The 72,089-nt window shown below is 42.3% G+C and overlaps 1 protein-coding gene and 2 long non-coding RNA genes across 3 annotated transcripts; all 3 read left to right on the top strand.

The window, feature by feature from the left end:
• The first annotated feature begins 7,020 nt into the window (after window positions 1–7,020).
• LOC133350613 (uncharacterized) lies at window positions 7,021–14,821 on the top strand. The gene is made up of 6 exons (XR_009756095.1): window positions 7,021–7,234; window positions 8,682–8,763; window positions 9,787–9,828; window positions 11,766–11,816; window positions 13,148–13,246; window positions 13,365–14,821. It is a non-coding gene; the product is annotated as an uncharacterized LOC133350613 (long non-coding RNA).
• Window positions 14,822–36,708: 21,887 nt separating this feature from the next.
• Window positions 36,709–42,982, top strand: LOC133350611 (uncharacterized). The gene is made up of 6 exons (XR_009756094.1): window positions 36,709–36,789; window positions 37,211–37,292; window positions 38,695–38,742; window positions 39,636–39,689; window positions 41,495–41,593; window positions 41,729–42,982. It is a non-coding gene; the product is annotated as an uncharacterized LOC133350611 (long non-coding RNA).
• A 7,332-nt stretch (window positions 42,983–50,314) lies between these two features.
• Window positions 50,315–56,911, top strand: LOC133350610 (uncharacterized). The gene is made up of 7 exons (XM_061565141.1): window positions 50,315–50,452; window positions 50,884–50,959; window positions 52,098–52,145; window positions 52,904–52,924; window positions 53,084–53,119; window positions 53,828–53,926; window positions 55,018–56,911. The coding sequence occupies exons 1-7, from the start codon at window positions 50,330–50,332 to the stop codon at window positions 55,257–55,259; spliced, it is 645 nt and encodes a 214-aa protein (XP_061421125.1). The 5' UTR covers window positions 50,315–50,329; the 3' UTR covers window positions 55,260–56,911.
• Window positions 56,912–72,089: the final 15,178 nt, after the last annotated feature.

The following is a 72,089-nucleotide window of genomic DNA, read 5'->3' as shown; positions in this document are numbered from 1 at the left end:
ATACAAATATCAAGTGTATTAATCGCTAATTTCTACGCAGGCTTTCTTCATATTGAGATTCACTAGCAAGTACTGGACGACGATGTCGTCCACAGCCATCTCCTCAAGCTTGGCACGCCCAATGTCCTTGAACGCAGTGTGGTAGTTCAATGGCAGTGAAACCCCAACACTAGGCAACATCCGCGCCCACGAGCGCACACACATCTCGGCCTTGAACGTGCACTTGTGCAGGTTTGGTCGGTCGAGAAAGGAGCGCTTGGCGGCCGAGTTTGCTCTCTCGGAGGGCACGGACGACGCCGTAAAGGGATCCGATGTTACGTGTTTATGGCCTAGACCACTCCTCGCGATGTACTCGGCGACAAAGCTGTCCATGGCCTTACTCGCGTGCGCTGACATGGGCGTGGCCATCTTGGACTGCACGAGCAAACCCTTCCCCGTCGGCGGCGACGTGACGACCGTGGGCGACTCGGGGTCGACGATCCCATGGGTCTTGAGATGCTTGATACGGGTGCCCGAGGAGGTGGAGCCCGCGTACTGGAGGGTGCAGATCTTGCAGGTCCGGCTCTGCACGTCGCCCGCGGCCTGGCTCGTCTCAAAGTACTCGTCGTGCCACAGCGCTCGGGACACACGGGCCTTCTTGGGCTTGGGCTGCGTCGCGGTCTGCAGCGCTGCGGCGCCGAGGGTGCGCATGAGGCTCTGCCGCGTGTCGCCGCGCGTGGCGTCCGGGCTCTCACGTTCGCTCGCCATCGGCTCCTCGTCGCTACCGGCGTGTTTGGTCTCTTCCACGTCGTGGATGAGATACCTTGTGATGCTGGAGCCGCCGGGGATGGCGCCGTCTTGAGCCGCTCGAGCCATGGAGATGCAATTGCAAAGTGAATTCGCAGGCAAAGGCAACGACAGCATGTCCTTTCGTGTCGCCTTTACAACCAACCAAACTAGTTTGAGCCGGTTCCACCCTGTCCGAGCCAAACCGAGTCGGTTTTCGTAGCCCCAAACCAAACCGAACCAGTTCAAACAGAGCCAAACCAAACCGATTTGGTTCGGTTCAAACCGCGGTTTGGTGGTTTGAGCCAAACCGTGCCGACCCCTAACAGCAGCCATGGCGATGGCTGCAGGCGCAGCAAACGAAGAATTGGCAACGGACACTGGAGTCACTCCTAAATATTCCATTTGGTCATGGGAACAGCATTCGAGTGCTTTACTGTTTGATGTCGTATCGTTTATGAATGCCTACCGTTGGTAAATAAGACAGTTATATCACTTTCACCGGAAGGCCAATAAAATGACGATGTTTTTGTTAATTAGAACACCATATTCTTTGAGTCTTTCGGTAAAGTCACGTAGATAGGTTCGTAGTTTTTTGTAATTTTTTTGTTATTTTCTTTGAACCTATCTACGTGACGTTACCGAAAACCCCAAAAAATATGAATTCCTGCAGTCACGAAAGCTTTAAGTCAAGATTTAGAACACCATATTTCCAGAGGTCACTCAACAGCCCCACATCGTGGAAATGTCACAAGCCGTCACTGATTGTAACACTCCTCGGCAGGTTTCTTTATTTTAAGGCCCCGCAGGACAACTGGCGGCCCCTGGTGGCCTTTACTTGCGGGTGTGGGGGCTGATGCTCCCCCTCCTCCTCTCCCCCTTCCTCCTCTTCTCCTTCCCGCCCGGGTGCCGCCGATCGAGTGATCGGCCTCCCCGCATCCGCGTCCTGAGGGCAATGACTCGTGGCTGGCTCTCCACCACCTCGCGTTATCCTGCCTCCCTCCCCTGCGTAAACCACCACTGACGCTGCGGTGGCTGCGTGCACGTGCACAACCATACCTACTGCTCACCACGTGCACGCGCAACCACCCGTACCTGCTGCGCTGGCTGCGTGCACACACGTGCCTGCTCAGGTTGCTTTCCCCGACTCGCGCTAGAAATAGCCGTATAAATATGCCCTCGCCTCTGCCCCCTCCCACGAAATCTGCTTCCCTCCGTCTTGGCGACAAGAGCGTAGGTACACGCGCGAGCGCAAGTTCCGGGCATATGACGATCGAATCAATGGCAATATTCGCGCGTTGCACCGCTGAGCGTTACCGTCGCTATGCGGACACACTGCGTAAACTGCGCTGAGTAAACCTGCACGCGAGCACAAGCATGCGGGCGCAGTTAATGAATTACTACCCGCGCTGCCTCTCGCACACACAGAAATCACACGGCGTCGTTGCCCTCTGCTAAAGTTGATTACTGGCTCGCCCGAAGAAAAACCCTGCGTGACCCGGAGCAAAATACCCAGCGAGCAGCATCCCACCTGTCTCTATCCAAACCCTCGGGGAACCCTCGCGCTATTCCTGCCTGGGTTGAGTTGTAGCTGCATTCGCCAGCGTCTCTCGGACGCTCGAGCGGCTGGGAGTCCGACTGGGTAGCTGGCTGACTGGAGGAGAACTGACCATCTCTCCTCTTCCCTCCTTTTATCTCTTCCCAATTCAAAAATCCCTGGCCAAGTTGTGTTGCCCTCCCAACCAATCGGGCCCGACCTTCCCACCCGCGCAGAGCTGGGCAGCGAGCAATAACCTGCTGGCCAATCGGGCACCTACCTGGCGTGTGGCTCTCACTTGCTTCACAACCCGTTGTTCACGTGCCCGTCGTTTTCCTCCCACTTGCTTCCTAACCCATTGTCTAAGTGTCCATCCTCCCTCCCATACTCTTGGTTGAGGTTTTTAGCTTTAGCCAGCTCGCTAGGTGCTTTGCTCTCCCCACGGCCTTATTCTCCTGTGTTTGGTGTGTTCTCATTGCGGTTGCTCGGTGAGCTCGCCGTGGCCATACAATTTTAAGTTAATCCACGGGGCCGCAGTGCAATTCGGCCTGGGGGGGGGGGGGGGTCGGCCAATCTCCTGGCACTGGGAAACCGTGGGACATCCCCACGAGGGGGCCCTCGGGTAAAAACACAGGATGACAAGTGACCCCCCCCCCCTCCCCACGAGGCTTAAGCTATGGAAGGGGCGGAGTGTATTTTGGGTGTAGGGAGATGGGAAGGATGTGTGAGTGATTTGTGTGACGATTGTGATGACGGCGTGAAGATGGGATGATACAGCAGGGAAAGACAGATAGGATGGGGGAAGATAAGGGGCAAGGGCATTTGGGGGTTGTGGCAATGGGTGAGGGTAGGCCTCGGCAAGGTCAGGTAATTTACCCTTTTTACCAGGTAAAAGGGTAAAGGTAAAGGGGTCGACATGCCAAGGGGTAAAGTAAAGGGTAGGGTAAAGGTAGCTCGGAATAATTACCCGGTAGGGTAAAGGTAGCGCGAAGTATTATACGGTAAATACGGTACCTTGTTTACTGCTAGAAGCTCCGTGGCGCAGTCCATGGCCTCCATTTAATAATTCATATTTTAAAAAAACTGTTTTAAAAACACTCTTTTATTAAAAGTACTCGTAATAGCAGAACTCCACAACTCCAGGAAGTGGCCCCGAGGCTTGCCATAACGTAAGGGGCCGTGGTGATTTACAGCCAACGTCAGTTGAGCGTGGACAATTAGAGCCAAGCCGAAATATAACATATAAAAGAGATCGTTTAAAATATGTATTTTTTCGTGATATAATATAGTATTGTCACCATTATGACATACGTATACCAAATTTGCAGTCGATATCACACTAGGAAGTGGGTAAAAATTGAGTTACAAGATTTGAGGATATGACAGCGACGACGACGACAACAATGACAACAACGACAACAACAATAACGACAACAACAACAATAGACAGGGAGTTCAAAGAAAGCGTGTAAAATTGGAATCATCGAGAGTATTCTATATGAATAAAGCGCTCTCCCTAGCATTTACCGTTATAAACCTTATTCATGTCGTAGTACCCCAGTAATTACCCTGTAATCGGGTAATTTGTATGGGGTAAGGGTAAAAGGTAGGCTCGTTGCTTTTTACCTTTTACCTTACCTGCTGAGGCCTAGGTGAGGGTGGTTTAAGCACGAGGTGGGCCGTTTGGAGCCCCAATCACGCTTTGTGTGCACGTTAGTGCCGTGCGTGAGCGCGTGTTGCACAATGGCAGCGTCCGCACACTCGGGCATCACAATCCAGCAATGTGCAAGTACCCCTCCATCATGATGCCATGTTGCCAAATCACAAATAGTTTATAACACACTCAGCCTGTGTTTTAAAGCCAAAGTTGGGGCTGCAGATTATAGTTGCGTGTCTGTGCGATACCAGATTTGTAATACATTATTGACACCGGGCACACATTTAGGGTGCGTCTTATATTCCGGAGCGTCGTAATCCGGAGAATACGGTATTGGCTGTGGCACCGCACCTTGTTGTTCTTCCGGTGGTTTATTGAGACTGTAGACTTGTTTTGGGAACCTGAATGAAATCGAGCACAACAACCAGTCCAACACGCTGGGTTTTAGTCACCATTGTTTAAATGGTTGTCTTGCCAGGTTCAAAAAGGTTACTTGGCTTTGTTCTGTTGACTTGTCAGCAGATTTGCAGCATAGATCAAAGAGACCATTGATGGAATCTCTCAAGCTGATGGACGTGTCACCTGCATGGTATTCAGGTTTTACAGCCATACACTAGTGTGCAAGTTGCCTGTTAGACAATTACTTTTGTATGGCCCGTATCAATCACTGTCTCGTCGTGGACAATGCTACAGAGGCTTGGGAGAGGTGACGTTGAATCTCCTCATCTACAGTGACATTTTGATGAAGGTCGCTGCCAAGATGAAGGAAAAGCTGACCGTTTCATAGGTAAATTGCTTTTTATTCATTGTGGAGGTGTAGGGGAGGAGCCATGGGCTGGTTTTAAAAGTACCTGGGTCTTTAGAACATTCACATCCTGTCCATACTGGTCATAGGCATTAAAAAAAAATCCAACATTGACGATAGGTCAGGCCTCGCAAGAGCTGGCATAGCACAATCGTCACCTTACTGAGGGTCAGTGATTGGCATTGTTCTGACTTTTGATTTGGCCTGTAGACATCAAGGGTTGAAGGGCTTACCATCAGCATGGTACTCTTTATGCAAACCATGTGCACATCAGGCCTGGGAAAAGAAAGCAGCAAGAAAGATGAAGAAATGTGTCGGTGGAAGGAAGCATTTATCTTACTCTGAGTTCTGACAGTAAAGGATTCAGATTGTTATCCACATTCATCATGTATCTGCTGAAGAGAAAATCATATTAGAGGTCCAAGACAAGTACCAGAAGGAAACAACAGCGAGAATATGAGGAGGCCCATCAAGAGCCATGAGTAGTGAGGGGATCAGGACAACGTTATGGGAAAAGAACAAAATAAAACGTGGAAAAAAAACAGGTGACTAAATTAAACTATGGGGAGGTTGACAGAGTTAGTGAAAAGTTGTGTTCGACAGCAGCAACATTAAGCACCCAGAAGCCTTCACGAAAGCACTTACACAATCTTTATTTGAAGCTTCCGTGACTGCAGGAATCCAAACTCTTTGGTTAGTTAGAAATAAAATAAAACAAATTATTTGACTTTACCGAAAGAACCAAAGATTAAACTTACACACTTGTAAAAGTCGAAAATCGTATTGTTACACAGTTTCATATTTTCCATAATAAAGTTTTTTTTGGTTATTGGTTGTGAAAGCCTCCATGTTAAATTGCATATTTGGTTAATTTACAAACTCCAAAGGGTAACCAAAAAATGGATGATCTGATAACATTTGTTTCTGAAATACACAATCATATGGTCAATGTGTTTAGCATTGTGAAAGGAATGTGCTGGTTGTTACAGGCAAGACCAATACAAAGTGGAAAAAAGCATACCGAAGTCATTCAAAAAATGGAGGTTCTGTGAATGAGAAGTAACAAAGTGAACACGTAGGCTCTCGTGACGAAGCTGGCTGTCTCCTGACGAAGATAGCTGAAATTACTGGCAAAACGTCGTACTCAGATTGGCAATGTTGTGGCTTGGCTCTCCATCACTCCGGCGTGCTGTACTAGTAACGAATTGGCACGTTCTGTTTACGTGACAAAACGTACTAATTGGCTGTCGGGTAGCGGCGGGTTTAATGACACATTTATATAGTCACACGATCTAACCGAAAAAAAATGTACAATGAAAAGTGACATGTTTATTTTTTGAAATATATAGTAACTTTTTAGTGTAAAACCCAACTAGGTTGCAACCATTCGCAGATTAAATAGTTGACCACATTCGTTATTATTAGCTATTGTCTACCAAATGCTGATTGGAGCCCTCCTCACACTGTCGCCATTCCACAGTCAAGTGCCACCTTCCATCTCACTTCTGCACATCACTCTGTCTCCACTGTAAATGTTCTTTAGAATGTATTCAACAGTCCAATCAGTGAACACTCAATATTCACATTCACCAGAAATGGACAAAATTCCTGACCCATGTTTGGTGAATTTGCAAACTCCAAAGAGTAACCAGAGAATGGATGATCTGATAAGATTTGTGTCTGAAATACACAATCATATGGTGAACATGTTGACCATTTTCAGAGGAATGTGCTGGTTGTTATAGACAAGACCAGTACATAGTGAAATAAAGCATACCAAAGTCATTTTTAAAAGATAATTGCTGTGAATGGAAAGTAACACGTTTATTATTTGAAATAGAGCTGCTTTTTAGTTGTGGGAAATAACAAAAGAAAACGTGGGAAAAAACAAGAGACTAAATTAAACCATTGGGAGGTTGACAAAAGAGTTTGTGAAAAGTTGTGTTTGACATCACCAACATGCAGCAGTCGATGCAGCCACGTCGTCAAGTAAATACTATTCACATCGAAATGATAAAGCACTTACTTGTAGTTTTCCCCTCATACAGTTTTGTGCGATATGTTCTTCCATAATGCGCTTGGTATATTTGTTTCTCAGAGGTGACAATCTTACCAATACTTGAGTATATCAATGAATAATTTGTATAAAAAGATTTGCGTTGTCATGTTAACTGTGGCATATGTTCAAACTACTAACCCACAAAAGATTCACGTATGGAGCTTTTATAAAGAAAGCACTTGAAAAACAGTCATAACATGTCACGGTAGATACACTCACACGTAAGACTGTAACACTCCTCCCACACATTGGGCAAGGCTTGGGGAAATGTCAGCCACTGACAAAAAACTGGCTCTGAGCCCGCCCACAGGACATGGATGTACCTTTATAACTGTGAGCGAATTTGACCGTTTGGATCAGGCTCGACAAGACTCCCCTCAAAACATCTACTTGACGGAGCTCCTTCATCTGGTATCAGCAGTGTAACAGATGCCTCGCAACTAAATTGTTTAAATTCTTCTAAATTGTTTAGTCTACTATACCAAAAGGGTCTGTAAAAAGCAAAATAGATAATATCCATATGTTGAAGCTGTTTTAAAAAAACTAGCTAAAGTTATTAAGGATAGTGTTTATATGATACTTTTTATTTAAGAGAGTCTGCAACATTAATCTTAATCGCCTGCTACATTACTCTTAATCGCCTGCTTTTGAATATTTTATAGTGTGCCACAGTGGCGAGATGTTAACTACCTCGCTTGGTATACACGAGGTCGTGGGCTCGATCTTGACCGTGTTGTCTGTATATTTGGAGTTTGCATGTTTTTCCCATGGTCGTGTGGATTTTTCTCCAGGTCCTCAAGTTTTTCCCTCTACACTTAGAAGCATGCGTTTAGAGTATTTGGCTGCTATACATTTCCACGTCATGATAAGCCACTTCGTTGAGCTTTCATTTGTGGCAAGGTTGCTTCTGAAAAAGAGTGTATATCGCTCAGTGGGCTTCACCTGGTTAAATAAAAAAGAGTTAGTTTTAGTTAATATGTGCATCGAAAAGTTTTTACCACTAACCACGAATGGAAAGATAAAGAGTCTTCGGGTTTGCCGTTACTTAACTGTAAAAGTGTAAAACGGCAGTGTTTAAAATGTGATGGTAATAAACATGTTTTTTTGCTCACAATCTACCGAAATGTTGATAAAAAATACAGATTATAAATATATTTAAATGGACATAAAGTACATTTGTACGTCAATAATCTAAACACAGCAACGACGAATAAAATGGAGACCAAAGAAAAAAAATCTGGTATCGTCAAGAGAAATTTTTTTTTTAAGTTACGACGGTTAAACCAAGATGACCAAATCAGATGGAATGTGCCTGATCTCCTCAGATCTGAGAAATAAAGTAGATTTGAGCCTGGGAAGTATTTGGATGGGTGACAACATGCGTACAGCAAATATTAGACACTCATGTGGGGCCACATTGTGGGCAAGCAGAGGGCAGTGGAGCAAAATCAATTGTTGTACTATATTGTGCTCCCACGTCTATGATCCCTGGCTTCACCAACCTACACTAACCAGCGTGGTGAAGTATGGTCAAGCCACCTCCATGGCCTGCACGGCGTGGCGAGGACCTTATCCAGCAGTAGATTAACAAAGGGCTGCATATGCCATTGTACAGTCATTTATTTAGTTTTTAATGCATATTTGTCAAAACAGTGCACATGGTAGCTTTTGTGAACTTTAGTGAGAAACTTTAGGTGGGAGACAATATGACAGAATGTGGCTTTATCTACGTGTTGGTTCCATATTTTGATATTTTACAGCCGTGCTAATTTCTCAACATCATGGTTAACAGATGTAGGAGTTCTACCACTGGTAAATGTTCGAATGTTTTAACATTTTTGTACCTTGCTTTTTTAAGGTGAGATAGCTTCAACAACATCGAGTCATGAATATTGCAATGAGCATGCTGTGCCTGATGCTGTTCATCGTTCACGCACAAAGTGAGTTTCTCAGCTGGAAATGAATTGTGACAAAATGTGTTTTGTACTTGTTGCTTATGTATGTTGAACTTGTTTGTTGAACTTCTTCCGCACCGTACGTAGCCAACCTTGCTATTCGGAGGTGTAGAATATATATAGCACACTACCAAAATAAATAACATGGCTATTGCAAGAACATTTCAAGTCGAGCTTCTGAGTCGCAACTGGAAATTGTCTCGTCTTTTCATAAACATGTGAGTTATAAATAGTTGTATTATTTATATAGTATTGTTTTCCTACATTTATTCTTGAGTCACGATTTCAGTTGTAAACGTCAATTTGCGTGATCATTAGCCATAATCTATCCACTGCTGGATGAAAGCATTTCCAAGCTGTTGCCATCTCTAATAGCCTCATGATAACAGTTCGTGTAGATCCTGTACACAAGTTTATTGGATCCATCTCTGTCTTCATTGGCAATCCCCTTGGATGTTCTCCCTCATTAGGCTGCCATTCCATCTTTAGTCCCATTCCTTCGAGTAATGTCTCCTGTCCTAGCCCATTTACTTCCTAAAAAGTGAATGTTCTCTTATCTGTGTGTTGTTGTTCCTTTTGCTTTCTCTAAGTGTAACTGCAAGCAATGCATCTCCCCATGCTACTATTCAGCCCTTGTTCCATTTTGCTTGTCAATGTCCATGTTACACATCCATTTGGCATAGCAGATAATGTTCACTGATTAAAAACGTGCGTCTTCAGCACAATGGTATGTTTTCCAAAAGCACTTCAACCTGTTCTCGTCCATTAGAGATGAGGCTGCTTACAAAAAAAAATCAACTGATTGTTAATTAAATGTTGAAAGAAGACTTCTCCCAACCAATATTAGTCAGAGGGATTTGTTTGACCATAATTCACCATGTTGGTCAGCACAGGATGGTAATGGTTGTGAGTGTGGGGGGTAGGGGGTGCAGAACTGGCTTATCTAGCTCCACCCTGCATCTAATAATACATCAGTATAATGTGTGTCTGTGTTTTCATATTTTACAGCACAGGATTCAGACAAGCCTCCGCAAAAAGAAAGAATATTTGGTATGAGTAATAATTGCACAACTTGTGTTTTGTTATTCTTGCCCCATTGCAAAGGAAGTAGGAGTGGTTTGACTCAACGTAAAGCGTAGGTTTGCCATGATACGACTATAACAATATACGATCCACAATAATCGCACGGTCTACAGTGATACCTCGGTTCACGAACGCTTCTGTTCACGAACAACTCGGTTCACGAACAGAAAAGTTCATAAAAATATGCTCCGGTTCACGAACTCCGCTTCGGTTCACGAACAGGAGCCGCGGCCATTTTAATGCTATTTCCAGGCTGTCACATGGTCGTGACTTCCTGTAGGAAGATCGTGGAGAGAAGAAGAGACACAGAAAGAAGTACTGTGAGTACTGTGAAGACACTTTCAGTGACTTTTTGCTTTTTGGTGTGCTTTTTAGCACATACAGTACTGTACTGTACAATACTGTACTTACTGTATTGTACAGTTCACCCGTTTGAGTGCTTACTGAAGTCATCTCAAGCAAGGTTAGTGTTCTCTCTTTATACATTACTATACTGTACAGTACTAATGTGTATTGTAATTTGTTTCATATTTTTGTGCTTCAAAAACCAAAAAAAAAGGTCAGAACGGATTAACCGGATTTACATTGAACCCTATGGGAAAATGTGCCTCGGTTCACGACCAATTCGGTTCGCGACCAGAATCAGTTCACGAATTAAGTTCGTGAACAGAGGTATCACTGTATTTTGTAAATTACAGTAATGATTATAAACATTTGGTTTTTCGATGCACACACTTTTATTTGCACTCAAAAGTAGAAAATACATTATTTTGACCCCAGAATTAATCAAATTTGATGTGCTGAATAAACGTTGGTGGTTTCTTTTAGATGTGTTTAATTTGCTTTATGCAAGCCACCCACTTTTATTCAGCATAACAAATTTGATTAATTTTGTGTAGAGGAGCTCACAAATCCTTGAAAGATCTGGGCAAAGTCCCATCGGTGAGCTCCTCCGGCAGGAAAGGCTGCGTTGGCTGGGTCACGTAGCCCGCATGCCCAGCCACCGCATGCCTAAACAGCTTTTGTTCAGCCGGATCGAGGGGGCTAAATGGGCGCGGCACGGGCTAGAGAAGAGATGGAGTGATGTGGTACAGGAGGACGTGGGGATGAGTGGACTTGCCGATGACTGGTACCAGCGGTGTCAAGATCGGCCTCTGTGGAGGAGGCTCGTGAAGGACGCTACTGGGCAGTTGGAGGCAGTCGCCCTCCAGCAACAACGGAGGGAGGAGGAACGACGCTCACAACAACGAGCGGAGCGCCGGGTGGCTAAAGCACAGCAAGTTGGCACAGTAGGGGGCACAGGTGGTGCATCAGACAGTCATCTCGGTCATCTCAGTCAGTCGACCCAGTGGCACCTGGGTCTGCCCCGTGACCTCCTGCCAGCGGGCGTTCGACAATTCACGTGGCCTCAAGGTGCACATGGCTTGGCACAAGCGTCGTGGTGACGTCACCGCCAATTAGTGGTGAATGGCGGTTGTTGTTGTGTGTGCAAGTATGTGTGTGGGTCAATGTCTGTAAGTGTGTAAGCCGATGTGTGTGTCTGTCTTTTTCGCTCGGGCAACGCCGGGTACTTCCCTGCTAGTAGGTAAATAAATGTTATTTTAGTGGACATCAGCCCAGAGAGCCACTTTGCAGCCTCTTCCTCCAGCACGTGCAGGGTAACCAATCTGCCCGGCACTCCCTGACGCATTTCGCAACCGATGACGACGGTGCGCCATGGACTTCTGACTCCCTGCATTCACACAGTGGGCTGTCACGTAGGCCCCATCGATGTTCGGAAGCAGCACACACTCCCTGATCACACCAGTAGCAGTTTAGCTGTAACATACATATAAAGCTATTATCTCTGGCTTGTATATCTTGCTGATGTTACAGTTCGTAAAGTGATTTACATTGTTTTTCAGGTACTATTTTATACTTCATCAAGCAATGTGTGGGATTTTTTTCTAATAAGGGTAAGTGACATCTTAATTTTACCAATCGCATTCCTAATTTAAGGTGCACACAAATATATTGGTGTATATATCAAATTAATATGAATCTATATCGCTGCTTGAATGTAATGACACACTGTTAGTGACAAATGTGTTTTTGTGAGTTAATTATTTGACATGACATTTAGGTAACAAGTTTAAACACTAGAAAATAATGCCTACTGTTTATTAGAAAATCATCACAATATCCAATGTTATTAAGTTGTAAATTAGGACTGTTTTTATTTTTTTCCAAAATAAAGTTCAGTATTGCGATCTGTTATATTAACATCATGACAAATAAATATAGAGCATTCAACATAAATTACTAATCATGCGGTAACATATTAACTTGGTGAGGAATGGAATTTTAACAACTAGAATAATGTAACAGACAATGAAGGTCAGAATCACTGTCGAAAGAAGTGAACCAAATCACAAACGAGTGATGAACCCTGCCAGTGGTAGCATAGAGAGAAAACAGGAAAATCGCAGAAGGGTAAAGTGTACTTTGAGGCTCTATATTGTCAAGAAGGAAGCCAGTCAGACATGACATAGAAGAAGAGGAAAAGGTGGGACTTAGAAGCCAAGGTTCTTGTTATTCTCAAAAGTGAAAGTCGTCGCAGTAATCAAAGGCACGAAGCCAGCGACGGCAGCAGGATTTGACGGAATGCCTTCAGAAATTATAAAGCGTTTATGTGAAGAACCAATGTGTAATTTGCCTAGATTTTGTGAACTATTCGTATGAGACAAAAAAAGTAGCAACATATTTAAATGAATTACATTTCCCCAATTCTAAAGAAACCAAATGGAACTAACGTCTCAGAGTTAAAAATAATTAATATCATACCAGATGGCAATGGTTCTGCTTAACATTATTTAATCAAGGATCAAAATCAAAACAGAGGCATACATTGCAAAGGGCCAATTTATTATCGTATTGGGAACAAGAGAAACAATTGGAGTAATAAGAATGATCGAATAAATGTGCTTCGAGTTTATCCGAGAAGTTTATGTTTGTTTACTTCAATCAGAATATATTGTTCAATGTACTCAATGAAATCAGAGTAGACTGGAAAGATAGACGGCTAATTGTGGGCTTGTACATTGGTCTAACATCAACAGTGCAAGTAGTAGTATTGTACGATGCGTCTTAAATATATGAAGTTTGAAATATTGTTTCGGTATTTATTATGATTTACATATTTTTTTATTGACAATTAGTTATTTTAGTTTTAAAATTGTATACATTGATGCGATGCACCTTGTGATATGGAGGTCACTTAATGTCTCTTTTAAAAAATATCCTTCAGCAAAAGGGTTTACCTGCCAAGTGGGAATGGAGGATGAGTTGAGTACAGTACGTTGTCTCCCTGAACAAGGATCCTGTGTCACTGCAAACGTAACTGTTGGTAAGGTGAACCTCACTGTTGTGCTACCTTCATACCAAAAAATATTTTTTGTCTTCTCTATATATTGAAAAGTATATCACTTGGTCTGATTTTCTTAATATATTTTATTCTTAAACAGGGAATTACACATTCACTTACAAGAGCTGTGCTTCGGACCTGGATTGTGTCTTTAAAGAACGCATTCGAAAAATGGTCCTCAACGATGTGGTAGATGCATTTGAGGATACTCGTGGGTGCATCCTAAATGGTTATGAATGCAACAGCGCCCCACATGGTGGTCCACCTCGTTCCTTGGCTCTGCTTATCCCTCCCATTCTATCCCTCCTTGTATTTTGCAGCTAAATTTCTCGCAGGCCTAGGTACGCACAATTACCCTACCTTTGCTGTTAAATGTGGGACTAATCTATTCAAAAAGTAGTTGCTCTTAAAATTTTCACAAGGGGTACTCATTTTATGTACCTCATGATTATAATGTAATGCGTCAACCTGCCAACTAGGATATTAACGCAAGATCTCTGGATTGTTCATCTGGATCTCCACCACACCATCTCTAGACTTTCAAATAGGAGTTTTACTTTAAAATGGTATCAGTTATTCACGAGGCAAAACAATCTGCTCTGTGCAATGCAATACATAGTTAAAGCAATTATGTAACAACAATGTACAATTGGGTTAGAGTATTCAGTCCACAGCTTAAAGCTTGTAATTTCAATAGCAGTCAGGGGAAAGGCATATTCCAAAGTTTTAAACTTATTTTTGTTTGCAAATAACAACCATCAATGAATGTGTACGTTGATGTTACGTTATTGCAATCACAATGAGTACTTTAATCCGTGTTTATAATAATCAAATATGCTTTTAATTGTAACCCCCCCCCCCCCCCCATAAACTTATGACCATGATAAGCACTGAACAATAGTGCCACACGTTCCTTTCCGCCTCTACTACAGCGCCTCTCTACTGAGGAATGCTTTTGATTTTACTTAACAGGAAGCTAATTTAAAAGCTCATAGTAAGATTGGATTGGTGTAGAATGGTAGTGTAATAGTTCACACACTGCAATTATGAACCTAGAGACCTGGGTCTGATTCCCGTCCACGACTGCAAGGCACGTGGTGGTTTTTAGTGAGCAGTGGATTTATAAAGGAACGTTTAACTGAATCATGAAAAAACAAGTAAACGATCTATACTTTCATCAATTTGTAATGCCCTTGAACAAATGTAGTTTATGCTGGAGTATATTGCATCTAAATTAGCTTCCACTTCCCGAGTGGAAGGATAAAGCCCTCTCCAGTTCACCCGCTCTGCTCTTCCACGCCCGTGGTTGCTGCCACTCCCATTGTGCAGCTTCCTTGAACCAACGATAAGCCCATTCATGAACTATGAGACAGCGTTATGGGTTATATTTTTTTATGTTAAAGTGTGTAACTAGGTGTGTATTTGTCATGTTATCGCAGATTGGGAAAACTATGTTAAGAAATTTCCGTAATTTAATTTTTTGGGAAAATAATGGTGGTATGAACATGTGTTGTTTTTGTAATGACGTGTGATATTGCTGGAAAATATATAATAAATGTTGCCTTTCAATATTGTGCGAAAACAGTGTTCATGTAGCTTGTTTATAGCACCTTTAACTTTTTTTTAAAGCACATACATTTCTCCTGCAAATATCGAAACAATTAAGAAACATTGGAACCAATGTTCGTTCTCTAGGTGTTGGGGCGCCGCCCCACCAAGAAGCTGGAGATGAGAATTTTTATTTTAAATAATACGTTTCTGTAAATAGTTTTGTCGTGTTAAAAAATAAATAACGATTATTTAAATGTGAATTGCCGAATGAAAATCAAATGTAAAGTTAATATTATAAACTGCTGCAACATCACAGTCTGATTTGTGCCCTCGGGGAGGTCTCGGTGCAGCTGTGAAGGCGTCCGAGTGAGAGATTTCTCTTCATTCATTGCGATGAGCTTCGCATTTTAGCCACACCATTACCATTTGAGACCCATTCAGGGAGGTGAAAAGGGTGCCCGTGGCTGCAATGAGATGATGTAACAATGTGAGGTTGCACCGTGCAAATGTAGTGGGTTATATTCAGGTGCACACTGGAAGCTTGGAGGCAACACTAGTTATTAGCTAACACAACAGGTAACACTTAACACTAACAGGATAACGACATAGGGTGGTAGCCACCGTTCCTAACTTAGTTAACACACGGGGATACTACATTACTCGACCAGGACAGCTCAACACGCTGCCTGGTCCACTAGAGGAGACCGGAGATCGTGGATGGCTGTTTCATTCCCACAGTTTTCACTTAAACCCAATTCTACTACTGGTAAACTATCTTTGTCTTTGACAATCACATTTGCACATCACTATTCGAATATTACTTTAATCCTAAGCTGTATGTCTATCTATACCACCCCGTTATATCGGTATCTAACACCCAATATATGTACTGTATGTGTACAGTATACGTACTGTATATCACAATTGTGCAGCTTACTACTTTACATGTGTTCTATTTTCAATCGCATTGCACGTAGTCATACTCTGGGTACATGGTCAGAGTTATAGACTAAACAGTATTAGAGTTAGAGAATTACAATGACAGTAGGTAATTATAGTGCGACATCCCTTTACAATGCACAGTGCTAAAACACCCCTAATTGCATATAATCACAAACAAACAATTCAAAGCCAAGCTTAAAGTCTAGAACATTTATATAACGATCAAAAACAACCTTTGGGTCCATTACCTGTAAAATGCACCAGCGCATGTCACACACAGCTAGTCTTCCGAGCCGCCATTAACCATGTGGCTGGTATATCCGCGCGGTCTTTCAATAACCCTGCCAGCCACCTACAGGCCCAACTCAGTCATCACATGCTGCTGTACACACATGCATTTATGCACTGCGCAGCACATCAGGACGTTCACAGAACCACACTTTACTCCCTTGCTGCACAAGGATATAATTAATAGAGTGATCCATTCCTAATGTGCCACACAGAGAATAGTTGCGTGTCTGTGTGATACCAGATTTGTAATATATTATTGACACCGGGCACACATTTATTGTGCGTCTTATATTCCGGAGCATTGTAATCCAGAGAATACGGTATTGGCTGTGGCACCGCACCAAGTTGCTCTTCCGGTGCTTCATTGAGACTATTGACTTGTTTTGGGAACCTGAATGAAGTCGAGCACAACAACAAGTCCAACACGCTGGGTTTAGTCACCATTTTATAAATGATTGTCTTGTCAGGTTCGAAAAGGGTACTTGTCTTTGTTCTGTTCACTTGTCAGCAGATGTGCATCATAGATCAAAGAGACCATTGATGGAATCTCTCAGATGATGGAGGTGTCACCTGCACGGTATTCAGGTTTTGCAGCCATACACTTGTGTGTAAGTTGCCTGTTAGACAATTACGTTTGTATGGTCACTGTCTCTTCACGGACAATGCTGCAGAGGTTTGGGAGAGGTGACGTTTAATCTCCTCATCTGCAGTGACATTTTGATTAAGGTAGCTGCCAAGACTAAAAAAAAGCTGACCGTTTCATAGGCAAATAGTCTTTTTATTCATTGTGGAGGTGTAGGAGAGTAGTCCATTGGCTGGTTTTAAAAGTACCTGGGTCTTATGAACATTCACATCCAGTCCATACTGGCCATAGGCGTTCACAAATGAATCCAATATTGACTCTAGGTCAGGCCCTGTAAGAGCTGGCATAGCACAATCGTCACCTTACTGAGTTTCAGTAATTGGTATTGTTCTGACTTTTGATTTGACCTGCATACATCAAGGGTTGAAGGGCTTACCATCAATATGGTACTCTCTATACGCACCATGTGCCTGGGACATGAAAGCAGCAAGAAAGATGAAGAAACGTGTGTGTGGAAGGAAGCATTTATCTTACTCTTAGTTCTGACAGTAAAGATTCAGATTGTTATCCACATTCATCATGTATCTGCTGAACAGAAAATCACATAGAGGTCCAAGACAAGTACCAGAAGGAAACAATAGCGAGAATATGAGGAGGACCATCAAGAGCCATGAGTAGTGAGGAGATCAGGACAGTGTTATGGAAAAAGAACAAAATAAAATTTGAAAAAAACAAGAAACTATAATAAACCATGGGGAGGTTGACAGAGTTAGTGAAAAGTTGTGTTCGGCAGGAGCAACATTAAGCACCCAGAAGCCTTCACGAAAGCACTTACACAATCTTGATTTGAAGCTTCCGTGACTGCAGGAATCCAAACTCCTTCACTTAAAGGACTTACACTTTTGTGAAAGTCGAAAATCGCGTTGTAACGTAGTTTCATATTGTCCATGATACAGAATTTTTTTGGGTTATTGGTCGCAAAAGCCTACATGTTAAGTTTCATATTTGGTGAATTTACAAATTCCAAAGGGTAACCAAAGAATAGATGATCTGATAACATTTCTTTCCTAAATACACCAGCAGATGGTGAACGTTGTTTACCATTTTCAGAGGAATGTGCTGGTTGTTACAGGCAAGACCAGTACAAAGTGGAATAAACCATACCATAGTAATTCAAAGAAGGGAGGTGCTGTGAATGAAACGTAACACAGTTTAACACGTAGGCTGTCGTGACAAATCTGGCTGTCGCCTGATGAAGCTAGTTGTTATTATTGGCGAAACGTCGTACTCAAAATTGGAAATATTGTGGCTTGGCTCTTCATCATACCGGTGTGCTGTACTACTAACTCATTGGCACGTTCTGTTTACATGACAAAACTTACTAATTGGCTGTGTCGTGTGGTGGCGGGTTTAACGTCACATTAATATAGTCAAGCGATCTAACCCAAGAAACCTGTATAATGGAAAGTAACACGTTTATTGTTTTAAATAAAAAGCGGCTTTTTAGTGGAAAACTCCACTAGATTGCAAACATTTGCAGAGTAAATCGTTGGTTACATTCGTAATTATTAGCCATTGTCTACCAAATGCTGTGGGAAAATAACAAAAGAAAACGTGTGAAAAAACAAGAGACTAAATTAAACCATCGGGAGGTTGACAAAAGAGTTCGTGAAAAGTTGTGTTTGACACCACCAACATTCAGTAGTCGATGCAGCCACATCGTCTCGTAAATACTATCGAAATTATAAAGCATTTACTTTAAGTTTTCCCCTCTTCCAATATTGTGCGATATGTTCTTCCCATTATACGCTTGGTATATTTGTTTCTCAGAGGTGACAATCCTCCCAATACTTGAGTATATGAATGAATAATAACTGAGTGTATCAAAGATTTGCTTTGTCATGTTAACTGTGCCATATGTTCAAACTACTGACCCACGAAATATTTACGTATGATGCCTTTATGAAGAAACTTGAAAAACAAACAGGCAAAACATATCATGGTAGAGTCACTCACACAAAATACTGTAAACCTCCTCCCACAGATTGGGCAAGGCTTGGGGAAATGTCAACCACTGATAAAAAAAACTGGCTCTGAGCCCGCCCACAGGACATGGATGTACCTTTATAACTGCGAGTGAATTTGACCGTTTGGATCAGGCTCGACAAGACTCCCCTCAAAACATCTACTCGACGGAGCTCCTTTTTCTGGTATCAGGAGTGTAACAGATGCCTCGCAACAAAATTGTTCAAATTCATCTAAATTGTTTAGCCAACTATACCAATAGGGTCTGTAAAAAGCAAAATAGATCATATCCAAGGATATATAATACATTTACTTTAGAGAGCCTGCAACATTACTCTTAATAACCTGCTTTTGAATGATTAATAGTGTGCCAAAGTAGCGAGATGTTAGCTACCTCGCCTGGTAAACACGAGGTCGTGGGTTCGAGTCTGATCGTGATGTCTGTATATTTGGAGTTTGCATGTTTTTCTCTGGTCGCGTGGATTTTTATCAAGGTCCTCTCGCTTTTTTTCACACTTAGAAGAATGCATTTAGAGCATTTGGCTGCTATACATTTCCACGTCATGATAAGCCACTTCGTTGAGCTATCATTTGTGGCAAGGTCGCTTCTGAAAAATAGCTATATAGCTCAGTGAGCTTTACCTGGTTAAATAAAAAATAGTTAATTTTAATTTTACTTAATATGTGCATCGATAAGTTTGTACCAGTAACCACGGATGGAAAAATACGAGTCTTCGGGTTTGCCATTACTTAACTGTCAAATAGTAAAACGGCAGTTTTAAAATGTGATGATAATAAACAAAACATTTTGCTCAAAATCTACCGAAAGGTTGATAAAAATGCCTATTCTAAATATATTTTAAGGGGCACAAGGTAAAGTCGTACGTCAATAATTTAAAGACAGTAAGGACCAATACAATGGAGACCAAAGAGAATGATTCTGGTATCGTCAAGAGCAGTTTTTTTTTAAGTTATGATGTTAGAAAGACGATGACCAAATCAGGTGGGAATGTGCCTGATCTCCTCAGGTCTGAGAAATAAAGTAGATTTGAGCCTAGGTAGTATTTGGATGGGTGACAACATGCGCACAGCAAATATTAGACACTCGTGTGGGGCCACATTGTGGGCAAGCAGAGGGCAGTGGAGCAAAATCAATTGTTGTACTATATTGTGCTCCCACGTCTATGATCCCTGGCTTCACCAACCTACACTAACCAGCGTGGTGAAGTATGGTCAAGCCACCTCCATGGCCTGCACGGCGTGGCGAGGACCTTATCCAGCAGTAGATTAACAAAGTTCTGCACATGTCATTGTACAGTAATTTATTTAGTTTGAAAATGCATATTTGTCAAAACAGTGCACATGGTAACTTTTGTGAACTTTTGTGAGAAACTTTAGGTGGGAGACAGTACGACAGAATTTGGCTTTATTTACGTGTTGGTTGCATATTTTGATATTATACAGCCGTGCATCACGGTTAACAGATGTAGTAGTTCTACCACTGGTAAATGTTCGAATGTTTTAACATTTTTGCGCTTTACTTTGTTTAAGGTGAGATAGCTTCAACAACATCGAGTCATGAATATTGCAATGAGCTCGCTGTGCCTGATGCTGTTCATCGTTCATGCACAAGGTGAGTTTCTCAGCTGGACGTGAATTCTGACAAAATGTGTTTTATACTTGTTGCTTATGTATGTTGAACTTGTTTGTTGAACTTCTTCCGCACCGTACGTAGCCAACCTTGCTATTCGGAGGTGTAGAATATATATAGCACACTACCAAAATAAATAACTTGGCTATTGCAAGAACATTTCAAGTCGAGCTTCTGAGTCGCAACTGGAACATTTCTTGCCTTTTCATAAACATGTGCGCGTTATAAATAGTTGTATTATTTATATAATATTGTTTTTCTACATTTATTCTTGAGTCACGATTTCAGTTGTAAACTTTAATTTGCGTTATCATTAGCCATAATCTATCCACTGCTGGATGAAAGCATCTCCAAGCTGTTGCCATCTCTTACGGCCTCATGATACAACAATTAATGTAGATCCTGTACACGAGTTTATTGGATCCATCTCTGTCTGCATTGGCAATGCCCTCGGGTGTTGTCCCTCATTAGGCTGCCATTCCATCTTTAGTCCCATTCCTTCGAGTAATGTCTCCTGTCCGAGCCCATTCACTTCCTAAAAAGTGAATGTTCTCTTATCTATGTGTTGTTGTTCCTTTTACTTTCTCTACGTGTAACTGCAAGTATGTATCTCCCCATGCTTCTTTGCACTCTTCAGCCCTTGTTCCATTTTGTTAGTCAATGTCCATGTTACACATTCATTTGTCATAGCAGCTAATGTACACTGATTAAAAACGTGCTTCTTGAGCACAATGGTATGGTTTCCAAAAGCACTTCAACCTGTTTTCGTCCATTATAGATGAGGCTGCTTACAAAAAAATCAACCGATTGTTAATTCACTGTTCAAATAAGTCTTCTCCCAACCAATATTAGTCAGAGGGGTTGTTTGACCATAATTCACCATGCTGGTCAGCACAGGGGTTGGGGTGCAGAACTGGTTTATCTATAGCTCCACCCTGCGTGTAATAATATATCAGTAACACATTCCTGTGGAGGGAGCTGGTAGGAACGTTGGGTTGCTCGGTCAATGGCTAGGGTCAACGGCGGCGTGGGGTTTTCCGCAAATATGCCCGACTGTGAGGGCGGGCACAAGCCGGCGTGAGTAGGTTAAACGTTGAGTTTTATAAGGGCACCACGGGGTGACCAGCCCCTCCCCACCCAGCCCCACCCCTCCCACCCCCCACCCAGCCCCACCCTCCCCACCCAGCCCCTCCCCACCCTCCCCACCCAGCCTCTCCCCACCCTCCCCTCCCCACCCAGCCCCACCCAGCCCCTCTCCACCCCGCCTCCCCACCCAGCCCCTCCCTCCCCACCCAGCCCCTCCCTCCACGACGGACGGACGGACACAATAATCCCCTGTGGGCTGGTGTAACCAGGAGGTTCCTACCAATATAATGTGTGTGTCTGTGTTTTTATATTTTACAGCACAAGATTCAGACACGCCTCCGCAAAAAGAAAAAATAATTGACCCGGGTAATACTCGCACAGCTTGTGTTTTGTTATGCTTGCCCCATTGCAAAGGGAGTAGGAGTGGTTTGACTCAACGTAAAGCGTAGGGTTTGCCGTGATACGACTATAACGATATACGATCCACAAGAATTTAACGGTATATTTTGTAAAGTACAGCAATGACCATAAACATTTGGTAAAACGTTTGCGATGCACACACTTTCATTTGCACTCAAAAGTAGAAAATTCATTCTTTTGACCCCAGAATTAATCATTTGATGTGCTGAATAAAAGTTAGTGGTTCTTTCGATGTGTTTTATTTGCTTTATGCAAGCCACCCACTTTTATTCAGCATATCAAATTGTATTCATTCTGTGGTAAAAAAAAAAATATTTTTCTACTTTTGAGTGCAAATAAAAGTGTGTGCATTGAAATTTTTTGTTGTTTTAGTTCCATTGTCATTAACTTAATTCAGACTTGAATGTAATTTCTGGTCACTTGCCTACAGTAAGCTGATCTAATGTTGAAGTCAAGCAAAGAAATGGAAGTAGCATGCGTCTCCCTGTTTATGCATAAGCAAATTTTATATTAGATTTACAGGAGGAGAACATGCAAACGCCAATTATGCAGGCGTCAGGGTTAGGATCTCCTGTATACCAGGCAAGGTAGTTGACATCTCGCCTCTTCCTGCCGCACTTCACAGCCGATGACCACGTTGTGCCATGGACTTCTGGCTTCCCGCATTCACACAGTGGGCTGTCACGTCGGCCCCATCGATGTTCAGAAGCAGCACATACTCCCTGATCACACCAGCAGCGGTTTAACTGTAACATACATAGAAAACTCTTAGCTCTGGCTTGTATGCCTTGCTTATGTTACAGTTCGTAAAGTGATTTACATTTTGTTTTACAGCTACTGTTGTAGCAATCGTAAAGGCATGTGTGGAAATTTATAAAGTTGTCAAGGGTAAGTGAAATCTTAATTTTACCAATCGTATTCCTAGTTTAAGGTGCACACAAATACGTTTGCGTATATATCAAATTTATATCAATCTATATCGCTGCTTGAATGTAATGACACACTGTTAGTGACAAATTAGTTTTTGTGAGTTCAGTATTTGACATGAAATTTAGGAAACAAGTATTAACACGAGAAAATAAATTACTATTGTTAATGAGAAAATCATCACAGTATCCAATATAATAAAGTTGTTGTAATTTAGGAATGTTTTTAGTTTTTTCCAAAATCAAGTTCAGTATTGCGATCTGTTATATTAACGTCATGAAAAATAAATATAGAGCATTCAACATAAATGTCTAGTCATGCAGTAAGAGATATATATCTAATACTTTTTTTTTTCTCCCGCAGTCGACACGAACAGTAAGAACTTTGAGTGCACCTCACCTAGATTACGATGCAGTGGCCATGTGCCTCCCCTGAGTCAGTTTTTCCCACACCTCCGATGAGCATGGTTGGCTATGTACGGTGCGAAGAAGTTCAACGTATATACATACTGTACAGTAAAAAGGCCACAGCAAGTAGGGAAAGATAGTGCTAGGGCTGACACCTGTTCTAGAGTTTGTCTGATTTTAATGTCCACGTGACAATCCACTTTGTTGAGCTATCATTCGTGGCAAGGTCGCTTCTGAGAAAGAGAGATATAGCTTAGTTGGCCTTACCTGGTGAAATAAAAAATAACGTAGGTTTTTGTTTTAGTTCTGGTTTTCCCAAGATTGTGCTCTTTTTTTAGGTAACTTTCCTGGGATATCTGTAATGATTTGCCGGAGTCATCGTTGAGATTCAGTAAACACAAAAACAAAGTGAAATAAAGCAAGAGACACACAAACTGAGTAAGGAAGACCCCCAAGAAGGGAATACAAGAAAACAAGAAACACGGAAAATTAAGTAAACAGTTCCGGTTAGGAGAAGGAGTTGAAATTCAATAGCTTGATAAAACTGACAAAGCAAGATAAACTTGGTGAGGAATGGGATTTGAACAACTAGAATAATGTAACAGACAGTGAAGGTCAGATTTACTGTAGAAAGAAGTGAACAAAATCACAAACGAGTGATGAACCACGCCAGTGGTAGCATAGAGAGAAAAGAGTAAAATGGCAGAAGGGTAAAGTGCACTTTGAGGCTCAATATTGTCAAGAAGGAAGCCAGTCAGACTTGACATAGAAGAGGAAAAGGTGGGACTTAGAAGCCAAGGTTCTTGTTATTCTCAGAAGTGAAAGTCGTCGCAGTAATCAAAGGCATGAAGCCAGCGAGGGCATCAGGGTTTGACGGAATGCCTTCAGAAAGTGAAAAACGTTAAGGTGTGGAAACAATGTGTGATTTGACTAGATTTTGTGAACTATCCGTATAGGAGAAGAAAATTACAAACATATTTTAATGAGTTGAATTCATACCAATTCAAAATAAACCAAATGCAACTAACGTCTCAAAGTTAAAAGCAATTAGTGTGATACCAGATGTCAAGGGTTATGCTAAACATTATTCAATCAAGTATAAAAATCAAGGCAGAGGCATACATTGCAGAGGGCCGATTTGTATCGTATTGGGAACAAGTTAAGCAATTGGAGTGATGAGAATGATCTATAAAAGGTGCTTGGAGTTTATCCAAGAAGTTCATGTTCGTTAACTTCAGTACAGAATATATTTTCCAACGTATTCAGTAAAATCAGAGTAGACTGGAACGATAGACGGCTAAATGTGGGCTTGTACATGGGTCAAACAGCAACAGTGCAAATAGTAGTACGGTACGATGTCTTAAATACCTCAATAATATATTAAGTCGATTTGTGCCCGTTTGAAATATTGTTTCGGTATTTTATTATGATTTGTATATATATTTTTTATTGACAATTAGTTATTTTAGTTAAAAATTTTATCAAAATTTATTCTATGCACCTTGTGATATGGAGATAACTTAATGCGTCATTTAAAATATCCTTCAACAAAAGGCTATACCTGCGAAGCGGGAATGGAGGAGAAGTTGAGTACAATACGTTGTCCCCCTGGACAAGAATCCTGTGTCACTGCATCCGTAACTGTTGGTAAGGTGAACCTCACTGTTGTGTTGCCTTCATACAAAGCAATTTTTTTGTCTTCTCTGTATATATCACTTGTTCTGAAGTCTTAAATATATTTAATTATTCCACGTATCTGTGTGTTTTTAAACAGGGGATAACACATTCACTTACAAGAACTGTGCTTCGGACCAGGATTGTGTCTTTAAAGAACGCATTCGAAAAATGGTACTCAACGATGTGGTAGATGCGTATGAGGATGCTCGTGGGTGCATCCTAAATAGCGTTCAATGCAGCAACGCCCCCGTACTTAACTCATAGGCTTTCGCGACCAATATCATCCATGAGAGAGTTTTTTGGGTTAGATTGCGTAAATATATAAATGTGTCGTTTAAACCCGCCACCTCCCGACATAAGAAATTAGTAAGATTTGTCACGTAAACAGAACATGCCAATTTATCACTAGTACAGCACACCGGTGTGCTGGAGAGCCAAGCCACAACATTTACAATCTGAGTACGACGTTTCGCCAGTAATTACAACTAGCTTCATCAGCGACAGCCAGATTTGTGTAGAAGTCCACCTGTTTCGTTCCTTATATAGAGGTGTAGATGTGGTGACCACACTTCTGCGCTCTTGCGCAAAGTCGGGTCGGGGGGGGATTAATGAGTGAACGTACATTATGCATGCACATTATGCGAGCCCATTGATCTTGTCCATCCTCTCCATTGTGTGTATAAAATAACCGTACCGACGGTAATCCCTATTGAAGTATGATGGCCTGTATAGGTATGCATTTAAACAATGTATTATTTGATGATTCGCACTTGAACAAATGCAGTTTATGCTGGAGTATATTAAAACTAAATTAGCTTCCACTTCCCGAGTGGAAGGATAAAGCCCTCTCCAGTTCGCCCGCTTTGTTCTTCCACGCCCGTGGTTGTTGCCATTCGCATTCTGCAGCTTCCTTGAGCCAGCGATAAGCCCATTCATGAACTATGAGAGAGCGTTATGGGTTATTTTTGTTTTTCTATATTAAAGTGAGTAACAAGGTGTGGTTTTTTTCATGTTATCGCAGATTGGAAAACTATGTTAAGAAATTGACGTAATTTAATCATTTGGGAAAATAATGGTGGTATGAACATGTGTGATTTTTGTAATTACGTGTGATATTGCTGGAAAATATATAATAAATGTTGCCTTTCAATATTGTGTGGAAACAGTGTTCATGTAGCTTGTAAGTCACCTTCAACTCTTTTTCAAAGCACCTACATATCTCCCGCAAATATCGAAACACTTAAGAAACATTGGAACCAGCCGCGGTTCGTTCACTAGAGGTGTTGGGGCGCTGCCCCACAAAGCAACTGGAGATGAGAAATTATATTTCTAATAAATAAAATACTTTTCTATGAATAGTTTTGTTGTGTCAAAAAATTAAATAACGAGTATTTCAATGTGAATTACCGAATGAAAATCGAATGTTAAGTTCATATTAGAAACCGCTGCAACACCACAGTCTGAGTTGTGCCCTCAGGGAGGTCTCGGCGCGGCGGTGAAGGCGTCCGAGTGAGAGATTTCCCTTCGTTCGTTGCGACGAGCTTCGCATTGTAGCCACGGCGTTTGAGACCCATTCAGGGCATTGAAAAAAGGGTGCCCGTGGCTGCACTGAGACGATGTTGCGACGCGAGTTTGCACCGTGAAAATGTAATGGGTTAAATTCAGGCGCACACTGGAACTTTGGAGGCAACACTATTTATTAGCTAAACACAACGGATAACTCTTAACATTAACAGGATAACGACATAGGGTAGTAACCGCATTTCCTAACTTGGCTAACGCACGGTGATACTACATTACTGGACCCGAGACCGAGGATCGTAGATGGTGGCTTCATCCCAGACTTGACCCAGCAGAACAGCGTCCACACCCCGCTCATAACCACTCCGGCGTGGCCAGCTCCGCCCCAGGCCCCGCCCCCCTTCCCGATCCTTCGGGAAGGCTCGAGCCCCCAACCACGTGACTCCCCTGGGGCCCCCCTTTATCTGGTCACGTGTCCTGTTGGGTTCACGCAGTATCACAGCCTGACACGACCTCCGTGACACCTGCCTACAGCCCCCATACCGAGCCAACACAGTAGTTTCGTTCTACTACACTACAGAAACATAGCAGCTCACACACTCTGCGCGCTCAAGGAGGAAACAGCAGCCATGGCGATGGCTGCAGGCGCAGCAAATGGACACTCCTAAATATTCGAGTGATAATAGTTTTTTTTTAACCCTTTTATCTGGCAACAAAACTGACACCTTTTTTACAAGGAGTCATGTTTGCATTGACCTGCGGTCAGAATGCAAACAAAAACACAACTCTGATAATATATGCACTGTCCTTGAAATTGATTGGTCCACACCCGAAACAGTTTTTCTTATTATGCGCCTTTTGGCGTCATCTGGTCCAACACCATGTGAGACTGGGCTCTAAGAAAAGCTGTCTCGGGTGTGGACCAATCAATTTCAAGGACAGTGCATACAGTACATGATCAGAGTTGTGTTTTTGTTTGCATTCCGACCGCAGGTAACGTGGTCAATGCAAACATGACTCCTTGTAAAAAACGTGTCAGTTTTGTTGCCAGATAAAAGGATAAAACACCTATCATCATATTTTGCTACTGGTGTAGTGAGCGTAAGTAGCGCAGGAGACATCGATGGAGGCAACACTTATTTATTAACAAGAGCTACGATACAGCACACAGCGAACCCTAACACTTTAAGGGGCAACGGCCCCTTCACCCGATACTACTAGAGGATGTGTTTCTCAGCGAACGTTCCTCGTGAGCTCCTACTACACCCCTCTACCTCAGACCATCTTAAATGAGGCTAACTGACCTGGCCCAGCTTCGGCTCAGGTCCGACTCTCAGCCACTCGAGTCTGGCCCTCACAGGGACCCAGACCTCACTCTCTGAGGTCGCCCCTGGCTTGCCCTGCTCGGCTCTTATAAGAACTGCGAGACAGGGTAGTAGTCCCAGGGCTAGGCAAGTCGGTCTTCAATCTTCACTGGCTCTTCATTCTCTTCTGGCTCCAACGACTGCCTCGAGCTCTCTCTCTCACCGCCTTATATACCCAACCCCCCCCCCCGAGGGGCGGGGCTGTGTGGAATCCCAGCCACAGCCCCCCAGGGTGGTGACCATTTGCGGACGTTGATGTAGACACCCCCAACGTAACAGCTCGCCACACCCCGTTACGTAATGCCTAAACACTGTCAAAGGAGGTTCCAATGGTGTAAAAGCATTCAAGTGGTTTGATGTATGATGTCGTATTGTTTATAAATGACTACCATTGAAAAAATGAGACAGTTATATCACTTTCACGGAAAGGCCAATAAAATCACGATGTTTTTATTAATTATAACGCCATGTTTTCAGAGGTCATTCACAACAGCCCCATCTAGTGGAAATGTCACGAGCCGACACTGATTGTAACACTCCTCTGCAAGGCGTAAGGCAGGTTTCTTTATTGCAAGGCCCCACGGGGCCACTGCCGGCCCCTGGTGGCCATTAGTTGCGGGCCTTTGCGTGCGGCCCCCCGACAATACACAACACGTGAGAACACACCCTTTGCAGGCGGTGTGGTAACCCTCAACACTGATGATGTCTCACCTGCGAAAGTCGGCCCGTCTCTGAAAATTAGTGAAGAACACTGGTAAAGAGAGAGGGCGGCCATTGCTTTCACAAAACCGCACTATTCTATCAGTGCCGGATTAAGCTGTAGATGGGGCGGAGTGTGTTTTTGGGTGTATGGAGATGGGAAGGATGTGTAAGTGATTTGTGCGACGATTGTGATGACGGCGTGAACATTGGATGATAAGCAGGGAAAGACAGATAGGATGGGGAAAGCTAAGGGGTAAGGGCATGTGGGGTGTGTGGCAATGGGTAAGGGTGGTTTAAGCACGAGGTGGGCCGTTTGGAGCCACAACCGCGCTTCGTGTGCACGTTACACAATGGCAGCATCCGCACACACGGGCATCACAATCTAGCAATGTGCAAGTACCGCTCCACCATGATGCCATGTTGCTAAATGACAAATAGTTTATAATACACTCAGCCTGTGTTTTAAAGCCAAAGTTGGGGCTGCAGATTATAGTTGCGTGTCTGTGTGATACCAGATTTGTAATATATTATTGACACCGGGCACACATTTAGGGTGCGTCTTATATTCCGCAGAGTTGCAATCCGGAGAATACGGTATTGGCTGTGGCACCGCACCTAGTTGTTCTTCTGGTGGTTTATTGAGACTATAGACTTGTTTTGGGAACCTGATAGAAGTCGAGCACAACGACCAGTCTAACACGCTGGGTTTTAGTACTTGGCTTTACGCAGTTCACTTGTCAGCAAATGTGCAGCACAGATCAAAGAGATAATTGATGGAATCTCTCAAGCTGATTGGAGGTGTCACCTGCATGGTATTTAGGTTTCGCAGCCATCCACGAGTGTGTAAGTTGCCCGATAGACAATTACTTTTGTATGGTCCGTATCAATCACTGTCTTTTCGCGGACAATGCTGCAGAGGCTTGGGAGAGGTGACGTTATGAAAGTAGCTGCCAAGATAAGGAAAAGCTTACCGTTTCATACGTAAATTGCTTTTTATTTGTCGTGGAGTTGTAGGGGAGGAGCCATGGGCTGGCTTTAAAAGTACCTGGGTCTTAAGAACATTCACATTCGGTCCATACTGGTCATATGCGTTCACAAAGAAATCCAATATTGACTATAGGTCAGGCCCTGCAAAAGCTGGCATAGAACAATCGTCACGATACTGGCCTATAGACATCAAGGGTTGAAGGGGTTACCATCAGCATGGTACTCGCTATGCACATCATGTGCAAGTCAGGCCTGTGATAGGAAATCAGCTAGAAATATGAAGAAACGTGTCGGTGGAAGGAAGCATTAAACTTACTCTTAGTTCTGACAGTAAAGGATTCAGATTGTTGTCCACATTCACAATGTATCTGCTGAACAGAAAATCATATAGAGGTCCAAGACAAGAACCATAAGGAAACAATAGCGAGAATATGAGGAGGCCCGTCAAGAGCCATGAGTAGTAAGGGGATCAGGACAGAGTTATGGAAAAAGAACAAAATAAAACGTGGAAAAAAACAAGTGACTAAATTAAACCATGGGGAGGTTGACAGAGTTAGTGAAAAGTTGTATTCGACAGCAGCAACATTAAGCACCCAAGAGCCTTCACTAAAGGACTTACACTTTTGTGAATGTCGAAGATCATATCGTTACGCAGTTTCATATTTTCCATAGTAAAGGTTTTTTGGGTTTTTTGTTGCGAATGCCTCCATGTTAAGTTTCATATTTGGTGAATTTACAAACTCCAAAAGGTAACCAGAGAATGGATGATCTGATAACATTTGTTTCCGAAATATACCATCATATGGTGAACGTGTTGACCATTTTCAGAGGAATGTGCTGGTTGTTACAGCCAACACCAGTACAAAGTGGAATAAAGCATACCGAAGTCATTCAAAAAAGGGAGGTGCTGTGAATGCGAAGTGACACGGTTTAACACGTAGGCTTTCGTAACAAATCCTGCTGTCGCCTGATGAAGCTAGTTGAAATTATTGGTGAAACATCGCACTCAGATTGGAAATGTTGTGGCTTGGCTCTCCATCACACCGGTGTGCTGTACTAGTAACGAATTGGCACATTCTGTTTACGTGACAAAACATACTTATTGGCTGTGTCAGGTGGTGGTGGGTTTAACGGCACATTAATATATTCACGCGATCTCACCAATAAAACCTGTATGATGGAATGTACCACGTTTATTGTTGGAAATATATTGTGGCTTTTAGTGCAAAACCCCACCAGGTTGCAAACATTTGCAGATTAAATCGTTAGCCACATTCGTTATTATTAGCCATTGTCTTCCCTCCTGATACTGTCACCATTCCACAGCCAAGTGCCACCTCCAATCTCACTCCTGCACATCACTCTGTCTCCACTCTGAATGTTCTCTTGAATGTATTCAACAGCCCAATCAGTGAACACTGAATATTCACATTCACAAGGGATGGACAAAATTCCTGACCCTCATAGCTACGTGCAAAAATCTTCATATGGCCGAGCTACAAGGCAATCATGAACTTCTGCAGAACGTGCTGAAATATCTCCACTGTGCTAGAGAAAAACATTAGTAGATAATGTGAGGTGGTCACGTGACCCAGGAGTACTCATATCTGAGATCCACAAACAGGTGTGACTGGACCTGGCTACTTCCGCTTCCATTTCAAATAAAGTTGCATTGAATATTTAAAACGTTAGCTGGATCTCTATCGAGGCACACTTGAACTGTCTAGGAGCTGCACATGACTCCCATGCTGCGGTTTGTCTTCTATTTTGGAGAGTTAAGTTCTTGAAAATCTGCGAGAAAGTACAAGCGGGAAGTTCTTAGGAGGAAGATGACTGGGGGACTAGGAGTGGATTAGAGGCAGGGAAAGGAACTGGTGGAGGTGGAGGCAGTGGAAGAGAAAAGGCAATAGAAAAGAGAGAGGACCTGAGGGCATAGCCAAATGAGGAAAGCGAGGGGGAGAGTCTAATGTGGAGAGAAAGTTTGTACCAGTGCAATGGGGCAGGATGAGAGAAATAATGAAAGCGAGACTGAGCACACAGAAGTGAAGGAACAGTGAAATAAAGAAAATATTGAGATCAGGAGGGAACGTCAAGGGACGAATAAAGAAATGAGAGCAGAGTTGGGGGGGGGGGCAAGGCCATGCAAAGCTTTGAATACTAGTGTAGAGGAGTATTGTGAGTCACCAATGAAGGGGCGAGCAGAGGGAGGTGCGAGTGGGTTGCCAATCAAGAATGATGTAATGTCACGGGTTACGGAACGGGCTTTGGAGAGCACCTTCGGGAACATGGCCGGAGCCGAGCTGGGGGTGACGAACCGCCCAAAGGGTTCTTGAGGGGGGCCCCGTGACAGAGGCGAGGTCGTTGTAGGGAGCCAGGGTAAGGATCGGCTGCAGAGGGTCTCTCCCTCCTCGTCGCGGAGCAGTGTTGGTTGAACCCCTGCTCCGGCCAGACGAGTGGGAGAGCCAAGGGGATTGCTGAGGGTAGGGTCCCGTAGTATTCAGTAAGGGTCGGCTGGAATAGGGTCTCTCTCTCCTCATTGTGGAGCGTGTTGGCTGAACCCCCACTCCGGGCAGACGAGTGAGAGAGCCCAAAGGGTAGCCGAAGGTAGTACCCAAATAGTATTCGGTGTCTGGGGTAAAGGGCCAAGATAGAGTGCACCTACACTGGTGTGAGCGTAGGATGTTGAGTGTAACAGTGTTTTATTAAACGGCAACAGTCCTTATAGAATTCCTCATCTCCGCGTGATTTCACTGTACTACACTAGCATGAGGAATTTAAACAGACAGCGGCGATAGACAGGGAGCCAGTGAAGTTGTTGAAGGAGAGGAAAGCAGTGAGATGTGGAGGGAAGGTTGAGTCGAGTATGTGCAGCTGCATTTTGGATGTGTTGGATGAAGATAACGGCATAAGCAGGAAGACCAACCAGGAGTGAGTTGCAGTAATCAAGACAATTGAAAAGAAGGGAGTCTATGAGCAGTTTGGCAGCGGTGGTAGTGATGAGGGGGTGGATTTTCATGATGTTGTACAGATGACAATGGCATGTGCAAGTGGTATTTGCAATAAGGGAAGTCAAGGAAAGAGTGGAGTTAAAGGTAACACCAAGAGTAAGGGTGGAAGACTTGGGGGGTTTGTAAGAGTTTGGGAAGATGTTGGATAGAGTGAAGAGTTAAAGAGAGCCAAGATGAATGGAAAAATAGTGGGGGAAATGGATGGAAGAAGGAAATTAGAAGGGGATCGAGGGAGGAAAAGGTCGGGCGGGTTTTGGAGATTATAGGAGATGATTCCAGAAGGGAAACAGGGGAGAAAGCATTTAAGGAAATAGTAGTAGGGTGGAGAGAGGAGGGGTCAGTAGGTGCAGGGATGTCAGGTGGTTGCGCAGTGAGCATAGAGGAGCGGATGTGGTCGATCTTGGTCGTGAATTAGTTGGAGAGGACCACAGGTGTGGGGGCAAAAGAGGAAGTAACATGTGCAGTAGAAGACAGATGGTGCGGAGAGTTTAAGGTATTGGAGAGTAGAGCAGGGTGTTGAGATAGGGAGGAAATCAGAGAAAGTATGATTGGCGAGCAGCCTCCTTGGCCGAAGTGTAATTTGATAGTAGGGAAGTATATGTGTAACGTGAATCATGAGTTGGTGAAGTCCTCCAGATGTGCTCCGCTTTACACATGAGCCGGCCCTGTGACTTGAGCGTTGGTGAGGGGATGATCATTCCAATGCTGTCACCAGACTTGCCGGAGGGACGTGGTGAATGGAGGAATTACATCTGGGGGGTGGATAATGTGGCGGGGGTAGTGGTGTTCAGTGGAGAGATCCACGTTTCACTCAATGCTAGGGTGCGGAGGCTTTTTGAAAAGAAAGCATCGAGAGTGGATGCAGGCCTATTGCAAACGGTGCAACAAGTTCCATAGCCAAGGTGGATGGGGGTGATTGGTGAAGGTGGCGGAGGTCTGGAGATGGGGGCGGAGTGCATTTTTGGGTGTAGGGAGATGAGAAGACTGTGTGAGTAATTTGTGTGACGACTGTGATGACGGCGTGAAGATGGGAAGATACAGCGGGGAAAGACAGATAGGATGGGGGAAGCTAAGGGGATTTCGGGAGTGTGGCAATGGGTGAGGGCAGTTTAAGCACGAGGCGCGCCGTTTGATGCCCCAATTGCGCTTCGTGTACACGTTAGCGCCGTGCATGAGCACGTGTTACACAATGGCATGGGGCCGCACACACGGGCACCACAATCCAGCAAAGTGCAAGTGTAGAGGTGATACGCGCTGGGATTAGGGATCGTATGCACAGTGCGTGATGATTGGCTGTGTAGGTGGTGACGCGCGCTGACAGTGGAGGATCAGGGGTCAGCGCGGGGTCGTGGGTTACGGGGTACCGATTGGCTGTGGGCCGGTGACGCGCTGAGAGGGAGTGATCAGGTGGCAGCGCAGTGTGATTGGTGGAGTAATGTTAACACGCGCTGGGGAAAGCGGATCGTAGAGAGAGTGCGTCGTGATTGGTTCATTAAGGAACGACGCTCACGTCGACGCCGCATCAGCTCCGTCTCTCGTGAGCAGGGGCTATAAAAGGGGATGCACACAGGCGTGAGGGGAGTGTGTAACCAGCGAAGAATGAAGACGGGGATGAAGACCTAGGGCCCTGCGGTACCTAGTCCCGCTGTCCTAACGGGACCGGGACTCTGTGTAACCCAGAGGCGAGTGTAGTGTGTGTAGCCATAGGCGTAAGGTCTACACGAGCCGAATGCAGTGTATTGTGTAGCCAGGGACATAGGGTCTACACGAGTCGAGTGTATTGTGTAGCCAGAGGCGTAAGGTCTACACGAGTGAAGGGTATCGTGTGTAGCCAGAGGCCTAGAGTTTACACGAGAGTAGTGGAGTGTGAAGTCGGAAGAAAGGAGACTACACGTTGTATTTTGACACGTAAAGATTTAATAAAAAGTGTGTTCCCGTCAAGAAGTTCCTGCCGTCAATTCCCATACTTCACAAGTACCGCTCCACCATGATGCCATGTTGCCAAATCACAAGTAGTTTATAACACACTCAGCATGTGTTTAAAGCCAAATTTTGGGCTGCAAGTTATTGTTGCGTGTCTGTGTGATACCTGATTTGTAATATATTATTTACACCGGGCACACATTTATTGTGCGTCTTATATTCGAGAGCATCGTAATCCTGCGAATACGGTATAGGCTGTGGCACCGCACCAAGTTGTTCTTCCGGTGCTTTGTTGAGACTATTGACTTGTTTTGGGAACCTGAATGAAGTCGAGCACAACAACGAGTCCAACACGCTGGGTTTTAGTCACCATTTTATAAATATTTGTCGTGCCAGGTTCGAAAAGGTTACTTGGCTTTGTTCTGTTGACTTGTCAGCAGACGTGCAGCATAGATCAAAGAGACCATTGATGGAATCTCTCAAGCTGATTGGAGGTGTCGCTTGCACGGTATTCAGGTTTCGCAGCCATACACTTGTGTGCAAGTTGCCTGTTAGACAATTACTTTTGTATGGTCCGTATCAATCACTGTATCTTTGCTAACAATGCTGCAGAGGCTTGGGAGAGATGACGTTGAATCTCTTCATCTACAGTGACATTTTGATGAAGGCAGCTGCCAAGATGAAGGAAAAGCTGACCGTTTCACAGGTAAATAGCTTTTTATTTATCGTGGAGGTGTAGGGGAGGAGCCATGGGCTTGTTGCAAAGTACCTGGGTCTTACGAACATTCACATCCAGTCCATACTGGCATTGACAAAGACATACAAGATTAACTCTAGGTCACGCTGTCTTTCCGACAGCTCTGTTCTTCACCTGAGGATGGCTGCTTGCATTGTGGCTGAAACGTCATGAGAATTGTATTATGTTTGATTTTTATTATCTTATTATTTCCCTTCTACGTGACTTTACCGAAAGAACCAAGAATCTGCAAGAGCTGTTATAGCACAATCGTCACCATACTGAGTCTCAGTGATTGGTATTGTTCTGACGTTTGATTTGACCTGCAGACATCAAGGGTTGAAGGGCTTACCATCAGTATGGTATTCTCTATGCACACCATGTGCACGGCAGGCCTGGGAAAGGAAAGCAGCAAGAAAGATGAAGAAACCTGTCGGTGGGTGGAAGCAATTCTCTTACTTCTAGTTCTGACAGTAAAGGATTCAGATTGTTTTCCACACGAGAGGACAATGCCACAAACATCACCATGGAACTATCTGATGATAGAAGCGATCCTCTATGGGCAGCCATAGTGGTGTATGACCTTCCATAGAGGTTATTTGTTCACGTCGTTAAAGGTCGTGGTGAGGTCAATAAAAGCCATTCCTCATGTATCTCCTGAACAGAAAATCATCGAGAGGTCCAAGACAAGTGCCGGGAGGCAACAGTAGTGAGGATATAAGAAGGAGGCCGGACAAGAGCCATGGATAGTGAGGGGATCAGGATAGTGTCATGAGAAAAGAGCAAATGAAAACGTGTAAAAAAACAAGAGACTAAATTAAACCACGGAGAGGTTGACAGAGTTAGTGAAAAGTTGTATTCGAAAGCAGCAACATTAAGCTCCCAGTTGTGAAAGTCGAAAATCGTGTTGTTACACAGTTTCATATTTGGTGAATTCGCAATCTCCAAAGAGGAACCAGAGAATGGATGATCTGATAACATTTGTTTCTGAAATACACAATCGTATGGTGAACATGTTAACAATTTTCAGAGGAATGTGCTGGTGGTTACAGACAAGACCAGTACAAAGTGGAAAAAAGCATACCAAAGTAATTTTAAAAAGAGAAGTGCTGTGAATGGAAAGCTTTTTTGTTTTGGGAAAATAACAAAAGAAAACGTGGAAAAAAACAAGAGACTAAATTCCACCATCAGGAGGTTGAAAAGTTGTGTTTGACACCACGAACATTCAGCAGTCGATGCAGCCACATCATCTCGTAAATATAATCAAAATGATAAAGCATTTACGTGTATTTTTCCCCTCATCCAATATTGTGCGATATGTTCTTCCATAATACGTTTGGTATATTTGTTTCTCAGAGGTTACAATTTTACCAATATTTGAGTATAACAATGAATAATAACTAAGTGCATCAAAGATTTGCGTTGTCATGTTAACTGTGGCATATGTTCAAACTACTGACCCACGAAATATTCACGTTTGAAGCTTTTATAAAGAAAGCACTTGAAAAACAGTCGTAACATGTCACGGTAGAGACACTCACACGTAAGGCTGTAAAACTCATTGGGCAAGGCTTGAGGAAATGTCAGCCACTGACAAAAAACTGGCTCTGAGCCCGCCCACAGGACATGGATGTACCTTTATAACTGTGAGCGAATTTGACCGTTTGGATCAGGCTCGACAAGACTCCCCTCAAAACATCTACTCGACGGAGCTTCTTCATCTGGTATCAGCTGTGTAACAGATGCCTCGCAACTAAATTGTTTAAATTCTTCTAAATTGTTTAGTCTACCATACCAAAAGGGTCTGTAAAAAGCAAAATAGATAATATCCATATGTTGAAGCTGTTTTTAAAAAAACTAGCTAAAGTTATTAAGGATAGTGTTTATATGCTACATTTATTTAAGAGAGTCTGCAACATTACTCTTAATCGCCTGCTTTTGAATGTTTTATAGTGTGCCAAGTTTAGTGAAAAATCTTAGGTGGGAGACACTATGCCAGAATTTGGCTTTATCTACGTGTTGATTCCATATTTTGATATTTTACAGCCGTGCTAATTTCTCAGCATCATGGTTAACAGATGTAGGAGTTCTACCACTGGTAAATGTTCGAATGTTTAAAAATTTTTGTGCTTTACTTTTTATAAGGTGAGATAGCTTCAACAACATCGAGTCATGAATATTGCAATGAGCATGCTGTGCCTGATGCTGTTCATCGTTCACGCACAAGGTAAGTTTCTCAGCTGGACATGAATTGTGACAAAATGGGTTTTGTACTTGTTGCTTATGTATGTTGAACTTGTTTGTGGAACTTCTTCCGCACCGTACGTAGCCAACCTTGCTATTCGGAGGTGTAGAATAGATACAGCACTCGACCAAAATAAATAATTTGGCTATTACAGGAACATTTCAAGTCGAGCTCCTGAGTCGCAACTGGAAACTGTTTTGCCTTTTCATTAACATGTGCGCTGTATAAATAGTTGTATTATTTATATAGTATTGTTTTCCTACATTTATTCTTGAGTCACGATTTCCTGTTGTAAACGTCAATTTGCGTGATCATTAGCCATAATCTATCCACTGCTGGATGAAAGCATTTCCCAGCTGTTGCCATCTGTTATGGCCTCATGATATAACAATCCATGTAGATCATGTACACGAGTTTATTGCATATATCCATCGCTGTCTGCATTGGAAATCCTCTTGGGTGTTGTCCCTCATTCGGCTGCAATTCCATCTTTAGTCCCATTCCTTCGAGTGATGTCTCCTGTCCTAGCCCATTTACTTCCTAAAAAGTGAATGTTCTCTTATCTGTATGTTGTTGTTACTTTTACTTTCTCTAAGTGTAACTGCAAGCATGCATCTCCCATGCTTCTTTGTACTTTTCAGCCCTTGTTTCATTTTGTTTGTCAATGTCCATGTTACACATTCATTTGTCATAGCAGCTAATGTACACTGAATAAAAACGTGCTTCTTGAGCACAATGGTATGGTTTCCAAAAGCACTTCAACCTGTTTTCGTCCATTATAGATTAGGCTGCTTACAAAAAAATCAACCGATTGTTAATTCACTGTTCAAATAAGTCTTCTCCCAACCAATATTAGTCAGAGGGGTTGTTTGACCATAATTCACCATGCTGGTCAGCACAGGGGTTAGGGGTGCAGAACTGGTTTATCTCTAGCTCCACCCTGCGTGTAATAATATATCAGTAACACATTCCTGTGGAGGGAGCTGGTAGGAACGTTGGGTTGCTCGGTCAATGGCCAGGGTCAACGGCGGCGTGGGGTTTTCCGCAAATATGCCCGACTGTGAGGGCGGGCACAAGCCGGCGTGAGTAGGTTAAATGTTGAGTTTTATAAGGGCACCACGGGGTGACCAGCCCCTCCCCACCCAGCCCCACCCCTCCCCACCCAGCCCCTCCCCACCCTCCCCACCCAGCCTCTCCCCACCCTCCCCTCCCCACCCAGCCCCACCCAGCCCCTCTCCACCCCCCCTCCCCACCCAGCCCCTCCCTCCCCACCCAGCCCCTCCCTCCACGACGGACGGACGGACACAATAATCTCCTGTGGGCTGGTGTAACCAGGAGGTTCCTACCAGTATAATGTGTGTGTCTGTGTTTTTATATTTTACAGCACAAGATTCAGACACGCCTCCGCAAAAAGAAAAAATAATTGACCCGGGTAATACTCGCACAGCTTGTGTTTTGTTATGCTTGCCCCATTGCAAAGGGAGTAGGAGTGGTTTGACTCAACGTAAAGCGTAGGGTTTGCCGTGATACGACTATAACGATATACGATCCACAATAATTTAACGGTATATTTTGTAAAGTACAGCAATGACCATAAACATTTGGTAAAACGTTTGCGATGCACACACTTTCATTTGCACTCAAAAGTAGAAAATTCATTCTTTTAACCCCAGAATTAATCATTTGATGTGCTGAATAAAAGTTGGTGGTTTTCTTTCGATGTGTTTTATTTGCTTTATGCAAGCCACCCACTTTTATTCAGCATATCAAATTGTATTCATTCTGTGGTAAAAAAAAAATATTTTTCTACTTTTGAGTGCAAATAAAAGTGTATGCATTGAAAATTTTTGTTGTTTTAGTTCCATTGTCATTAACTTAATTCAGACTTGAATGTAATTTCTGGTCACTTGCATACAGTAAGCTGATCTAATGTGGAAGTCAAGCAAAGAAATTGAAGTAGCATGCGTCTCCCTGTTTATGCATAAGCAAATTTTATATCAGATTTTCAGGGGGAGAACATGCAAACGCCAAATATGCAGGCGTCAGGGTTAGGACCTCCTGTATACCAGGCAAGGTAGTTGACATCTCGCCTCTTCCTGACGCACTTCACAACCGATGACCACGTTGTGCCATGGACTTCTGGCTTCCCGCATTCACACAGTGGGCTGTCACGTCGGCCCCATCGATGTTCAGAAGCAGCACATACTCCCTGATCACACCAGCAGCGGTATAACTGTAACATACATATATAGGTCTTAGCTCTGGCTTGTATACCTTGCTTATGTTACAGTTCGTAAAGTGATCTATCTACATTTTGTTTTTCAGGTACTGTTATGACAATCGTCAAGGCATGTGTGGGAATTTATAACTTTTTCAAGGGTAAGTGAAATCTTAATTTTACCAATCGTATTCCGAATTTAAGGCGCACACAAATATGTTGGCATATATATCAAATTTATATCAATCTATATCGCTGCTTGAATGTAATGACACACTGTTAGTGACAAATGTGTTTGTGTGAGTTAATTATTTGACATGACCTTTAGGAAACAAGTATTAACACGAGAAAATAAATTACTTTTAATTAGAAAATCATTACAATATGCAATATCATAGTAAAGTTGTAATTTAGGAATGTTTTAAAATAAAATGCAGTTCAATATTGCGATCTGTTACATTAACATCATGACAAATAAATATAGACCATTATAGATAAATTACTAATCATGCAGTAACAGATATATCTAATACTTTGTTTTTTTTCCTCGCAGACCTCACGAAAAGTAAGAACTTTGAGTGCACCTCACCTAGATTACGATGCAGTGGCCATGTGCCTCCCCTAAGTCAGTTTTTCCCACACCTTTGGTTAGCACGGTTGGCTATGTACGGTGCAAAAGAAGTTCAACATATATACATACTATACAGTAAAAAGACCACAGCAAAGTAGGGAAAGATAGTGATAGGGCTGCCACCTTTTCTAGAGTATGTGGTTGCTATACATAGCCACGTGACACGCCACTTTGTTGAGCTATTATTCGTGGCAAGGTCGCTTCTGAGAAAGAGCTATATAGCTCAGTTGGCCTTACCTGGTGAAATAAAAAATAACGTAGGTTTTTGTTTTAGTTTTCCAAAGATTGTCCTCTTTTTGAGGTAACTGTCCTGGGAAATCTGTAATGATTTGCCGTAGTCATCGTTGAGATTCAGTAAACACAAAAATAAAGTGACAATTTTCAAGAGACACAAACTGAGTAAAGAAGACCCCCAAAAATGGAATACAGGAGAACAAGAATCACGGAATATTAAGTAAACAGTTCCGGTTAGGAGGAGTTAAAATTCCAGAGCTTGATAAAACTGACAAAGCAAGATACACTTGGTGAGGAATGGAATTTGAACAACAAGAATAATGGAACAGACACTGAAGGTCAGAATCACTGTAGAAAGATGTGAACCAAATCACAAACGAGTGATGAACCATGCCAGTGGTAGCATAGAGAGAAAACAGGAAAATCGCAGAAGGGTAAAGTGCACTTTGAGGCTCTATATTGTCAAGAAGTAAGCCAGTCAGACTTGAGATAGAAGAAGAGGAAAAGGTGGGACTTAGAAGCCAAGGTTCTTGTTTTTCTCAAAAGTTAAAGACGTCAACGTAATTAAAGGCACGAATTGAATTCCAAAGAAACCAAATGCAACTAACGTCTCAAAGTGTAAAGCAATTAGTGTGAAACCAGACGTCAATGGGTATGCTAAACACAATTCAATCATGGATCAAAATCAAGGTAGAGGAATACATTGCAAAGGGCCAATTTGTATAGGGAACAATAGAAGCAATTGGATTGATGACAATGATCTATATAAGCTGCTTGGAGTTTATCCAAGAAGTTTATGTTTGTTTACTTCAATCAGAATATCTTTTTCAATGTAATCAGTAAAATCAGAGTAGACTGGAAAGATAGACGGCTAATTGTGGGCATGTACATGGGTCAAACAGCAAGTAGTAGTATGGTACGATGCGTCTTAAGTATATGAAGTCGAATTGTGCACGTTTGAAATATTGTTTCGGTATTTATTAGGATTTGCATATTTTTTATTGGCAATTAGTTATTTTAGTTTTTAAATTGATGAAAATTGATCTAATGCACCTTGTGAGATGGAGGTCACTTAATGTCTCTTTTTAAAATATCCTTCAGAAAAAGAGTTTACCTGTCAAGTGGGAATGGAGAGTGATTTGAGTACAGTACGTTGTCTCCCTCAACAAGAATCCTGTGTCACTGCAAACGTAACTGTTGGTAAGGTGAACCTCACTGTTGTGCTGCCTTCATACAAATCATTTTTTTTGTCTTCTCTGTTCATTGAAAGGGATATCATTTGTTCTGATTTCCTTAATGTATTTTTTTCTTTCACGTGTCTGTGTTTTTAAACAGGTATTTACACATTCATCTACAAGAACTGTGCTTCGGACCTGGATTGTGTCTTTAAAGAACGCATTCGAAAAATGGTCCTCAACGATGTGGTAGATGCATTTGAGGATTCTCGTGGGTGCATCCTAAATGGTTATGAATGCAACAGCGCCCCACATGGTGGTCCACCTCGTTCCCTGGCTCTGCTTATCCCTCCCATTATATCCCTCCTTGTATTTTCCAGCTAACTTTCTCGCAGAGCTAGGTACGCACAATAACCCTACAGTTGCTGTTAAGTGTGAGACTAATATATTCAAAGACAGTTGCTCTTAACTTTTTCACAAGGGGTACTCATTTTATGTTTGTAATTAACAACCATGAATGAATGTGTATGTTAATGTTACGTTATTGCAATCACAATGAGTACTGTACTCGGTGTGCATAATAATAATAATTTAAAATTTGCTTTTAATTGTGAAGAAAACCCCATAAACTTATGACCATGATAAGCACTGAACAATAGTGCCACACGTTCCTTTCTACCTCTACCAAAGCGTCTCTCTACTCAGGAATGCGTTTGTGTTTACTTAATAGGAAGTTAATTTAAAAGCTCATAGTAAGAATGGATTGGAGTAGAATGGTGATGCAAAAGTTGGCACACTGCATGATGAACCTAGAGACCTGGGTCTGATTCCCGGCCATGGCTAACACCAGTGGCAAGTGAACCGGTCCTGGGCCCGCCTTCACCATTCCACACTGCCCACACGCGGTGAAGCATGAAACAACCGTCCACGACTGCAATGTCATGGGGAGGTCTTTGGTGAACAGTGGAGTTTATAAAAGAACGTTCAACCATTGAATCATGAAAACACATGTAAACGATCTATACTTTCATCAATTTGTAATGCGCTTGAACAAATGCAGTTCATGCTGGAGTAAACTACATTAGCTTCCACTTCCCGAGTGGAAGGATAAAGCCCTCTCCAGTTCACCCGCTCTGGTCTTCCACGCCCGTGGTTGCTGCCACTTGCATTGTGCAGCTTCCTTGAACCAACGATAAGCCCATTCATGAACGATGAGACAGCGTTATGGGTTATTTTTTTTATATTAAAGTGTGTAACAAGGTGTGTTTAATTATGTTATCATAGACTGGGAAAACTACATTAAAAATAGAAACTACGTAATTTAATCGTTCGGGAAAATAATGGTGGTTATGGACTTATTTTTTTTATGACATGTGATATTGCTGGAAAATATATAATAAATGTTGCCTTTCAATATTGTGCGTAAACAGTGTTCATGTAGCTTGTAAGTCGCCTTCAACCTTTTTTCAAAGCACCTACATATCGAAACGCTTCCATAACATTGGAACCAGGCGCGGTTCGTTCACTAGAGGTGTTGGGGCACCGCCCCACCAAGCAGCTGGAGATGAGAAATTATATTTCTAATTAAAAAATGTTTCTATAAATTGTTTTATTATGTAAAAAAAAAAGAATATTTCAATGTGAATTGCCGAATGAAGATCAAATGTTAATTTCACATGAGAAACCGCTGCAACACCACAGTCTGATTTGCGCCCTCGGGGAGGTCTCGGGTCGGCTGTGAACGCGTCTGAGTGAGAGATTTCCTTTTGTTCGTTGCGACGAGTTTCACATTTGAGCTACAACGTTTGAGACCAATTCAGGTTGGTGAAAAAGGTGCTTGTGGCTGCAATGAGATGTTGTCACAACGCGAGGTTGCACCGTGCAAATATATCAGCTCACACGGCCTGCACGCTCAAGGAGGAAACAGCAGCCATGACGATGGCTGCAGGCGCAGCAAACGAAGAATTAGCAATGGACACTGGAGTCACTCCTAAATATTCCATTTGGTCATTGGAACAGCATTCAAGTGCTTTGATGTAAATAAGACAGTTATATCACATTCACGGAAGGCCAATAAAATGACGATGTCTTGGCCTCCTGTGTGCTGCGTTGCATAACTGTCCGAGTAGTTAACCTCGCATTCAATAAACTTTCAGAGCCAGAGTGAACATCCGACTCCAACGTATTTAATGAATAAAACGAGGTAAAACTGATGGAAAAATAACACAAAATACAGCATATGTTTATACTTGCAATATCAATACAGTAAAACCTTGGATTGCGAGTAACTTGGTCTGCGAGTGTTTTGCAAGACGAGCAAAATTTGTAAATAAATATGAATTTTATAAAAGAGCGAGGTCTTGCAATACGAGTAGTACGTATACGCTTTGTCTGCCGAGCGTCACGTGTTCACAACTGATATATGAGTACTTTGATATACGAGTGCTTTAGATTACAAATACCTTTCCGGAACGAATTATGCTCGCAATCCAAGGTTTTACTGTACCATGAATGAACACTGTAGCATCATAACATTGTTTTAGATAACATTAATCTCAATAATAGGTCCTGGATGGACCAGGCAGGTACATTAGTACTAAATAGCTATACAACAAGAGAATAAGCTACTGTGTTAAATAAGGTCACTTTGTGTAATCGCCATACTGCAGCCCAAATGTACAGCGCTGCACATAACACTGAACAGTGGGTGAGATACTTCTTCATCCTTGCTCTCAAGAACGCATTAAAGTTACATGGGCACAAGTCTGGTTTGACTTATCCAAGTGGCAGGCTTCATTGTTAACTAGGCCTCATATTTATCATAACCATTTTACAGCATTTGAAAGGCATTTACAGCATTATAACGGCAATCCTAACATTATAACAGCATTCCCAGTATTATAAGAACATAAAATAACAAACAAACAATGCTTCTTAAAGTCCCACAATGAACAGATGCACCCGTCTTCACTGAGACACTAATTGTGCCTCCATTTTGTAATCTTTGTAATGGCTGACACCCCTGCCTTGCCTCGTGACTTCGAGATCCTTAACTCATAACTTTCTGGTCACGTGACCAAACTCAACACCATCATATCAGGAAGTTATTGTGTAAGCACACCCCAATATCTGCCGTGGGGCAGAACAGACGATGTTTTGTTGATTAGAACACCATGTGCGGCCCCCCGACAATACACAACACGTGAGAACACACCCTTTGCAGGTGACGTGGAGGCGCTCAACGCTGATGATGTCTCACCGGGGAAGTGGGCCACTTTTAGAAAATTAGTGAATAACACTGGTATAGAGAGGGAGAGAGCCATCGCTTTCACAATATTGCACTATTCTGTAGGTGCCGGATTAAGGTAGTGCGGGCCTGTAGCATATGTTATACAGGGGCCCTACACAAAAAATAAACACACAAATCTAATAAAAATATTTTTAGTTGAATAGTAAAGTAATTGTATTTTTTCATTTGCGATACAGCCAGATAATACGACAAATCGCTAACCTGTCGTTCATAAAAGTTGAAGGCAGTATAGTACTATAGTAATAAAGCAAGTGCAGAATCACTGAACTGAAAGCTTGAACGCATTTAGAAGTGCGGCGCCCGTAGCATACTCGGATAATCCGGCACTGTATTCTGTGCCCAATGACCCGTTGAGAAGGGAACGCGTGGTAGAGCCATGAAGGCTGGACATAGCGCCACTCTGTGGCCACATACAGAACAGCAAATTGCCGAGTCATTGGAGTGGCAAACCCGCTTATGGACCGAGGGGATGACCTGAAGCCAGGCGGTGCTGGACTCCACTTGAATCCAGGTGTAGTAGCAATGGCGAGGTGCGGCAGTGTTACTGGCCTTGGCTGCGATGACAGTGAGTTTTAAATAACATCAATATTTAATTTGACAGTAACAAGATGTGCTTTGCTATGGATCACGTCATAGACACCGAAGGGCAAAAGCAGCCCCAGCATTGCGACTGTAACCATCTAAGCCAAAGCAGGGAGTACATCGTTCAGCAGTGGCTGGCAGCATCTCAGTCATTCAAACCAACCCCTGTTAGCCCTAAGGGGGCGTCCATAAATGACGTCACGCCAATTTTGGCGATTTTTGACCCCCCCCTAGTCACACGGCGTCACAAAAAGGCAGACGCCCTTTCAAATATGACGTCACAAAGCTCTGCCCCCCCCCAAAACCAGATTTCTATTTTGAAAATAAAACATACTTCAAATCGTTTAAAACTATTGTCATTGTAGTGCGTATTTAATGTGGCGCTGTACTCTGATTTTGTAGGAAAAACGTTTATTAAAAATGAGGCGTTGGAAAGCTTAAATTTAGCATAAATTCACTTGAAAATATTCAACGTCTAACTAAAACTGCAGATGTTCAGAATATGATATTGAAATTATCTTATAATTATAAAATATTAAAAGTAATTTTACTATAAAAAATACTTGAAACTTTGTAGTAGAACGAAGCAAAATGGAGAGTACATTATAACAATCACATATTCATTCCACAAAATGAAAAGCCCTGGTAGAATCACTAGAATCAAAATGTTTAATAACAATCATTAAAACATTTTTCTAAATGTATGCTTCTCCATTTTCCCATGGAGAAGCAAAATGCTCCTTCATGGAAAAAAATTAAAGGTAACCTTAGTAAATTGAAATAATCAAATAGTTAATAATGAAAATTAATAAAAATTAGTGTTGTTATAACAATTCTATATTTATTTAAAGTTGCGCATTTTGATGTGACGTCACATTTCTCAAGCCCGTCACACATCGTCACAAATGTCTGACCCCCCAACCCCAGGTGCGTGACGTCATTTATGGACGGCCCCTAAGCTGGCTGATAAACGTCGACATCAACATCACATTGTTCAACACCCCGGCCACGCAAAAGAGAATACGAACTTGTGGTGTTTTCCAAAGGGGGCTACTCGCCTTCATTCGGACACAGTCGTGAGAGTCAAACAAACTGCCACTGCAAGAGATCGAACCTTCAACATCTGGATTACCAGTAAAGTGGGCTAACCATTATGCCACAGCAAGAGTGAATACTGCCTCATTAACGATTATCAAATGCATTATAACAATGTACTAAAATAATCAGTGCTTGCAAATCGACTTGTAAATAAGAACAGTGAGAATAGTATTTGAAATGTCGTGTTTTGCCCATGTGGCCTGGACTGGCTACAAATGCATCCAAATAAAACAAACTTTCCATTTGAATAAAATGGACAACAGTGTGCGAGACAGGTGCAGTGGATATTGTGAGGGGCCTCTGATGTTCAATACAATTTAACTCCATGTAAAAGAAAGGGTAGCATACGCGAACCACTACAGATGCAATGAATAATGGATGATGTCTGTAAAATATTAATGACCTCGCTTGTCGGTACATTTGTGTAATTTGCTGCTGTAGTTTACCAGCACTTGTTAAGTGCAATTATTGCCTTTCATAAGGAAGTCATAAAATCCAGTTCAACCTCACCAAAGTACTGAATTTAAATAATAACAAGTAACTGGACCTCTGGACGAATCATACCAAATCATGTTTAACATGTGTAATGCTGCAAATTGACAAGGGTATATTAGTAACATGGTGGTTAGTTCACTGTGCTGTGAACCCAGTGACCTGAGTTATGTTCCTTGCCATGGCTCACATCAGGATCATGTGATGTCTTAAATTATCCTAGCCCCCACCCCGGTTAGCATCATGCATTTCTTCTTCTTCCTATGGCTGATGTTCTTGTAGAGCAATCAAAATTTTTTTTAATCCAAATGTTACACTGACGTGCTTGAGCCAAATAATTGCGTCAGGAGAAGTAGAGTGGTGTGTCGCTGTGATGCCTCCGTATTTATGAGTCGGTTATTGAGCCGTTATCTGCTCTATGGTCCGTTATGGGTGACCACAGTCGTGCACTGGAGAGTTCTTAATGTGTGCATAAATAATCTGTATGCGGTTTAGGGCTGCCCCTAAGCTTCGTGGCAGATCGAAGCCCGGGATCTGCATCCTGTCTTTTGTGAGATGTGTATGACTTCTTGTGAACTCCATTGAGCTTTCCGAGCATCATCAGGGTTCAATTTGCATGTTGTTGATGGTAAGCGCGTGAGTATACAAAGGGCTTGCGTGATTTTAAGCGGTGGTGAGGGACTTTTTTTTTAGATGCTAGTGGGTGAGGAGATGTACGTTTTCCACGAATCTCTGGACTTCCCGGAAGGTTGCGGCATCGACTATAATGCCATCAACCTGGCGACCGGACCTCAATCAATGCTCTCTCAGTCCTTAGAGCAACATCTCAAGCACCATGCACTGACCAGAATGATGTTTGGGTTGTTTATGCATTGGCCACGAACGGAAAACAACCCTCACGAAACGGCTTGGTAAGTACATAAATACAATATCCAAGTGGCTGGAACAACTGTTGAAGAAATGGAGCTGATAGGTGATTTAGCGGTCATAACCCTTCATGGGCCATCGATACAAACATAATCACTTCCAGTAGACGTTTGCAAAAAGGTACAGAGGTATGCAGCATAATAAGCGACTGCCTTGTAAGGACAACAAAATAGGATAAATGTCTTTCTTAAGTTCGTGAAAACTTTCATGATTAAGGTTAACGTGTATTATTCCGTCAAAAACACGTTTAATTATTTATCACTGTGACACTACTGAAACAATTTTACTATGTAGAGTCGAATGCATTCATTGTCCTGTAGAGGTGCACATTCATTGTATAGGTGCACTTAAATGCCCTTTCATTTTAGCCCCGAGGGAGAACGCTTGACAGAGGAGTGTCTTACAAATACAAAGGTAAATATTCCCACATGTTGGTTAACATAAGTCTACATAAGTAGAAGCGAGAGATACGAAACATTTCATGTGGAGATGCATAATAGAAGTCGTTTTTCATAACCACAAACCCACCACTTTCCACTGATCTTCTTAGCCATGTCGAGGAATTTAATTCTGGTCGCTGGGTTCATAGTGCAATCTGCTAACCACCTCACCACCAATGGGATTCCCAGCTTTCCCCATGAACTTTTGCAGGGCACTTAAAAGGTAGCCGGGGTACTGAGATGCCAGCATAATTGAGCTTTTGAGTTCAAGTGCGAGTGCATCAAACATGAACACTGGTTTCTCACACTGCAATGGTTATCGAGTGCTCCAAATGTCATCGCCCAATTGAATGAAATACGTAGTTGATGAGTATACTTTTAAAGAATGTGAAGTATGTTGTAACCCCCATGTTTCTTGTGCTGTACTTGTTGAAAGACAAGGCGTACACATAGTTCCATTATTGGTATAAAGGAAGTTAGGTCGAGTCAAAAAATGATACCACAAGTTGCATGACAATGCACTAAGTAAAGCTAGTTATTAAGTATTCAATAGTTGAATGAAGCTTTGTAAATAATTTTCTCTCATGTGGTAGAGCCCAGTTTTTTACACGAGAAGAAACACGTCTTTTTTGTAAGCGCTTCCACCTTTAGTTAGCTGTAGATGGCTAATTTTTCCATCCGTAAAAAAGTATCAACCAAATCTGGCACGCTTTAAATGCATTACTGTATAGATTATTAAATATACAGCACGTTATATCACACAAAATTCACGTTTGTTAGTTTCAAGGTCATGCCACTTTTCTCGTATTCACTTGCTTGTTCGACTGAAACACTGCACGTTCAAAGACAATCCCTCAATATCAACTGGTTGCTCAATGGAGTTGAAACATGCATCATATTCATTACACGGAGTCACGTTGCAGAGAAATAAGACGGCGAGGGGATCGTCAAAAAGCTGAACATATGAACAGATGAGAATGAGATTTTTAGCAATTGACATTTGCTCAAACAGTAACAAATTGATCTGGTCTGATCCAAGAAAACAGAAATACAGTATTCACTTTCAGAATGAGTTACAAAATGGTAAAACTTGTCCACAATTTGCGAGCTTAAATAAATGACTGCTGACTAATATAAGTCCGGCAGTCCCCGTCATCCATTCCATATTAATATGGAGATAAGGGTCACAAGTAATTTTTTTGACTCAAATGCTTTCATTCCAAAGCACTGTTTGAAACGATAATTGCAAGAAATATTAAACAATTTAATAAATAATGGTTATTTATTATATAGCAAGTAAAATAAGCTTAAATAAATGGTATAGGTGATGTTAGATGTTTGTTTGGACACTTTTCTGTTAAAACAGTATTATTTCATCATTGGGCCTATGTGAGCATTTGTTTGTCTGAGGAAATATAAAAAACTCATTAAAAGCGACTCAAGCAACTGCCTTGCGATGCTCTTACGCATATTTCTAAAGCTGCTGTTCACAATCTAAAGATTAACAAAGTATTTCTGGCAAAATTAAAATCCACGTGCACATTTGACGATAACGCAGAGCCGTTGCTTTACAATGATTTAAATAATTTTACTAAAAAACAATTAGCGTTCATTTGTGGACTCAAGTAATTTTTCCATTGCATTCCTTTGAGTGGTCCCGCATTTATCAATAATTTGTTCAACGATTTTTCGGGCACGCTACAGTGTGTGCATACATACTTAAATTCGTTTATATCGTAATAGAAGTTTGGCAAGCCTCAATTAAATGAAACATTTCGAACCATTTTTAAACTCTGAGCGTTTTAAGGGATTTTGAGCTTGTGCGGTTCGTATTACTGTAATCAACCCTGCCAAAATATGTACACTGCCATCAAAGCCAGGGGCATGAACAAACACGCCTGGCTCTGCCCAGATGTACGTTGAAGAGACGCGCGTCACTCGATCTACGACGGACAGGGTAACCCTGGAGAGACACAGCAGCAGCTGCATTCGAACAGGGCGCAACGCACGCGTGCTCTCACATCACGCCGCCGCGGTAAGGCGCAGTGTGTTACGAACGCAGCTCGAATTCTCTCGCCGATGCGCATCACACACATCGTGGGTTGCGTTAAGTGCGTTGTCACATTGGAGCTTCGTTTTAAATTTCGATTGAAAGCTTTCGTGACTGCAGGGATTCATCTTCTTGGTTCTTTCGGTAAAGTCAGTATTTCCCTTCTACGTGACTTTACCGAAAGAACCAAGAAAAGGAGCGTCGTTTTGTTTTTGCTTATTTGTTATTAATAAAGACTAAACGTTGGAACAACAAGAGCTATGAAGCTCGAGATAGTTTTGTAATCTAACCGCACATGTGAAACTGTGTAAATGAACGTGCTGGTGGGCTCCCTTTCCATTCGACGAGGGAGAGTCGGTGTGTAGTTAAGTGGCGTGTTCACGTCTTGTCCTTTTTTTGGAGACCCTTTTTTTCAGACGACACGGAGAGAAGTCATCATGAGGTCCCACGCCAGCGCCTTCCTTCTGATTCTCTTGGCAGGCCAAGTGTCCGGTGAGTGGGAAAGTGATGTCCCGTCACATCTTTCTTCAACTTAACCGTGCATTTCGCCTTATTTCTTCGATGATATTCTTGCCCCTTATAATTTCTCAAAATTTTATCATGTATTTTGTCGATGTCTTGGATCGTATTATTATTATAGACTTGGAAAGTGGAAGTTTGTTTTTATTATTAAAAACAAATTAAGGTTTTTTCCCCCTCTACACTGTGTCGGTCATAGCCATGTTTCACCAAGCTAATCAGTGGGTTGGTGAAGGGTGTGGGGGGATGCCCAGGACCGATACAGTTATCTCTCGCCACTAATGTTAGCCAAGGCAATGAAATTAATTTCGGGTGACCGGGTTCGTAAAGCAACGTGTCAATTGGCAGAAACACACTTTATCCACTTTTTGAATACCTCCCATGCTTATTCACAAAAGCTTTTTTCTGATAAATACTGAACTGTATTGTGTTCTTGTCACAATATATTTTTACCCGGCCGAAAATGTTCATATCCTGCAGAGTTAAAAAAATCGTTCATGCAGGAATGCATATAGATTGTTCTTGCAAATAATCGTAGGATATTTTATTGCACAAACGTGTTCAATATTTTAACTTACCGTGGGAAGATCTAGAGGCAGTTCGCAGCGAAAGCATTTCTCGAATGTTTATGGGCCACGCCCTAAAGCACACATACCCGTCTTTACAGCGGCACTTTTTTGAGTTTTATAGCATTAAACACCTCGAAATACGAATATATATTGTTTTACAATTATCCGTTTGTAATTGTATTTTGTTTAACTTGCAGTATATCTCAAAAACAAACGTCATATTTAGATTTAAAGCTTTCGTGACTGCAGGGATTCATCTTCTTGGTTCTTTCGGTAAAGTCACGTAAAATGGAAATAATAAAATAATTCTCACGACGTTTCGGCCACAACGCAAGCAGCCGTCCTCAGGTGAAGAACAGGTCTGTCGAGAAGACAGTCTGAATGAAAACTAACGTCATCTTTAAACGTTTTAATGTACCTTGAAATAGAGTGCAGTGGTAAAGTAACGTTAAAAGCAGTCACCTGACGTACATTTTTATATCCTTTTGGAAAAATAAGAACTGGACCAATGAAGTGTGCTCTATTTTTTGTTTTGTTTACAGCAACTGACAAAAACGGTACAACCATTACGAACGTGCAAGATCTGTTTCGTAAGTGTTTTTTTACCATCTTATATCCATGTGAAAGGCATCACCATTTATTTGTTTCCGTAAAACGCATATGCAGCATGAATTTCCACGTTGACCATTCTTTAATGTAAACCTTGGCGCTAATTTAAGCCAGCCGTTTTCCTCTACACTCACTGTGACCATCTCCACTCCTGCATATACAGGAATGTGTTGCTTATTACAGTACCACGAACAAAGTAGCCCCTTTAATTCATGCATATACGCATACATTGTTAATGTCGATGATAATTCATAAGACATTGCCAATCTATCCCTTGATGAATGCCGCTCTATGCCGTGTCGGTCATGGGCGTTTGGTTGGTTGACCATAGTTCACGCTGGTCGGTGCGGTGTTTGTGAAATAGGGACGAAGGACTGGTTCAGTTTATCCCTCGACACTGATGCTGGCTGTTGATGGGCATTGAACCCAGGTCATTGTGAGTTTATGTACCACTGCCCAACAAAGACGGTTACCACGTATCTTTGACCGTCTGGAACGCTCTTCCTTCCGATATTGGGAAGCCACTGGAGCTATGCACTTTAAATCATCTAGATTGAAAGCTCATTTCTTTAGAAATAAGTTTTCTTTAGAAATTAGTTCTGTGTTACGTTTGTTGTCCTTCGCCGCACTCCGATTAGCACGGGTGGCTACGTACGGTGCAAACGTACGGTGCAAAAGAAGTCATACATACATACAATAGATATTACTTACAATTACAATGTTTTTGTTCCCCTTATAGATGCTGTTGAATCTGCATTTGGTATGTATTTTACCAATACAAATGAGGCCTTCATGATCACAATTTGATACATAAGTCTTTAAAGTATTTGCTTCGTGTACGTTTCATGGACTGATGATACCTTGCATATAAAACAAGGATTGTACTTTAATTGTAATCCATTATTTCTTTTTTTTACAGACAAACTTGGCAACACCATCTCAGGTTTTTTCGATAGTGAGTGTGCAAATATGCGTGTATTTGTGACTGCATATATAGAATAACCCCACTAAGCTCAGTTAGAGTAGCATGTCACTTTCCCACAGTATATGTCTCTGCATTGTGCAATTGTTGCCAATCATAGTTTAACTTTTGATTCCTCGGGGCTGACGTGTTATGCTATCACCAAGTCAAAGAGCTGCTTTGTCTCAGCATGTTCCGCCTCGCCTCATGACTGAACCTGTTGATGCAGAGTGTGTTGTGTATGCACAGTACTATTGCTAAATGCCTCGAGCAGGGGTTGCTCTTCTCAAGTTGTCACCGATGCTGTTATTCTCAATCCACTTAGCTCGTGGTAATGCCCCTGGCTGGTTGGGTTGTATGAGAGCATGACGTCAAATTGCCTTAAATACTCTGGCTTACCAAAGAGGTGCGCTGGTAAAGTGCCTTATTGTGTCATGTATCAGACTTACATTATAGCACGATTAGAATTAACGGCGTCCATCTCCATAGGTTAAACCATTGTAGTCTTCGCTCCTTCAATGGACAAATAGCTAAACTGCAAAAACTCTCTCCTCAAGCCCTTTTGTGGTGAGCAGACCTTTGACAATGGCATTTAGCTCTTGAACATATTACCATAAACGCAATAATCGAATAACACAATTTCATGTTTTGTTTGTGTGGAGCGAATTATGCAGTGTATTTACATATTGCATTGTTATTTAGGCAAGACATTTTCATGCAGTTTTGGGATCTCCCCAAAATACTACAAGAAAAGTTGTGCCGATTCAGAAAAAGCCTGCCTGACTGCAAACATCACCATTGGTGAGTCTTTGCTGTGTACTTACCCGACAGATCACATTGCAACCAACACATAATTGAAGTGTGCAATGCAAATACGTGCTCGAGTTGAATCCAGGGGTATCACATTTATTTTAGATCACAAAGGAATACGACCCACTAAATAGGCTCCCATGTTTGTATTCCACTGGTGTTACCACCCATGTCACTCGTACAATTGAAATCCACAACGACTACTGTATTGAAATTGTGTGGAAGGATTACTCAACAGTGGATAAACATTTAAACTTTATGGCACAATGTTTTAGTATTTATATGCTTGACATACGTGAAGGAAATGTGACTGGAATAAGTGTTTCAGCATATATAGCAGAGAAGGGATTTAACGAAAGAGAGAGCAAGAATAGGGTTTGACTTACAAAGAGAATACAGAAACTCACAACTAGGTTGTTTACCATCAGACTGCAGAGAAAGCATCATCAATATAAGTCAATAACCTCTTGTTTTATGTATAATTTCACTTGCAAATAATGATGTGGGGCATCTATGTTCCATTGCTGTGATGATAATACACTACATTAACAAGCACCATTTCTATGCGTGAGCGTACACAATGGCGGAGCCAGGATTTTCAAGTAGGGGGGGACAACCCATCCAGCAATAAAAAAAATGACAGGAGTTGTTAGTAAGTAAGGACTTGTCCCTTGCTTTTTATTCGACGCATGTGTGGCGATGACGCAGCCATCGCTCGAGGCTCGAATTCGAACCGCGTTGTGCGATCGGCATCGCGCTCGCTGAAGGTGAATGCCTTCAGGGAAGTCGTGTGCTGTATACACGCAACTGCGCACAATTCTGAGTCACTTATAACTGCTTTGCCGTTACTTATTGCCAATTATGGACTATTGTCCTATCATCTCAGAGTCCCTGGCACGTAATAATATGCTATACAGTGGCAGTGGGGGCCGCAAAATGCCAATTTATTACTAATAAACCCAAATGATCCGATCGAAATTAAGGATTTCGATCGGATCATTGGAGGGGCACGTGCCACCCCCCCCCCCCATTGGCTCCGCCAGTGAGCGTACACGTGTATGTGTGTGTGTGTGCGCGTGCAGGGCAAGCCAACATTCTGTTTAAGGACTGTGTCAAAGAGAACGTCTGCAACTCCACGGAGATTCTTACTGCCACCATAGCCAACATTTCCTCCTTCCAGATGTACAAAGATCAGAATCTGACCGTGAAAAGCTCTGAGTGTTGCAAGACCAGCCGCTGCAATGCTGCTCCTCATAGCAGACCTGGCCTGCCCTTGGCCTTGATATTTGTCCCTGTCTTACCGCTCCTCATGCACTCTGGCTGATCCTCTGGCTAGGCATGATCGTTGCCACCAAGGGCCCAAGGGGTTACATGGCCTCCTTACTTTTTTCAAGTAGAGGGACCAGGATAGGATTTAGACTTGTTAACCTAATTCTGATGTTCTTTGCTCCAACTATCCCTTGCAATTCAAAATGTGTTTGAACCTGACAATGCGTGCCTCTGCATTTATCAAGAACTGAAGCTTAAAGTGTGCATGTGTGAACACTTGCATTATCAAGCAGAATTTGCGCATGAGCATGCAAATTATAAATGTTGGTGCACATTCGTGCTAAAGTGCATGTGCATGTCTGTACTAAAAATTAAGTCTGCATAAATGTCCATGCGTGTATTAGGACGGTAGTGTGAGTGTTCAAATATGCACTCTCATTTTTACCGACTGAATGGATGCCGTATTGATAATTACAAATAAGACACGTTCCTGGGTTGAATCATGCGTATCGAGAATTCAATAAAGTTTTTAACATAGAATAGTTGAAAATCCCACTTAATTTCCATCCACACATTGCATATGCATCGGTTCCCGATGGCATAATACAAATTAATTAACCAGTGATGTCCCTCCACACAGTGGCAACACTATCGGAGGCAGTACCAAAATGCTTGCGCAAATGCCTTGCAATCTTGTGCTTAAAATTCAGATATTTCAACATTGACATATTGTAGAGGGTGTTTATAAAAATATCATCCATTATAATTGGCAGTACGAACTGTTTGAGCTTTGTACGTAAGTTGTTTCAAAATAGAAAAGCTTTTTGTGAACCTCAGCAGATGACACAAGCGGTCAACGCAATCACACTCCCGAGAGGATTGAGAGCACCTGGGACTGACTCTGTCGAATGTCAATACGAGGTGTGTTGCCAACACGATACGCGAGAGATGGTGAAACTCACGTAACAAAAAAAGTCTTCACAACATTAAATGTGTATGCAGTTTAGATTTGAAGCTTTCGTGACTGCAGGAATCCATATTCTCTGGTTCTTTCGGGAAAGTCACGTAGGTATAAAATAAAATAAAAATAAATTACGACGTTTCGATTGCAACACAAGCAATCATCATCAGGTGGGAAAACCACAGCAAGAAAAATCGAAACGTCGTGATTTATTTGTATTTTATTTTATACCTACGTGACTTTACCGAAAGAACCAGAGAGTATGTGTGTGCATGCAGTTGTGTTGAACCGAACGCAAACTACTGTCTCGGCATTCTGTAATAACAGTTCATATCGTTATGGACACCCCGTATTTACATTTTGTGGATATGTCCACGCTTTATCCACTACTAGCTTGGGACCTTGAATGCTGTTGCATTATGTATGTATGTTGGCAAACACTATGGAATGCAGTTTTGGTATCGTTTGGGTAACTAGTTTAGTGGTTTTGGCTCAGCCTTCTGTTGTATTTAGCTACACTTGACTCTTTGTGAAAATAATTTTAGCAGGCTTTACGCTGTTTATACAATTTAAACAGTGGCTAGTACGTTAGTGGTAAGTGGGACATAAAGGTTGTTTACTTGATAAAAAGAAAGATTTTATTATTTTAATGAGGTTATATGCTGTGTTAGTAATCGTGGTGTGGTGACGTGATAAACAAGGAAACAATGGAACATTTTGTTTAGTATTAAAGGGCATTAATCTGAGGTGATTATTTGTGATTTTGTTTTATGTAAGGTGAAAGTGATTTAAATTAGATAAGAATTTGAATAATATTTTACATTGCAGACTAACTCCGCGTTTGTAAACTGAGTCAGAAAATGTGAGATGCAGTACTAGTTGAAAATGCATGTGGGGAAAAAGCCCTTAATTTCCTCAGGTCTAAAACTTTAACGTTCATTTGCCACAAAATGATTTCACTATAAAAGTCATTACTGTGTGAGGTCACATTGAGTGCATAAGCAAAGCGGCAGCAGATTAAACATGAATGTCCATGTGATGCAGCTACTTTTAAAATCCTTCATAGGTGTCAAAACTTCAAAGTTGGCCACTCATTCTATATGTGATGTGTTTGTCACAGGTTTATTTAAATCTTAAGCTGGGCTACAGCTATAATTATCCATTGGGTTTCAGTGACCTCCCAATTATCTCTTCCCGTGGTGTGAACATCGCGTCATGGCAAAACAAATGGTAGTCTGGCAACAGTCTGAACCTCCGATCAGCATGGTTGGCTACGTACGGTGTGAAAGAAGTTCAACATACATAGATACAGCAGTTGACATTGTCCAATATTAGTTCAACAAGTCAGAAAAACGGGGTAACCGGCTTGTGTGGAATGTTAGGAATGAATTGAACACTGTTTTAACTATTATTTTGTTTTACCCACTGAACTATATGTGACCCATGGGCTACACCCATATTAAACCTTTAAAACAGTCTGCCTCAACAGCTTTCCCCACCTGATGACGATCGCTTGTGTTGTGATCGAAACGTCATAGGTTTTTGTAATTTTTTTGTATTTTCTTTGAACCTATCTACGTGACTTTACCAAAAGACCCAAATAATATGAGCAGCATAGCTCTTTTTCAGAAGCGATCTGGCCACAAATTATTGCTGAACGAAGTGGCTTATCATGTGGACATTTATAGCAGCAAAATACTCCAAACGCATGATTCTAAATGTGGAGGGGAAAACCAGAGGACTCGGAGAGAAACCCACGCTACCACGGGGAGAGAGACACGCGAACTCCAAATACACAAGCATCAGGGTCGGGATCGGGATCGGGATCGAACCCATGACTTCCTAAAGTTCGGAGCTTGTACGTGCGAGCGTGCAAACGGCACGGTGCGTGCGACTCTGATCGGCGCCCACGGCCGATCTCTTAAGTCACCCGTGTGTCACGGTCATTTCTCAGTTGAAGGTGCAGCCCTGCAAATTGCTAGCTCACACCACTGGTGGTGGAAAGGCATCCCACGAGAGAGAGAGAGAGAGAGCTCTCGAGAGGAATCTATTTTATCCTTGCACGCTCACCAGACGCGTTGGAAGAGGTGACCATACCCACATTTTACCCCCCTCCCCCCCCCCACAGACGCAACCTACCAATCTACCAACCTATTACATTGCTTCATCTGCCACCCCGGGAGACTGCATCGAACCACTCCCTCTAGATCGCAAGTCCAGTCCGCATGCTTATAACTATTATTGTTAGACCATGGTAGCTCCCTTCGTTTCTCATATAAAATAGTAAAAGTAAACTAGACATTTTTAGACGTGCGGTAAACCGCCAACCTGGCTTAAAAAAATCACCAAGTTACCAGAAATTCAAAAAACGACCATAACGCGACATTTTACATCGTTTGAAAGATACTCCATTAAGTGCTATCAATTGCATGCAATTAAAAGACCCAACGCAGAATATCCCTGGTTTTGATCTTCCACGAAGCTCATGGTCCACCCTAAACGGCATTCTCACAAGCCACATGGCAGATGCGGATACCGGATGCACAAATGAAAAATTAAAAACTCTTCGAGTGTGCGACTGCGGTCATCCAGAACAGACCGTACAACGTATAACGACGACGCGATGCCCGATCCACGAATACGAAGGAGACATCGCAGCGATGACACACTCCGCTGCTCCTGACGCGGTTGTCTGGCTTGGCCACCTGCATGTGAAATTGTCGTTGTTGCTCTGCAACCACCATCAGCCGTATGACAGAAGAAGAACTTCAAGCATGGTCTCGTGTCACCTCATCTTCTCCGCATTCTGACATTCAAAGTGAGGGATGTACATGTACAGCCGTTTCACCAATCCACTGCTTGATGAGTGCATCCTCATGCCACGTGGGTAATGGGTGTTATTTGACATACTTTACCATGCTGCTCCACATATATATGGGTTTGTGAATGTGAGTACCATATACATGGCGGGGGGGGGGGGGGAGGCATGGTACATTGTCATAAAATTTTCTGCACTGCTCTCTGCAGACCACGATGAAGCAAGCTCGGCCTATACAAAAGCGACCTGTGTGTGTATGGTGGTCGCCCATGCAAGCACTATCGAAGCTTAACCTTGTTTAGCTGTCGAGATCTGCTAAGGTCGGGTGCATTCTGGGCAATTTGGTCATCGGCCAGAGTGGGAAATATTGTTGTGCTCCTGCTTCATTACTGGATCGAAACGTCGTGATCTATTATTATTTTATACCTACGTGACTTTACCGACAGAACCAAAGAGTATTGATAAATTACCTGCATTCTAATGAGACACCACGAGGGGTCTACAAACCACAGGTATGAGAGCACTGCCGTCGGGTTCATTCCAGGGACGTGCCATTGCATGATTCTCTCCAGCTCCACGTGTGTTGTTTTAGTACGTTAGTCTGCCAGGCAAATTGGGATGTTTAGGCTAACCCACGTGGCATTCCCCCTCCCCCACCCACTCACTGTTACCCCATTTCAAAGGTGAATACTTTATGCTACTGCAGGGCTTCATTTCAGCAGGAGCTTCCTGGGGCATGGGGGGATGAGGGCGTCAGAAAATATTCCATCAGAAATTAAGCCTTGATATTATGGTATATATCTGAGTATAAAGCAGTACCTTGTAAATGTTTAAATTATAGTTGCTGAATACCAGCCCAAATATCCAAAATTCCAAGATGCAAGCAACAAACAGAACGAGTTGAGTGATCGATAAGAATTCAACTACATCCTATATGCCGCTACTCATCATGCGAAAGGAGTGTGCAGGATTTATTCGGTCCACGTAGAAACTAACAAAAACCAGTGCTCCCTACCCTCAGCAACGGAGGCATTGGAACTGAATGTTAGAAGAGGCCACTTACATGCCACAACAGTGTTTGGAAAAGGGCCACAGAGCCCAGTTCACCCATCCTAGATGTATGGATGGATGAGACACGAGACAACACTGCGACCAGTGTTGGTTGCACCATTCAAAACTTCAAATCGTCATTGTCCATACGCATTGACAACATTATCACGTGCAATGCTCTGTTTGGTGTGAAGCTGGAAACATCTGGTGCAGTCAATGGCACGAAAACTGTGCCTGTGTCATCTGAATGTTTTTGGTTTAACTTTCTTATAACCTTTTTCAATCCAAGAAACGGATTAACTCTAATCGATTATGCCTTCAATAGTGCTGTGTGTTGCTGAACGCTTGTGAATTGTGGGCCTGCGCTCGACAAGCGTGGTCTAAATAAAATGGACGGCTGCTTGCATTGTGGCCGAAACGTCGTGAGAATTTTATTATTTTATTGTTTTATTTTTATTATTTTATTATCTCCCTTCTACGTGACTTTACCAAAAGAACCAAGAAGATGAATCCCTGCAGTCACGAAAGCTTTAAATTGAAATTTAACGGAGAGTACTTTTGTAAATTGTGGGCCAAGTTAGCAGGGTATACAACATGAAAGCTCGAGTCAACATTTGTAATAATATTCATTTTTCACAATTGAAATTTGCTTCTGAAAGGCTGTACTGCAGTGGAACAGTGACTAATGTACCAGCTACTTTCCCCATTTTATATTTAACTTGTACGTTACACTGGAGCTATGCACTTTTAAATCCAGATTGAAACGAATTTCTTTAGAACTGCTTTTGGTGTTTAGTTTGTTGTCCTTTCCCCACATGTACCGTCACGACCTCTACGATCCGCTAATTTACATCTGCTCCATGTGCCGAGAACTAGACTGCATCTGGGAGGACCGAGGCTCATGCATGCGCTGCGCCAAGACTTTGGAACGCCCTGCCACCTGTGGTTAGACAGGCGAGGTCACTCACCTTCTTTCCGTCTTCTCTAAAGACTCACCTGTTTCGCCCGGCCTACACTTCCGATGTATGACCAGTGGACTCTGCACTATTTATATTTCCTTACTTCGTGCATGGCGCACTGAGATCCTTGGATAAATTGCGCCTTACAAATGTCAATTAGTATTATGAGCAGGGTTGGCTACGCTCGGTGCGAACGAAGTTCAACATACAATCAATACACGAGCCCTTGCAATGATCACCTTACTGCTTTACTATATTGAGCCTGCAGGGGGCAACCTACACTACCGCAGCAGCTTAATCACAAAACGAGTCTCGAGTCACCCTCTGGCGGTTCAATTATTGTCACGATTCAATATGGTGAGCAACGACCCTGAAAACTGATGTTTGTTATTGATAGTTATAAAAGAAATTACATTGAATGTTTTATTTATTGACTTAAAGCTTTTGTGACTACAGGAATTAATATTCTTTGGTTCTTTCGGCAATGTCACGCAGATAAAAATAATAATAAAATCATAATAAATCACGACGTTTCGATTTCAACACAAGCAAACGTCTTCAGGTGAAAAAAATACAACAGGCGGACTGCTGAGGCAGGAAGAAATATGAAGATGATTGCTTGTGTTGCGATCGAAACGTCGTGATAATTTTTTTATTGTTCTATCTACGTGACTTTACCGAAAGACCCAAAGAGTATAGTTTTATTTATTGTTATTACCATGCAGGGCCCGAGTTGTTATCACTCGGCCTTAAGATTTGCATTTAACTGCCCATATAGGACTCACCACTGTAATCTCTACATTGGGTCAAACTTAACATCTCTTCATGTTCGACGGCTTGTGCACCAGATCTTATTTATTTATGATTTACTTACAAAGAAATCCACAGATTACCTGCCGGGTCTCCTCTCTGTTTCAAAGAACAAATTTGACCTAAGGTCTTCGCTCATTTACCAGCTTCACATTCCCTATTGCCGTACAAATACTGGAGGAAGGGCCTTTTCTATTGATGCCCCCAGGGTCTGGAATGCTATTGCCAATAAACTGCAACTTGAATCACTACCTATGAGATCTTCACTCAAAACTGCTCTAGAGGAGTTGTACACCCCTAGCTGCCACTGCTATTCAGTGGCCTAAAATAAAATAAAATGTTTCACTCCGGATGACCGCTGCAAAGTATGATCTGTGTTTTTATTTAGTGTGCTGACCTTAAAGGTGCATTGGAAAATGTTGATACTCCGACTGATGCTCCTGCTGTTGCGGAGTGACTCATGCAGCCAGCTATGCCTGCAGGGTTTGGTGGTACGTGTTGTCTATGTCGTTTATTGTGAAAATTCGGTCACAGTTCTGTTATTTGCTTTTATGGCTTTATTTTGGTGATTTCGAAAACGTTTTTTGGTTTGGCCATGTTTGTTTGTTGTAATACGGAGTTAGACTGATGCCTTAATCTAAGTTGTTTTGTGGTTGTTGTTGTTGTTGTTTGACTTGCATCCCACTGGGTGCTTTTTCTGCAATATTTTGCCGTCTTTTTTTGGATTTTTTGTTTACGCATAGTCACATAGTCACGTTAATATGTTTTCTTGTTCATGTTTTTGTTTTTTATTTGTTGTGGTTGCACCCGATTCAAGAGCCGAATGGCTCACAGGGCTATACAGTTTAAAGCTTTCGTGACTGCAGGGATTCATCTTCTTGGTTCTTTCGGTAAAGTCACGTAGACGCTATCTTTCCGACAGACCTGTTCTTCACCTGAGGACGGCTGCTTGCGTTGTGGCCGAAACGTCGTGAGAATTATTTTATTATGTTTTATTTTTATTATTTTATTTTTTCCCTTCTACGTGACTTTACCGAAAGAACCAAGAAGAGGGCTATACCAAATAAATAAATAAAACTGAAATGGAAAAACTGAACAGCTTGAAATGTCAGGACCGCTATCCCGCCTACCACTCTTGGGAAGTTTCTAAATTCACCTCTTCACTCTGCTGGCTCAGTAAGACATTTGCAGATATCAATTTCCACAGATGTTAGCCGTGGCCCCGAATCAAGATCAGGTCGCCGGGGTCATAGGGAAGTGTAAAAAAACACTCCTTTAAGTAATTTAAGTCCATTAGAGAGAAGCGATTACATGTTTAATTCTCAATCATCCACCATGGATAATTTTTGTAGGAATCACCATTGTTATTTGAGTGATTGAGTGATTCCCATGTTAAAATTTGCATATCTGCATGCCTATACAGGAGTATCTGTGTATGAGAGTGTGTGTGTAAATAGATTGCGTACATTACAAATGCGAGTGTGTATGTTGAACTTCTCTCGGACCGCACAGAGCCAACCGTGCTAACTGGACAACGAGTGAGTGAGCAGTCATGTGATGGTCCTGCTCGTCCAAGTCCCAGTAATCATCACATCAACTCAAACTTTATTACTTATATAGCACAATTCGCGCAAATAATGCAATGCAATCAATGCATTATACTGAATTAAAAGTATAATCAAATGCACAATCAACACGTACTTAAAGCATCATAATTAAAAGCCAATCTAAAAAGGTACGTTTTAAGATTTCGTTGATTGTTCTGGTGGTCCGAGTGGTCGAGGTGTTCCTGGTGGTAATTTTGGTGACCTCCCAGTGGCAGGTCTGGTGATCCAGAATCGTTTCACCCTTGCCGTGGATTCTGGTGAAATCATTCCGCCAGTATCATGCATATACATTTTTCTATGCCTACATGGTTACAACACAATATTATACAGTACAAACCAATATGCATGTAAAGCAGGATGTATTTTATGATCAAGTATCTACCATAAAAATGAAAGTAACAAGTTATGTTTCAAAACCCCACATTTTCTGATTGCTTGGCACGGCTTAAATACATTTGTATTGCAAGAGCATAGACACGACTTGAGTTAAGTTTTAGTGGCAATGTCCCTAATCAATTATGCATTCATTCAGCCCACTTTAGCACCATTAGTTTTACTGTGTATACTTCAACATAATATGGGTATAAAGCATTATGAAAAAATGATGAGATTAGACAGAAACTTGAGTGCAGGCCGGAAACAAATGAGGGCACTAATAATACACACAAAATGTGATTTGTAGACAGCAAATGGCACGCTCGGATATTCTTCTTCTCGCGTATGGCAAGTATGTGTAAAGTATACGTCCAAGTTTTTTTTAGTTTGTGTGCCGTGTGTGATAAGCTTCGGGAATAGCGCGACCAACACCGTCCAGTCCGCCGGAGAGCGGCCGTTGGTTGAATGGTGCCGCTGTTTGCGATGTGGTCCCATCGTTTGGTGCGGGTTGGTCGCAGTGTCTGCGCGATGAGTCGTCATCTTTAGTGCCACTCTTGTGGAAGAGGCGTGCAGGCGACCAAGTTGCTCTGGCTGCTGGCTGTGAGATGGCAGTAACCTTCACGTGGCCCAACTGTTAAGTGTCTCTTCGCACGACGATTTCCGCCGCCGTCACCATCGATCCTCCCATTATGTTTTGTCTATTTGGTATATTATGCGGTGCCACTTTGCCAACATTATTGTTATGTAAAACCGGTTGCACGCTGTATATATGATGCCTTATATTGTCAAGACTTTAACATGTATCAGCACTCATTTTCATATTATTATACTTTTGTTTAAAACCAAACCAATTATTTGTGCGTGTTCTCCCGTGGGTTACCACGTTTGTCTAGTTACTCCTTAGCTACTGCACTTCGTTTTTCTACATTTACCTGTGTGTGGAAATTCCAGTTCTCGTTGGCATTCCCATCCGGTGGAGAGTCAAATGTATGAAGCCAGATGAATCCCATCTAAGCAGACAAGAAAGACTTTTCCCTCTCGTTCAAATGATCAGTATAAATAAATATCCTTATTCTGATCTACAAATTCCATTTTGCCTCAACACAGGACAGTCTTTTCACGAGCTGCTCAAACTTGAGTCTTCGCACAAGAGCCAATTTGGAAGACCAGGATGGTGTAAATTCACGTCGATTCAAAATGTAACAGTCGATAAGGACTTTCTTTTATATGCTAAATAAACCTCATTGTTTCCTTTGTGGCACGTTGCAGGGCAACACTGGAGCAGGGAGCTCGACATGAAAGCGACAAGAGTCCACTTTGTAATGCAGAGCGTTGTCCTTTGTGTAAGAACCAGAATGTGGGATGGCACGCTCCTATCTGCGGCATCGCTTCACCAACCACGACCATTAACGTTGCCACTCATTTACCAATGGCCTCCCAAAAAAGGCTCGTTTATGGAGACATTTTCAATATTTTCCCGTACACTCAGTTGCTTATCTTTCTACTGCCGTCTTCTTCTTTCGTACGGCTGATGTAGATGCATTTCAACAACTACAATTTCACATTCAGGTGGTCAAACCCAGATAACCGCATCACGAGCAACGGAGTGTATCTCCTTCGTGTGATATCGCCTTCGTATATGTCTCCTTCGCATCTGCTGCCGTGATGTAGTGGTTATTATCACACCGGACCTGCAAGCCAGAGATCACCAGTTCCATCTCCCCCTTGTCTCGATTCAACCAAGCACCAAAAATGGGTATACCGGTCTCTAGATTAGCAGGTCACGTTTGGTGGAGTAAAGTGTGTACGCCCACCTCTTCCAGGATGCCTCGCCAGCATGGAAGAGTAGGCCAAATATCATTCAAGATGAGCTCTCTATGGCTCCCTCTAGTAGAAGCTCTCCCTCCAGCAGTGGTGTGAGCAAGCGATTGCAGGGCTGCCTATTTACCTTTTTTAACAATTTCTGCAACGCTTTTTCTGATACAGTTTACACTGTATACATGGTATGTTTACACTGTAACTGTCAATGGCCAAACCATCAAAAATGTGCCCAATCTTGTCAGATCTTGGAAGCTCAGTAGGTATTGAGCCTGGATAGTGATTGGATAGGAGATCGCCATGCACGACTGGTGGTTACAGCCTGGGGGCTACATGCTGGGCAACAGAAGGCAATGCAGTAAATCCATTGCTGTAGTCTACGTTTAGTCTCCTTGTCAACGCTTCGTGCCTTCACGAGCTATCCCCTGACCAGCGTGGTGAAGTATTGTGAAATAACTATCACGACGTGCACGGTGTAAGGAAGCCCTCCAGCCAGCATAGTAGGATACATCTCATGACTGTATAGCACATGGCACACATATATTTGTCATCTTGATAGGAATATATTATTTATTGTTAGTTAGAGTTGGTTTTACCGTGGCTGTTTGGCAATGCCATTCTCTTTTTTTGGAAATATGTTGTTGTTGTAGGGGCTTTAAATTAAAAACCCGTAGGCAGACAACACGACGCGCATAACATCGCGTGTGAAGGACAGCATGGAACGACACATACAGGGCACGGGTGTATAAAGGGAACATCAGTTGTCAATGGATAAGAAAAAAAATACAAAGACAAAAACTCGAAGAAAGCATCAACTTTAGTCAACAAAGTTCTTGACAAATCCTTTGTATAAAATAATGAACACTTCCACTGTAGGTTTTCAGTTCAATAAAAAAACAGCCTTTGGCTTTAAGTTAATGTTTGCTGTGGATTTCTATTGGACATTCGTGTGAACGACTCTCTGTTGGTATATGGTCCTTGCTGGAAGCAAGAGGGCCTGGCACCCCTTTTGTAGTCGCACATCAGCCAGCTGTTCAACTGTTCAGTTTTGTTTCTGTTGGCCTTAATCTCTCATTACATCAGTCAGTCAGCGTGTTGTCTTTTTTACACACGCGTGTTCTGTTATATCACATCTTCAATTAGTGAACTGCTTAGGGGCCGTCCATAAATGACGTCACGCGATTTTGGACGATTTTTGACCCCCCCCCCTCGTCACACGGCGTCACAAAAAGTCAGACCCCCCCTCAAATGTGACGTCACAAAGCTCTGCCCCCTCAAAAAAAAAAACCATGCTTCAAATCGCTTGAAACTATTGTCACTGTCGTGTGTATTTAATGTGCCGCTGCACTCTGATGTCGTAGGAAAAAACATGTATTATTAAGTCTATTTAATTAACTAGAACGTGTTGTCTATATTTATTTAAAGTTACGCATTTTGATGTGACGTCACATTTCTCAAACCCCCCCCCCTTGTCACAAATGTCTGACCCCCCCCACCTAGGTGCGTGACGTCATTTATGGACGCCCCCTTATGGCAAACGCAAATTGCACAGCGTGTGAGTCTTCTTATCCTATCTTAACGGAGTGTGCACAAGCAAGGCGCTTGACAAAGAATTAACAACGGTGAAACGTGTGAAAGTAAAGGTGGAGGAGATGAAGAGAATGAAATAGATGCGAGGAGGCAAAGGGGGCGACTCTGTGATGACGACGCGTGAATTGGGTGAAAGCGAAATTAATGGGGTGAATGAGTGACAGCCATATGATGAGAATATGAAGAGGGCACAGGAACGGCGGAGGTTATGAGGGATGGAGATTAAGGGGGGTCGTCGGATGAGCTCGGGACAATTCGTGAGTTTTTAAGTGGTGTGTCCACGTGGTGGGGCAACAGTTTCTCCATACTCGGCCATGCTCTCGGCGTACAATAGCTGCACGTCCCATTGCTTCGCGTAGACAATTGCCTTGCGAAAGAAAATGTGCGTCTAATGCAAACAAGCTTTAATTAAAACAAAGCACCGTGGCGTGCATTTACTCTGTGTGCTTGGCAGCGATAGAACACTTTGTTTTATATTCACACAACGGAGCTTACGTTGTTGGTAAGGGAACTTGGCGTTAATGACTTATCGAATAACGTCGCACTGGGGGGAGCGGTGGTGCAGTGGTTAGTGCAATGCACTATGAACATGTCAAACCCGAGTTCGATTCACATTCAGGGCGAACATCAGTGGTGAGTGACATCCGAAACTGCCCTGGACGTGAACCTTTCACAAAGCCGGACTGACCAGCACGGTGAAGTATAATTAAACAACCCTCTCGGCTGATACAACATGAAGAGGCCTTCATCCAGCAGTTGATTGAAAATGGCTTATATATTAGCATTCATTAAAAATTGCATTGTAAGCCTGCATATGTACTGCGGACCCAAGCTATCAAACAAAAGCATATGGCTGTGTGCCCACACTGCAATGCTAATAGAATGTTACACTAATAGAATGTAAAAAATAAATGCTGACAGTTTTCCTAGAACTCTCCAGGAACCTTGGAGAATTTACTCAATTTTGCAAACACTGCAGGTTATACATTTGACAATTTTGTTAATCAGATTTCGTTTTAAATGGGCAGACCACCGAGCGATTAGTTTACTTACCTCTGGGTTTAATAATATCAAGTTACAGTACACATGAACACCATCCACTTCTATACTCTCCATCTCCATTTTTATCTTACATTCACACTGACAGATTTTGTTTCGGCGCATGTATTTGCGTCTGTTTGCGTCTGTATCTGGTGCTAGGTGGATTATTTACATCGCAGTATCATGAGATATGTTGATGGTGCCTTGAGTAAGCCTTCACCTTGCAGTGGAATGACCGTGACTGATGATGATAAACCACTATGAATTAATCAGGCACCTATCCCCATGTTGATTTTAAATTACCATTTGGTATGTCCTCAAATTTTCAGAACTTCCATTGAATCCAGTAGCGTCTTTATGGCTGTGCAAAATTTGTAAGTGCTCTTCGAACAGCACTTGCCCCAACAGTGTGTTAAGTTTACATGGGGGATCTTTGTCTTTGTGTACAAGGGCCCACATTTCTTATGGAACCTCAGCACCGTCTCTCTCTGCCTATCCCGAACCTCCGATTAGCGCGGTTGGCTATGCACGGTACGAAAGAAGAAGGTCAACATGCATAGAGACACAATGTGTCTCTTTCCGTGTCTCTCACTGTTCGTCTGGCTTCACCGTGCCTCCGTGCGTGTACGCGTGTCTCTGTTTCTCGCTGCGATTATCTCTGATGGTGTATATCAGCGGTCGGGAACCTATGGCTCGCGAGCCATATATGGCTCTTCTGGTGACGGCATATGGCTCCCAGACAATTTTGAGTTGAAAAAAAAATACAAAAATCAGTTTGGAACTGATTTTAAAATACTTGTGATATTGCTTAATAATACTGTGTCATTTAAAAGTCAACAGAAATTAGTTTTGAAGATAAATTTCACGGGTCACGGGGCCTCAACGCCTGCATGAAGCTCAACCTCACCACGTACGAACCAGACTACAAGGCCATCAGCAAAACCATGCAGCACCAGAAGTCGCATTAAAAGTGATACATATTTAATTTATTATACGTTAAAAATACTATATGGCTCTCAATGCAATATATTTAGAAATATTTGACTTGTATGGCTCTCCCAGTCAAAAAGGTTCCCGACTCCTGGTGTATATCTTTTTCGGTCGTCTACAGCCCAAGCTAGGGGTCTCCCATCTGCCCGTCCGCGCAGAACTCCGTTCGTGCAGAGTGGCGCAGACGAATGCTTTACTTTTAGGAAAATACTGGCGGTAATATATTGCTGCCTAATAGTATATTGCATAAGTATGATGCAGCACGTGTGCTGTGACCTCTGGAATATTTAGCCTTTCTCTGGTAATTTAGTATTTCAGTCACAGAGACCACCTGTGTAAGTCCAGGCTTGCCATTAATCTGTTACATATCCACACATAAATGGTACGCAGCCGAACTACGTGAGTTACCCTATGTAAGTGGACCTCGTTTTTTGTATCCAAGGCATAGCCCCGGCTTAATGTATCGTCATTAAAAAACAATGGGCTGCCACAACAGTATTGTGGCATGCAGTAAAGGCACAGGTGGAGGTATTTACAATGGCTGTTATATCGTAAATCTGGAATGTTTCTACTTGATAATCTTAGAAGCCTGTGTGTCTCTATACACGCATATATGCCAGCCATATGATGACATTTAAATTGCCCTTCAGAAAAGACACTTAAGATCAAATAACTCTCATTTCCTAAAAAAAAAAGTTAGATTGTCTTACAGCAGTGTGGGATAATATATCCCATCTGTTGAAATATAGCTCCACCGCCCATACTCTAAGACTGGCTTATTGAATATTGTATTGGGTATATGTCTAAAGGTCGTACCTAGATCGTTCATTTATTGATGGAAAAAAGTGAAACGCTAATAATATGTATAAAGTATGTCTAGACTTAACGCCAGTACTTATTTGAAGTTGTATACATATTCTAGACTGTCTCACAGTTGCACAACCGTGATGCTTATTTGAGCTTACTTTGTAAAAGCTTCCCAATGAGAACGTAAGCGTTGCAGAACTACATTAAAGAATACAAAAATAAGCAGATAGATGATAGCTGGTTTATTTCCCTCCTCCCCACTCTCCAAATAACTACTCGTTGTCTAGCATTACCAATAGAAATACACCTTCATTGAAGGGTAGCAAATGCTGCCGCAGATTTCTGGTGACCCAAGAAATGTTCCCTTCTCAGATGTCATTAGAGAAATCTGAGCTTTGGTATGAATACTTCAGCATCCAGACAAGTGTAATGGCAAGGCCCATAATTTCCCACCATCTATTAGCCACTTCCACGATAACTTTTTATCATTAAACCACATTGCTGTTGCCACTGTGGTGTTACAGGGTAACCCACGTTGTCTCCTATGTTAGGGTATTATGCAAACAATTATCAAACTTTACAACATGGCTCTTGATTCACAATGACCTCGCTATTGTCCAAATGTGTTTTGCGTCGGTGACGAAATTAAAATAATGTGCCGCACATAGGAAAGTCACAAACCCAATGCGATGTTTTCTCCATTCTCTATAAGCGCAGTCTGCAAATCCCAATTCTTAAGGTAAAAAAATCCCAGCTGATTCCCAGACATTCCTTTCAGATTGACATCTTTTAGCAGTACAAATTATCCCAGAAGTTCAGTTCCAGCCCAAATTCCTTGAAACAGTAATATTTTGTTTGCGTAATTATAAGATATGCTTGCTGTAACGCTATATCGCATTGAAATGACAAGAGTTGGTGTAATTGCTATCATTATCGGCCATTAACTTGTTTTTCGCAGTCTTGATATATGGTTACACGTGTAAATGGCTTTAAATGATTAATGAGCACTGCTGGTGTGCCTATCCTTGTAATGGTCTCAGTCAGGGAAGGGCACACTGCATTAGAAACCAATGAAAATTGGTGGCACATCCCACGTTCTGGAAACAAGGTACGGCTGTAAAACAAAGGCAAGAGCAACTCTATCAAGATAAACCCACGGGTAAAATAAAAAAAAAACTTCAAAGAAATGTTAAACTACAAAAAGAAGCTAGTTATACTACTTAATTTCTACATTTCTCAATAAAGCATTTCTATGAAAGGTCACAATTTATATTTTAAATGTGCTTCTTTTGGAGTCAGGCAATGCTTCTTATAATAATGCCTGTCGTATATACATATGTGTACAGTATTATTTTTTCGTGTATTTTCAGTAACACAGTAGACATGGGTTATTATTTCTGTTGTAACCATACATAGGTTAATAAAGTCAATTCTTAAAATATATATATATATAAATTGTTGCATAAAAAGAGGAAAAACTTTATTTTGGAGTTCATGAGAAAGAGCAACTGACTAAGAACATTTATTCTTTCCTTAATAATTCAAGTTCAGCTCGGTCTCACCTCTTCCACCACACACACATTTAGAATGTCCACTTCATTCCATATTTTTCTACAATAATGTACAGCCCTTTGTTTATCCACGGCTGGTGATATCGGTCATGGTGATATCTGAACCTGCCCTGGGCCCCCTTTACCAACCCACACAATATAATGGTACCTTCGTTAAAATGTATAATTGAATCAATAAAACACGATACTGAAACTATATGTTATTAATAAGCCATTACAGTGTTAGGTGGAGGTTTTTTTTTGTATTTTGGTTTACTCTATTACGCTGACCAGACATCTTGGAAGAGGTGGTAGTACCCACACTTTACCGCACCACACACGATCTGCTGATCGACTAAGGTGTACCCATTTATATAAAGACACAAATCCCCCGTATAACCTTAACAGACTTTTGTGGCAAGTACTGTTAGCGAGCACCTACGAAGGCCGACACGGCACACGAGGGAGTGGGTGGCCAGCACCACGCTCGGTCGCCTTTGTCTCCCCAG

Source organism: Lethenteron reissneri, chromosome 34 (genome assembly GCF_015708825.2).
Source record: "Lethenteron reissneri isolate LAM-NWPU_2019-01 chromosome 34, ASM1570882v1, whole genome shotgun sequence".
Classification (NCBI taxonomy): Eukaryota; Metazoa; Chordata; class Hyperoartia; order Petromyzontiformes; family Petromyzontidae; genus Lethenteron; species Lethenteron reissneri.
The sequence above is the reverse complement of the archived record's forward strand: the minus strand, read 5'-3'. Positions and strand labels throughout refer to the sequence as shown.

Coding starts and splice junctions, on each gene's coding strand:
- LOC133350610 (XM_061565141.1), top strand. CDS start 50,330: ATGTACGTTGAAGAGACGCGCGTCACTCGATCTACGACGGACAGGGTA. Junction 52,146..52,903: donor GAACGTGCAAGATCTGTTTC/GTAAGTGTTTTT, acceptor TTCCCCTTATAG/ATGCTGTTGAATCTGCATTT. Junction 53,120..53,827: donor CATCTCAGGTTTTTTCGATA/GTGAGTGTGCAA, acceptor ATTGTTATTTAG/GCAAGACATTTTCATGCAGT.